The sequence below is a fragment of the Pelobates fuscus genome, chromosome 3 (assembly GCF_036172605.1).
Source record: "Pelobates fuscus isolate aPelFus1 chromosome 3, aPelFus1.pri, whole genome shotgun sequence".
NCBI lineage: Eukaryota > Metazoa > Chordata > Amphibia > Anura > Pelobatidae > Pelobates > Pelobates fuscus.
The window spans coordinates 78,065,048-78,137,136 of record NC_086319.1 but is presented as its reverse complement, the minus strand read 5'-3'; the positions used below and the strand labels follow the sequence as shown (position 1 = coordinate 78,137,136).

Sequence of the window (72,089 nt, the reverse complement as noted above, 5' to 3'; positions counted from 1 at the left end):
TCCGTACTCGTGGTTCATTTTGATAGAGCTGTCTGTTGACAATCCCCCAACAGCTGACAGGTTGTGGGCGCTGGCAATAATATATTAATAAAGCTGTGGCTGTTGCCCTTACCCATACAAAGGTTGTTGTGTATTTTTTGGGCAACGGGTGGTGGGGTTTTTGGTTCGGGTCAGCAGTCAAATAATTCAGCACTAACACTGCAGGGACAGGATCTAAACACCAAAAATCTTTCTTTGAGTTGTTTTTAGGTTTTTATTTGGAGTTTCTCTTAATGTTTTTTTTTTTTTTAAAATAGCATGTTCCCCCCTACCCCCTTCCCCCATATAGTGTTTCTCTTTTTGTTTACATGTCACAAGTCCCTTTTGAGCTGGGTTACAGTAGGCCCTTTTCTGGGTTACGGATGCCCCCACAGAGTGCTGATACCATCTTAATATGTGATTAAGTTCTTCAGTTATAGGATGGCTTTTTTTTTACAACGTATTTATTTATTTTACATCATCTTAATTGACTTCAATGATGCAGTAATCAAGTCAATTTAGGGGGTTTCTTTAATGTATAAAGCCCATGAAAACCACTAAGGTGCCCACTGCATGTATTGCTTTCACGGCAACGCTATGTCGGAAATATCAATACGACTGCTTGGCTCCATTGAAGGTGCTGACCATAATATGCTTTGGACCACCAGGGCTCAGTATTTCCTCTCTCTGAGCCAAGATATACCACATTGGGGAAGAAATGTTTTATTTCAAGTTTTTATTTACAACTTCTGTCCCGAAATGGAACATCTTCTATCCCCATAATACACACAACAGCCCCTGCTTCCCCCCTAAACAAACACCAGTCCCTATCAACCACAAACACTACAGCCACTAACCTCTGCACATGTACACTACAATCCTTATCCCCTCTCTACACACACACTGCAGCCTCTATCCACATACAGGCCTTATTCACATGCACACACAAACTTCACAGCAAACAGACCCATCTACAAATAAACCCTACATTAGCCTCCCCCATACGCCCTAATCACGCAAGCATCATCTCCCACACACCTGCAACCCGACAAGCAGCTTCCCCAGTAACAAGCAACACCACGAGTAGCCTACCATAAGACATGTAACACCACAAGCAGCCACCCACACACATGCAAAAGCACAGAGGGCAAATCTGGCCCTGAGTAAAATAGAAACATATATGTCACATTAGACTTTTTTTTCTTTTCTCTCTTTGTTTGTATATACATGTCTAATTAATTTTCTTTTTTTCTGTTTTTTTTTGTATTTGTTATATATTTTTTTGAATAAAAATAGTATTTTTAATATATCAAAGTATTTTTGGCCCAAGTATAACAATATAACAATTATTTTGTTAGCTCACCACAAGTATTCAGAAAATAAATTCAGGAATATTTTACATGTCTTACCTCAAAAAAAGTTATTTAAAATTTTTGACCAAAGCAGCTGATCTGAAAATAGCTGTTTTTGGCTATTGTTTCCTAAAATCTGAAATTCACTTTGAATGTGCCACAATTCATGCTGCAGTGAATAACCCTGAATGTGGTTAGAAGCAGGTTTGCCCAAGCATGATGTAAGCCATTGATCAAGATTAAAGAGCTCATTTTATTATGAATCTCATCTACATATATAAACATCTCTCCATTATGCAGTAAACAGCGCAGGTGCCCTTATTATGCAGTAACAAAAAATGAATTAGCACCTGCAGTATGCGTGTATAGAAAGATACTATCACAAGTTTATCTGTTGACACGTAAACCATATGGTTTGTTATCATGCAGTTTCTTGCCCCAAAACTAAGCAGCACATGTTAAATTCTTAAAGTTTAACTATAGTTACATAGGAATCAAAACAGAAATTTTAACTAGCAGAAACGAAGTTACCTGTGTGTTGTTTGGACATCTGTACAATTAATCACATTTAAACAAAAGTGTCATATGACGGGTTTTGTACACCCAGATAGCTAACTATGAGTTGTGGGTTTTTAAAAATTATTATTACTGCATGCCTTGTTTTTTTATATTGCTATGGAGACATGTGATCCAGTTATATGTGCCTCGTAATAGTCTAACAGAGTCAGGGCTATCATCATCATCATCATCAAAACCAGACGTCCATTCACTGACACACACTGTCAGACATGCACACATGTAAACACACTGTCAGACATGCACACATGGTCAGACACATACATACATACAAACATACATACATACAAGGTCAAGCACATCTAGGTTCCCAATAATCCCAACCCTTTTCCTCTTATCCTTTCATAATCTGCCACAGGCCTTTGCCACTCTCCCCAGTTCATTAGAACATTTTGACCCATTCTTTTTAATCCTAGGATGGTAATTACTCTGCACCCCTTCCACTTACTAGTAAAGAAGCTACTCATGCAGCCCAGTCTCAACTCTCAGGCTCTGGTTTGTAGCAGTGCTGTATTGGAACCAGAGAAGGGGGATACGAGGAAGCATAATCCCCCCTCCCCCCCCCCCCCCCCCACACACACCCGCCAGATGGAGAGGGTGTTCATATAGTAATGCTGGGAGGATGTGATGTGAGATAACCTCAACACTGCCGTCCAGGTGGGAGCCATCAAAGGTTCCCTTCTGGTAAGGAGCCAGCTCTGATGGACAATGTAGTCCGGTTAGGGGCAGGTCCAGCTCTCGTTTGGGCACCCTTTACTGGGGTATTAGCTGTACCCCCTGATGGCATCCCTGAATAGTGTTATTCACTAAAGTGTAAATTGTTTGGAATTAAAAATGAATTTCCAATTTTAGGCCAAAAGAGCCATACTGAAACACGGTTGACTTGAACAGTTTTTCCAATTTGGCTATTGTGCCCTAGAATTTTAAATACATTTTAGATTCACTTTGAATTTCAAGGAAAAGGATTTTTCCCAGGAATATGGTATATAGTGGGTGGGAGCCAACAGACCTCCACACAGTAATCAGTCTTACAGGCTCTCTGAGGTAATATATGTCCATATCAGTAAAATAATGGTAAATTAGTAATCCAGTCCTAGACTTGCCAACCACCGGTTTTACAAGTCAGCAGGCACTACTATACATACACACTGTACATACATACAAGGGCCAGTTCAGTTACTGATTAGTTGTGATGTGGGGCCTGTTCTGAACTTCCTTTAGGATTTTGGCAGTCTAAGTGAAATTTTACCCATTGACTGCTTCCATTATACAAGAGGCATTGCTATGGGATGCTGTCCTTGAGTGGTGAGCAAACATCCATTAGGCTATAGCATACTTAGTGGTGGCACAGTCTGACCATCTGTTACAATGTATGCTTTGGTATAGAGAGTTATATCTTACTCTCTAATTTCACATCCTCAGAGCATGGAGGTACAGTGTAAAGTCTACTAACTCAAGGTTAACATTGGAGATGCAGTTGATCTAATTCCCATTACACTCAGCCAGGCAAAATGAATATAGTCAAAAGCATAGGGAGTGCAGGCGTATCCAGCAACAAATAACGTTGATCCAAAATTTTACACTGGAGATGCAATGGACCCTAATTCCCATCACCCTCAGTTAACAGCATCTGGACTGCAGGCGTACCCAATAACAAACAGGGACACTATAGGCTTTCTAACTTTGTGCCCCCCTAATCCATTTTTAACTCTAATCTTAAATTCCACAAAATTGCACATATTGTTACAGTGTTTGTATTATGACAGTGCCACCATTTGATCACCCACCATTTTAGATGCTCCATTTTGGCTGCATTGTTTCAAAAAGTTAACGATTAAGGAATATTTTTAAAACATGATCTGTGGCAATAAAGAGAGGGTTGTTACGAAAATGTGAATTTCTGGGAATTCATGGAAGATTCAACGTAAACATAAAAGCTCAGTCCAATATATACAAACTGGGAAAAAATTCAAGCTAGCTATGTTTTGACTTCTGATATTTTGATCTAAATTTTGAACTCACTTTGAATTCCTGACAGTTCCCCCTATGTGTAATTCTTTTTACTGACAATTCAGAGGATACGCCTGTGAATATAGATGCACAATTCATTGACTGCTCCATAATTGTGTTTATTTCCTAAATTCTGAGCAAATCATTCATTCTGTTAGAACCTGGTGCCCTGCGGTTGACCTGAGGCTATTACCCAGAGGGGTGGCTCTTTCAATCCTATGGAAAGCTATAAACCATCACATCGCTCCAGCAGAGCCCTAATGATAGGGTTAGGGATCCATCCGAGCACAGTTTCCCCTTTTCCTTGTATTCTGTCTGCTGAATCTGTTTTCTCGAAAGATGGACTTGACTATCACAAAAGACAGGAATTGCTATTGTGTTTTACCTTCAGGGGTCTCTAAACTCATCGTAGGCTATAGTGCAATAGCAAAACAAGGGATCTAGTCTACATACATTTCTGATTTAATGGAGCATAATATTTAAATAGCATTATGATTAAACAATCTATATCCATAAGTATTCAGTGATAATGTCTCTGGATGGTCACACCAACACGGTTCCTTACATCTCGCAGGTGGTACTGAGTACAGGGCTTTATGAAGGAGCTCTGCATGCCTATATTGTGATGAACAAACGGGACCAGGAAACTGTTTCAGTAGCTGGATTTTTATTCATTCCAAAGGCGAGTTAAAAATTCCTTGATGAATTAGACTGAATCTATAATGTTGCCATGCTCAGAAGAACTGTCTCTGTCATTGATATATTTAGAATTCTTTGCATTACTGATTCAATAATGACATCGGACACAGCTGTGTACCCCACATTGTAGATTTATGAGGATTTATGTACAGGAAAGCTTGGTTTGGATTCCGTAACCCTTAAAGGAAAACACTATAACCACTACAACATAACACCATAAACGATTTGAAAACTTGAAATAGGTGGGCTCCTGGGCACTCCTGAAACTATAACCACTACAGGACACTGTAGCGGTTACAGTGCTCAGAATGTTCCTTTAATCCTTCTTTAACCTCTAAGGACTGAGGCAGTTGTACAAGTTGTGATCAAAACAAAACGTAAACAAAACCTTGAATTTGCGCTATATGTCTGTTCATGCGTAATTCACCTCTTTCATATTACATGCACCCACACCTATCATATATCATTTTATTCAGGAGAAACAGGGCTTTCATGTCACATCACATATTTGTATAGTAACATAATTTAATATGAATAAAAATAAACATTTTGAGACATTGAGATTTTTTATAAAATGTTTTAGTTCTGCATGGCATTTTAACTGTGAATATCATAATACTGTTTGCTGTTACTGCAATAAAGTACACATATTTGTATTCAGCGATGTCTCACAAGTAAAACAATACCCCCAATGTACAGGATTTGTGGTGTTTTGAAAAGTTACAGGGTCAAATATAGCACTTTACATTTTTCAGTTTATACACATTGAAATTTGCCAGACTGGTTATGTTGCCTTTGAGACCAAATGGTAGCCCAGGAATGAAAATTACCCCCATGATGGCATACCATTTGCAAAAGTAGGCAACCCAAGGTATTACAAATGGGGCATGTCCAGTCTTTTTTAGTAGCCACGTAGCCACAAACACTGGCCAAAGTTAGCATTCATATTTGTTTGTGTGTGAAAAATGCAAAAAGCTTTGAACACTAATTTTGGTCAGTGTTTGTGATTAGGTGGCTACTAAAAAAGACTGGGCATACCCCATTTACAATACCTTGGGTTGTCTACTTTTGCACATGGTATGCCATCATGGGTATAATTCTCATTCCTGGATTACCATACACTCTCAAAAGCAACATAACCAATCTAGCAAATTTCAATGTGAAAAAAAGGAAATGCAAGCCTTATATTTGACTCTGTAACTTTTGAAAACACCATAAAACCTGTACATGGGGGGGTACTGTCTTACTCGCAAGACTCCGCCAAACACATATTTGTATTTATTTATTTATTTATTTTTATTTTTTTAAATTCTTTATTTTTGTTGTGCACAATATTAACAAATAACCTTGGTGCGCCACAACAGCGACATCAGGGTGAATTGGTGGACATACGTAATACAAGTTGTGACATTTGCTAAACAGGCACATTTTTAGAATAGTATTTCAATGGTTTAGGTTCTCGTTTAAGTGGGTTAGCGAGGTGCACGTGTCAGGAAAGGGTAAACAGAGGAGTGACATAGATACGAAGTATGACATGTGCAAGCATTGTTTGAACACGGTTTTACAATGTAGTATACGTTAGGTGAATTCTATACTATCTCTTTTCTGGCTAGGCTGGTAATAAGTGGTTGCATATTGTGCTAGACTTAAACCATAACTAAGATTGACTTTTATCCTATACAAGATTACATGTCTATCTGAGTATGGGTACACGAGTGAGTTAAGTGAGTGAAGGCATGCTTATATACCTGAGGCAAAATGTGAGACAATATGCATGGTTTACATTGTGAGTATAGCGTTGGCTGCGAGAAGGGTAGCGTTTAGAAGGTAGTGAGTAAAGGCATATCGCATTATCAGGCACAGATAAGGCATAGAGAGAAAATAAAGGGGAAAATGAAGAGAGAGTTAACCAGTACTGTGTGTCCATTTATCAGTCCCGCTCAGCCCATGCCGGTACGTGGCAGGTTGGTTTCAGGAGTGGAAAGGTAGGTGTAAGAGTCGGAGCGGCCACTGCAGGGTGAGGGTCCCCTCCAGCCCCCGGCCCACTTTGAGGGTGGCATCGTCTGACCACTGGCTCGATGGCTCTGCGAGGTCGAGGCATTCCCATAACGGGTGCAGGTGGAGCCGATTTTCTGTCGCCGCCAGCGGCGGGCGTTCCTCCTGCAGGGTGGTCGATGCTGTGGGGGAACTTTCCTCCCGGCACCCGGCCTGGGTGGGCTGCTTGTTTGTTCAGGCGTCTTGGGGTTAGTTGCTGTGCCCGGAGTTGAGCGCTTCGTCCCCGCGTTCGCCGCTCCAGTCTTGCGGCCTGGTTGCGTTTGTGGTCTCGCCTGTTTCCGCTCACTATGTGTTCGGTTGGTTCTGGGCTGGGGTAGCTTGTTAGCCTTTGATGCTTGTAACTTTTGCCTCAGTTTGTACCAGAATCTGGCGAAAGCTGCGTCTATGCGCTGTTGGATGTCACTGTGATCCTCGATCTCAGCTAGGCGTTTAGATCCGTGTGGTTTTCTCCCCGCCGCCATCTTGGGTGCGCCATGCGTTTGGCTGCCCTGATTTTGCAGCGTGTGGAGTGACACGGTGTGCTCGCGGTAACTATTCCCGTCGCTTGAGTTGGACCGAGATATCCCCCATCGGTCCAGAGGGGGGGGGGGGTAGGAGATGATTCTGTATAGGGGTCCTTTTCCAGGTCAGTCAGCCTGGGGAGCGGCCGTCTCCCCGCTGCCCGATCTCCGGTAGGCCTCTGGGTGCTTGATTTGGTTTCCGGGGGGTTATAAGCTTGAGTTTGGTATCGGTTGATACCCCCGGGTGTCCCCGACATGCTAGGAGCTGTCCTGTGTGCGGTTATGCTGCTTTTTGGGGGGATTATCCCCGAAACATGCAAAATGTAGCAGGAGCCGAGGTACAGCACAACCGCTCCGTCTGGATGCTAGGCTCCGCCCCACATATTTGTATTTATAACATCATTCTATATCTTTAAATATATATGCATATTAATATCAAAATACAGTTAGAATTATTATATAATTTTTGTAAAATTTAATTTAATTTTTTTTTTTTTCAATTTATTTATGAATTATTTTTATTTTATATAGATCTATACATATACACACACACACATATATAAATATATATATATATATATATATATATATATATATATATATATATATATATATATATATATATATATATATATATATGTATGTATATATAGAAAAAATGATAAGAAGAGCACTCCAGAGGACTTGTTTAGTAACTTTTATCAGTGCTTAACACTGATAAAATTTACTAAACAAGTCCTCTGGAGTGCTCTTCTCATCATTTTTTCTATCTATCTACGCTCTGCAGCACTGAGGCTATTATTGGACCATATTTCTAAGGTAGAGTCCAAGATTCTGTATATATATATAATTATCTTCATTCTAAGTATATTTTAATATTAATATATATATATGTATATATATAGCCATAGCAGAAATAACCGCACTCCATGGACTTTATAGAGATTTTCAAATAAAAGGTAACTTTTATTCAATCTATTTAAAAAGTTAACGTTTCAGCTCCCACATGGAGCTTTCATCAGGACAAAACGTTTTGTCCTGATGAAAGCTCCATGAGGGAGCTGAAACATTGACTTTTTAAATGGATTGAATAAAAGTTACATTGTATTTGAAAATCTCTATAAAGTCCTTGGAGTGCGGTCATTTCTGCTATGTCTACATGATCTTTGCCAGACCAGCACCGGGCACCACAGGATTACACCAGGAGTGCAAGCCCTCGCTATTTATATATATGTATTTTATTGGCTTTTATAAACTTTTACTTACTTTTACAAAAAAAATGTGCAGGCTCTAGGGGGACAGGCTATAGTGGGGCAGTCCCCCAGCAAGCCCTGCACAAGCCGGCTATTCCAGCCATGTGATTGCGAGGATCCCACGATCACATGACCCAGGAGGGCCAGATCTTGCATAGGGGGGCTGCCTGAGCTCCCAGGATCTTTAAAGAGAGCGAAGAAGGTAGCGCCTATATGTATAAAATATTACAATTTTAAATTTTAATTATAAATGTCCAGATAAAATAATCCAAATAGAAACAGCAAACTGTTGATAGCAGTTCCTAGATCAAATGTAACTTGGGATCCAGTAGAACATGTAAAAAAGAGAAGGACTCCAATGGTACAGTATGTATATAAAATCCTATTGCGATATTAGTGAGGTAGATATTACTCACATTTACCAGAGCTAAATCCAGCTCTGGTTTGAAAAGCATAGAGTAGTATAATCCCCACTTCTAGGATAAATGAGGCACTCCAAACTTCCAATGGTATGGTAACAGGTGGACCCCAACCGAGAATATAAAAACAGCAAAAAATATATAGTGCTCATTGCAGCTTTGGGACCAGATAGTGAATATGGAATATTAGAAATATAACATTTAGCTGAGCAGGTTCACTGCTCGATGTATAGGGCTATAGTCCCCACCTTGGATTATTTAAGTCCTCTTAGGAACCGTGTGCAGAGGTGTCAGGCAAAGCAAAAATAGTAATAAAAAAAGGAATATGGCAAACATAAAAGGTAGCCAATAAAATGCCTTTATTTAATATAAAACAGAATAAAACCAGAATTTTTAAACGCATTTCGCCACACAGTAGAAATAGGTATATGCTAACAAGCCTAACAAGCCTGACATACACAGGTATATATAGGGAGCTTATTGTAATTAACTATTTAGAATTGGTGCCAAAATGATGTCATCATAGAGGGACAGAATAGATACATACAAAATATTCTTTAAAACATAAATATGAAGAACACAGTAATAGATAGTCTAATAAGAGAGGGTATCCAACATTTGTTATATAAAAATGAGGGTTATAATAGTGTTGAAGACTCGGATAAGATTGGTCATGTGACGCACAACTTTATATCCGCGTGACATGATCCTTGAGTCAGTTTTGGTGTCGGTGGAACACACGTACCATAGGAGAGAGGGTGAGTGCACGTGCGTCCCTCTCCACAGTGCGCATGAGCAGCAGGGCATCTGTGTGGAGAGGGCAAGTACGCATATATTCCTCTCCACAGTACGCATAAGCAATAGTGTGTCTGTGGAGAGGTGGGATCGCCGTGTCATGTATTGGGGCCTGACAGCGCTCTTGATTTATTTTGGACCCCACGATCGCGACCGCCGGCATGGGATCACTGGACAGAGGGGACGTTCTATGCCGCCCTCCGACGTTTAGAGCCACCCCAAAAAGGAGGGCATAGAACGCCCGCCGTCCTTAAGGGGTTAAAGAAATACGATAGAGTCAAGAATACAGATATGTATGTCTAATGCTTTAGTGCCCCCATTACCGTTTAGGTGATTTTACTTAACTTTTATCACTAACAGCGTTCTCCTCAGGCAAACTCCATCTGGGCAACTGCCCAGCGTGCCCATGCGTTAAGACAGCCCTATCTGCCAGGCTCATTTTAAAAGGCTGTTTGGAATCTACATCAGGATCCTTACTCTCCCAATGACTGTACAGTATTACAGTGAGTAAGGCACTAGCTGTTTGCTGCCCCGGGGCACAGCTCTCCTGCTCCCCCAAATGTAGACACCAAGTACCTCACATAGCCCTTTCCCTCCTTCTCTGTGTAAAGTGAAAGGGAGGAAAAATTATAGTGTGTGTGTCTACATGAGTGCTATTGTGTTTTTTTGTTTTTTTTTTGTTCATAGAGTGTAATTGCTTTGCTAATTAGGCTGGTGTGTGTGCACACTAGATAATTCTGTATGCATTTGTGTTGAATCAGAAGTTTGTACGTAGCTAGTTATGCATGTGTTGCTAATCATGTATGTGTAAGCTATTCCCCTCGATGCCCTTCCTGCTGTATTTTTATACCCCCACCTGCTCTAGACTGCAAGCTTGTTTAAGCAGGGTCCTCATCAACCTATTGTGCCTGTAACATTTTGTAACTGTCTCATTTATTGTTACATTTCCCCCTTTTCATAATTTCGTTAATAAGTTGGTGCTATATAAATGCCGATAATAATAATGATCATGAATGTTGACAAGGGGGACCCTGCAATTTGTAAGGATGGTCTTGATAGTTTACTTTAATCCATTAAAGGCATTTCCTTATTGTTGTCATAATGGACACGCAGGTGAAGAAACGCCAGTAATACATGGGTGATTAGGTACTAGGATCACTGGTTTTAGGCTGGATGTTCTTATACTTTCTTTTTCTAAAACTTTCTCTGCTTGTATATTATTTGCCAATGTCTGAACGTGCTAAGCCCTTTAGAGCTTTGCATTTCTGTTGAGCAACATTTTATTAGGTTCAATCAATGTTACCTGTCACTAACAGTTCCCACAATTTACTAATACATGTTTAAACATCAATGTAATGAAAATTTGCTGAGCACACAGGAATTGGAATGACGAATTTAACAAACACGTGTTAGTGGAAACTCGTTTAATTCACTTTCCTCCACATTGCTAAATCACAGTATGCAGTTGATGAATTGATTATTTGTTACTAGTTTACTAGTGTACATTTACACTCACACTTTCTAGAGCTACGAATAGCTCTGCTGTATTAGCAAAGATGGTACAATCCCTGTCTTGGGATGGATTCTGTGATGTGGTGTTGTATCTCCAGATTGAAAGGTAATATGTAGAGGCAGAAAAACAGAAATATCCAATAGCGCAATATGTATATAAAATGACCATCAAGTAAAAAAGTAAGTATCCTACTTACATTTGGCAGAGCATGAAACCTGTTCTGGTGTAGTGGAGCTTTGGTGGAACAATCCCCACCTAGGATGTGTGGAATCAGGAAGCCAGCAGGATATAAATCCCAAATAAATTCAAAGTAAAATACATTTAAAAGAGGTACACTTTATTATAACAAACAAATATATAAAAGTCAGTAAAATAATCAAAGGTAAAAGAACAATATAAAGTAAACTGTATAACCACAGTTAACGCATTTCACCATGGGGTTTCATCAAAATTCAGTAGCTTGCCCTTCAGTAAATCCCCGCTCAGGTCTCAAAAATGTTTTTGCTTACGTGTGCACTTAAAAGTAGAACCTCTACCAAGGCATATCAGACTGATCCAACCCATAAGGGAAGCACAGAACCGAAAAAGCCTGCATGTTTTTCTGCATGAGAGATACAACAAATCTGCAATTGTTTCGTCCTTCTTCTTAGCTTTAAGAATTACTCCAACCACCATGACCATGACCACTTCAGTAATTTGAAGTTATCATGGTGCCTGTGCTTTGAGTCTGTATTTAGAGTGTTTTGTTGTGAAACGCTGCATGTACTGGATTTAACTCCTTGGCTGCTGGAGGTGGAGTTACACCACATGGGGTGTCATTTAATTCCAGGCCTCTGAGCCTAGTGGAGGAATGACGCCACGGTATTCCTGGCTTCATACAGCGGTTAGTGTAGGTTATGATGTTTGGAGTAACCCTTTACCCTTTAGTCTATGAGAGGTCTATAGAGTATTCTTTCTTTTTCAAACGTGTAACTAATAATTAATAAAATAATCTTAAAAATCACCTCTTACTTCCTGCACACAAATACAAAAAAAACATTGCAAAGTTTTACTTTTACAAACTTTTAGTTTGATCTATGTTATCTTAACATGGCAGGGGTTTATTAACTAAACACCAAATTGCAGTCAATAGAAAACACTACAGCAACATTTAGACCAAAATAGATGATGTAGAAAAAAATCTCCAGCACAGGTATAGTCCAAACTTGGGGTATTTAGCCTAAATTGCACGATTCTGTTTTCAGTTTCACAACTTCCTGTTTAGTGTGCTCACAGCTATTATTTCCCCGGTCCCCCTTGCCAGTTTTGTTGTATTCCCACCCCAGTAATGAGCCAGATAGTTTATTTATATTGGTAGAAAGGAAAATTGTAAAACAAATAGTGTTAACAGTATTCCGCTCAGGGCCGTCTATAATATGAATAGGACCCTGGGCAAAGCATTTTCTTGGGCCCCCTAGGCCCTGCCCCTTCCGCCCGCCCCAATTACGCCCAACCCCCAATCACACTGACAGACCTTCTGACACATACACACACAGAAAGATATATTAAAACATTCGCAGATACATACTGACTCACATACACTGACACACAAATATATACATTCAGACATACTGACACACACACATACATACAAACACACACAGACACATACACTGACAGATATACTGAAACACACAAAGACACATACACTGACAGATGTATTGACACACACAGACATTCTGACACACACACAGGGATACTGACACACACAGGCATACCAACATACACACCGACAAGCATGCTGACACACACGCACACTGACATACACACACACACAAACATACTGACACACACACACAGACATACTGACATACACACACAGACACTGACATACACAGACATAATGACACACACACACAGACATACTGACATACACACACAGACACTGACATACACAGACATACTGACACACACACACACACACACAGAGACATACTGACATACACACACAGACACTGACATACACAGACATACTGACATACACACACAGACACTGACATACACAGACATACTGACACACACACAGATATACTGACATACACACACAGACATACTGACACACACACACAGACATACTGACACACACACAGACATACTCACACACACACACACACACACACAGACATACTGACACACAAACATACTGACATACACACACACACATAGACACTGACATACACACACACACAGACATACTGACATACACACACAGACATACTGACATACAAACATACTGACACACACACACACATTTAGCCACCCTCCAGGTTCTTACCTTTTCCTGGAGGGTGGTTTCCCTGGGGTCCAGTGGCAGGCTGAGGCAGATGGGAGTTCTCCTCTGGCCATTCTCCTCCCGCGCGGCTGTGCTCTCCGGTGGGAGGAAGTGACGCGCGGCACTCACTTCCTCCCAGCCGGTACAGGAAGGGGCCCGGTCGCGCTGTTTAAGCGTCACAGCGCCCGACCGGGCCCCTGCTCAAACATGCTTACCGGGTGGCCCTTAGTGCATGGGCCACCCGGAGGGCCTCCTTAGTTGGCGGGCCGGTGCGGCTCTGTGCAGCCGCACCGCTGGGTACATGGGGGCTGCTCAAATCGCGGGGCCCACGGGGCAGCTGCTCTGGGGCCCCCCAGGAGCAACTGGGCCCGGGGCAGCTGCCCCGTTTGCCCCGCGCTAAAGACGGCCCTGATTCCGCTCACCACATCTCACCCTATCATGGCACAGCATTCAGACTCATTTTGGTACAATTGAGGAGATCTATCAATGTCATTGAATAATCTGCACATTTTTGAATTTTCTTTTTCTGGCATAAATGATCAATTCTGAGCGATTTTCCCCCCACTATTTATTACCTCAGCTTCTATTTCATCATTATTTCGTTTTGTGTTCCTGATGTGTAGCACATTTACTTACACATACTTTTTGTTCATGCTTCAGTGAGGCAGTATACAATTAGAATATTCACATCGTATTCTTAGTTAATTGTACAAATTCACAGTATCACAAAATAATAATAATAATAATAAAATACAAAATACAAAAATATATATATATATGTATATATATATATATATATGTGTATTTGATAATATATATATATATTATCAAATATAAACTTTTCAGATCACCTTTCTAACTCTCCCTCAAATGGTTCTATTAAATCTGGGGCAAAGTTATAAAAGTGGTGCAGTCACCATGGAAACAAGTAAAGTGTTTACATGTAAAACTTTATGTTTACAAATGAAAGAAAAGTTCTTGTTTATTAATTGCCCCATTTTGTGAGCTTCAGCCTTCAGAACGATTGTAGTCTATTCTAGCCAAGCCATACAGGGGATTTAGTCATGCCTGTACTGCGTAAGGGACTAGGGCAGATGTGTCTGTGCACCTGGAAAAGGATTCTGGTAGAGATTAATCGCACTAGTCCATTCATATCAAACTCCATAGGCTTCGTTTCATTTGCATTATAGTAGGGTGAAATTGCAAATAACACTGACTTAATACATAGCAAAGAAAAAATACCCGAAAATAAACGAAATGTCGTTACCATGGTGATATTAAAGACATTTTTTTTTTTTAATGACTGCGAATGAATTATTGCACCAATCTATTTAACATGCATGTAATATTCGGATAATTGCATAGAACACATTGATTTGATAGTGGTCCTTATTATTACAAATAAATGTTACTTACTCACATTGTTACATTCAGGTAAGACATTAAGGAATATTATAAATATATTTAATACATTTTGTTACTTGTTTTCTAATTAATATATACAGACACTCTTTGTTTTAGTAAATGTTATAACATTTTTTCCAAGTTTTTAATGAAAACAGTTTATATACAGCACCAGATCAGTCTGAATTGGATATATCTTTAATTCATTAAAACAACTTATTATATACCGATATATATGTCCTAATATTGCCTATTCTCTGTAATAGAAGGGACATGGGGTGTGTACATAAATATGTCCATCCATATCTATCTATCTGTCTGTCTGTCTGTCTGTCTGTCTATCTGTCTGTCTATCTGTCTGTCTATCTGTCTGTCTGTCTGTCTGTCTGTCTGTCTGTCTATCTGTCTGTCTATCTATCTATCTATCTATCTATCTATCTGTCTATCTATCTATGTCTATCTATCTATTTATCTATCTATCTGTGTCTGTCTGTCTATCTGTCTATCTATCTATCGATCTGTCTGTCTATCTATCTATCTATCTATCTATCTATCTATCTATCTGTCTGTCTGTCTGTCTATCTGTCTGTCTGTCTGTCTATCTATCTATCTATCTATCTGTCTGTCTATCTGTCTATCTAGTTAATGCACACATACAATCCTACATTAAATAATTATTTATAAGGATGTAATGTAAGTCATTTATTTTATGTGTATATTTTACATTGTGATGAAAATCAACTGCAAATTATTTGTATTAATTATTTCTAAAAATATATATATTTGCAATGTTTTACTTTGACCTCAATTAACGCATTTATTTTATTTATTTATTTATTCTTTTAAGCAGTCAGGCACCTCAGGAAGTGTTTATTTTAGAAAGTAAGTCGTTTAGAAATTAACTGGTAAAACCTAAAACACCTAAATCCCAGTTTTAGTACCCTTCTGTGTCAGATGTAACCAAATAAACAGACAAACAAACAAACACACAAAAGAATATTGTAACATATCTTGTTCGATCTAAACCTGAAAATCTTGATCATATTGAACAATAACACTATATATATCATTGATGTGTTTTTAATGAAACCCCATAATGTCCATTAATGATCACAAATTCAGTAACGATGTGTACTGATTAGCAGCTAACGAAGGAGTAAACAGAATTATCCAACAATCATATATTTATTATTTTATGGTCATTGGTCCATTGTGTGATCAAATAAAATAAAACTGTTTTAACTATTGCATCCAATGATCATGTATTATTCTTCATTGTATCCTTCTAAAAGATTATTTAGAATATCCCTTATTCTGTATTTTTTTTTTTTTTTGAATCATCGCTAATTTCCCTGATACATTCTCAGTAAAGTTCTTGTAGCAAATATTTGTTTCAGATTTACAATATTTAGGTATTCTACTACGCTACCTACTTTTTGTCCCCTTTGCAAATCATAAGAGAAAAATGTAATTTTATATAGCTGTAAATTACATTTTTGGTAGTCCAGGGAGTCTGGCATGATAGGAACTGGGCATCAGAACATCTGGAGTTCCACATGTGTATACAAAGTTTTTTGTGCCCCAAATTCTCTAAAGCATCTCCCGCACCCCCAGTTGAAGACAGCACAGCCAAACGTAGAACAATATTGAATACAAACTATTATTTAAATACATAATGCAAGTTAAGACCGGAGTAGGATGCTTGTGTTTAATTGCTAGCTAGATTTTATTGTTGTTATGAAAGTTTTGCCATTATTTTGCTTTGTAATTGATTTTGAGTAATCTGCATTGCTGTAAAGTAGACTGATTGCGATAGGTACTCGGAGGAAACATGTTGATCTGTTGCCCTGACTGTGTCCCATTACCCCATTCTCTGTGCCCTTTATTTGGCATGTAAGAAGCTAGCACTTGCTGGGGCAGGTAGGTGGCTGCGGTAGGTTCTGCAAGTAATTCAGATTGGCAGATTTGGTAAAACCTGACCTTCCAGCCTGAGACAGAGCTGAAGGGAGCTGATTCTCACTGCTGTATCCTCCCCCAGCCTGCCCTATTGGTGTGGGAGGAGGGGCCCTAAATTCTGCACACCCAGGTATTGCATCTGAGTCTAATAACACCCAGACACCGTCACCAGTGCACTCCCCCCTTCCTGCAGCCAGTCCCTGCTAGTGTACTCTGCACTGCTCACTGCAGCCTGCATTCTGCTGCTGGGTCATCCTATACAGGGGCTGAGATCTGCTATGATATGAAAACTAGGCAGCACGACTCCCATCACTGCCAGGAACAGGTCTGACACTTGGGACAGGAAGACACGCCAGTGGGTTAACTCATCTACAGCCTGGGATCAGCTCTGTGTACCCTGGGGTATATATGGGGTGTTACATGGAATAATAACCAGCCATGGGCTGCAGACTACCTACCCAGGACAGACTGTGATTTAGGGTCCAAATAATTCCCCACTCCCCCCACCGCCCCCAGAATCGTCACCAAGGGGGAACTAATCAGCAAGAAACGAACAAGAAGAACTCTATGGTCAACACCCTTATGCTCTGTATGACATGAGACAAGGTCACCCCAGGACAGGGCACTAACACTAATTAAGGACTGGCCGGGGACTGGCTGAGAGTTGTTGCACTGGGCGGCCAGTCTGTCTCCCTGTTTGCCCAATCTGATGCTTGCCAACCCTTCCCTATGATCTGCCCCATGGGCAGCAATATGTTTCTGCCCCCACCAGTCCGGAAGGGTTTCTCCATCGAGGCCCTGGTGGGGCCAGACCGCAGCCCAGAGGAGCCACTCAGACCCACCGCTCTCAAATACCCCGATCCGGGACTGACCCCTGCACACCTGCGACCTGGAATCCGGCTCCTGGGGGCTCCGGACCTGGTGTTTCCAGAACCCACCACCCCCCAGTATGGCCATGCCCTGGGCATCCAACAGCACCGGCTGATACACAGAGACCCACTCAGCTTCTGTCCCTGGATCTTGCGTCATCCCATGCCAGGTGGGTGAGGGTACAGGGATGGGGAGATCTAGAGGGGATGGGAATATTATTACCTGTTGGCAGGGCGAGACTGGCGGCATGGGGGCATACCTCATGTCTAAAGTAAACTTCTTATTACTATATTATTACAGATACAATGGTTCAATGACTAACTTCCCGAAGATTCATTTTTAACACACAACTCAGGCAAGCTGAATACATTTTCTAAAAAAATAATAATTAAAAAGTTGAGTTTTGGATATTTCTTGGCTACTAACCCTGGCTACTTTGGGCAACATTCTCACTTGGGTGTCTGCTCTCTGTTCAGGGAATAGATCCCTTTGTGATTTTTTTTGTAGAGGATCTGAAGTTAATTGATAACAGTGGTTTGGGAGCTGCCCTTATGAAACTACATATGGGTATATCATATGTGCAATATAGCACATGCCAACATGCGAATGGGTCTTAAGAGGTTTGCTTGGTTCTGCATGCTAAGTAATGTTCTCAGAGCAGGGAAAGACTAAATGTTACATTTTATAAAACCCCAATGCAAAAACAAAAATAGTATAAATCATTTTAGAATTCACTGATTTATTTCTATATAACCTGCATGTGAAATTAGCATACACAATTGTTGTAGCTTTCATTGTGCCTTTAAAATTATCTATATTATATAGAAATCCAGTTTATACACTTTGAATTATTTATATACATATTTAATATTTATTTTATTTTTCCCTACCATTCTACCAATTTCCATATCCATTCATATTTTTATGTATTATTTGTAGTGCAGGTTACGTTATTTGCTCTTGTTAAAGAAATTAATTTAGAGTGCTCATAATAATGACTTTGTTTAAAATATTCAATTTTCATGTATAATGCAACTTATGATTATTTAAATAATTGGGGAAAATACTCTTTATTTGTTATTTTTGTAATCACCCAAGAAGTATGAAAAACACACATAAAACATGTTTGTTAATATTAATATCAGAGTTTATCTTTCCTTATATTACTATTGTCTTATTTATTTCGTTTCTATTCTGAACAATTAAAGCCTAGTTTGTAAATGTATTGATTAACATTATAATTTCAGTACAAAATATGTAAACTACTATATGATAATGGATGGAACATTTTGTTTATTTATTTTACTATAAATATGTATATGGTGGAATAAAGTCATTAACGCTATGAAATTGAACACTGTATAAAACCAGGTATTTTAAAATATAGGCTTTTTAAAAATATGAGTTTAAAATTATTATTAATCATACTAAGACAAAAAAAAAAAAAAAATTAAATAAAGAAAAGAGTAAAGTGTGGCTACTTCCTAAAATTCTGTAACTCGGTACCACCCCATCCCAGGAGTTAATTTTAGGAAACAAAAGCACAAAAAGACATATACAATGGTTAATTGTATCACAGTCTGTTTAGGTAAAGCTTTATTGAAAATTGCACATTACAAATTTAAACACATGTTCACACACATTTAGTATCTCAATTTATTTTCATTTTTAATTCCTCATTTCCAATTAAAAATAAAGCGTATAGTGAATTTCATCCCCTGATAAAGGATTTGTAAGCATAATTAAGCCTTTATGAGCCAAAACAAATCTAAAATTTGTGATATTATTGTCATTATTATTATTATAGTTATATCTATCTTGATATCTATACAATTTCTTTATAATATTATATTCATAATTATCTCAATATTTATCTAATTTCATTCTCTGATCATTTGTAATGTTTAATTTCAAAAAAATCGAGCTTTTCTTTTTTTAAATCTATTTTGCTTACACATATCTTTTTTTATATCCCCAATATATTAAATAAAACAATGATTCTTAGGGTTAAAATAATTTATTTTATTGTAATTTTTCTCTTTATTCTGTACAAATAATCCTAAAAAAATGTTAAGACTCATTCATAAATAAATATAATGCTGTAATGGAGCTAACAATGATTGAAAGGGGTAAAAAAAGTGCACTAACAGGACTTGAATAATAAATTGTCTACATTTTTGGATTTTCTATCACTGTTTAATCAAACAGCCTTGTTGTCCTGAACTCATCATGGGTAAATATTAAAATTTATATATAATAATGACAATAGTATTAATGGATATTTAATATATAATTATTCACAGGAAGGGTACATTTATTGTTCACTAGTCTCAAATTATATTGTCTGTGCTTTGATGTTTTTATAATTTAAGTGATTTCAGTAGTATTGTCTCCAATCTCCAAACAAATCCCATATATGGGTATATGTATTGAGATATTTAATAACATCAAATAAAAAATCGATCAGAAATTATTAACCTGACTAAAAATACGAGCTATAATACCCAACTGTACCTACGGCGTTCTTGGAGAATATTTATAGATACTTTTTAGGTTAAAACTTGCAATTCGGAATCCCCGGTACATACACTCAGACACAACCCGACTGTTTTCCAGAAACAGCATGACATTCCCAGGAGATGGGTCCCCAAAATCGACAAGATGTGTATTTCACCTCCAGTAGCCTACGGACATCAAGTTCAAACCCACCTACGAGTTAGTTACTTTTGTATTTGACGTTCTAAGCCTCATATGGCTTCTGTATTGCAAATTATTTGCACTTGCAAATATTGATTCTCGCCACGTATTCACTCTTTTCCTACTATTGTACAATACAATGATTTTATGTTCTATTACTGCTCAAAAACCTACAAATAAAGAATTATTAAAAATAAATAAATAGTGCCTATTTAACAATGAAATTAGCTAACATTTCTAATTTTTCACTTACATTTTATCAATAAAAGCCATTTGGTCTTAAAAGTACAATCGTATCCCATAGTGCAACAATATATTTCTACCTCTCGTAAATATTTTATAATATGAATGAATTGAATCCTATATAAGATACATATCCCCTTAAATTGGCAGAATGGGTCCATGAATCATCCGCTCTTTAAAAAAAAATGGCCGCCCCAAGGCGATCTTGCACGTAGATCATTTTTGTAACTTTATTTTAGCAGCCTACTTTGTTATTCTTTGTATGATTGTTTAGATACCTGTAATGCATATTCATCTATCCGCCATTTTAAATTATACCTGTGAGTGTATTATTTTGCATAGCGCGCAATTGCTTTTCTTTCTTCATAAATTATCCTAAACCGTAATCTCCCTGATCTTTGATTATTGCCCTTCACATACAAGCCTGAAAGACGCAATAATAATAATGTTTTCATAAGCGTAGGCTTTAGACCACCTCAATTTCTCAGTCTGAATCAGTGGGCCATAAATAGCATTCTATTGAGGATTGATGCATTGTAATCACAAAATACCATGCACAACAGCAGCACTCAAATATTTTGTTTGGTGGGGAAATGTGCCAAATTTCTCAATCTGCCATATTGTGTGTGATTCCATGTAATTGAGAGCAGATGACATTTGTTTATCACAATGTAGCACATTTAAAACATTATTTTAATGTCCGGTTACTGGCTTTTGTGGGGGGTGGGGGTGGGGGGTTTATGTCAAAAGTATGATTACCTTGCAATATACTATTTAAGATAATAGCAAAATGTGTTTAAGGAGAACAAATAGCAGTATTCTAAAAACTACAAAGAAGGAGTTTGAAAATATCTACATAAAGAATAATCAAAATGTATAATCAGAAAGTTAATTTATACAGTTTCAGTCATTTAATTTTAAGCAATATCAAAGGACTTACTGGTCATACTAGCAATAAATATTAAAATCACCTCAGTTTCAAAAATATTTAGTTAGTGCTAATAATTTCATTATTCCATGCCTTGAAATAAGCCAATGGTCTATAACGGGGTAGGCAACCTTCGGCATTCCAGATGTTTTGGACCACATATCCCATAATGCTCTTACAGCCCTGGTAAAGGATATATCATGCTCACAGAATCAATATTTTTTTTTGAGGGGTTTATTCCTTTAACTCCAAAATGTACATATGAAATGTGAACGGAACAACATACTCAAAAATAGCTGATTTGGTTAAATTCTCCAACTCTGCTCTAGTCAAAGCTTGTAAATATTGGCTTCAGTTTTGTCATTCGGACTTCTATTCGCTACATTCTAATTTTAGTGAAGAGCCCTGTAAGTTGCAAGGGCAATGAATTATATCAGTAAGCAGTGAGTTTCGGTGTGTGTGGACTAAATTATAAAATGTAGGTTAAAATAACTGACTTGGAAACAAATATCTAGTTGATGAATTGAAGTTTAGCCTCCATTTTGAATGTCGGCTAAGAACTCACCTTAATTACTCAATGATCTGTTGACTTAAAATAAGATTGTCCTAGTCCTGTATTATTCCCCTTGCGTTTAAGGAGGCAAGAATTTTTTAAAACTGTAATCCTTTTAAGGCGGCATAATCGTATTTCTGTTTTACGCTACACAATATATACATGTATGTACCTTTAGGTGAAAGATCATTTTTTATGTTAAGATAAATCCCAGGACCTAGTTGCTAATTAAAGGGTCTCTGTCATTACCAAGTAGTGAATTCAAACTCTAAATGCATTATATACTTAGAGAACATCTGAGTTTCATCTTCCATTTTGTGTAATCTTTACTGGAATGGTTTCTTGGTGAAGAACACCAATCTATTGTGTTTATCGGTGTTAAATAGTCTTGGCTAATGACATTATTTACTACTGTCTTTTATGTTTACATAAAGAATAGATAAAATTGTTCCCAAATAAAGACTTCTTGTTAATGATGACAAGTTAATCAAATTATATTATTTATGTACACAGTTACATGAATGTACACAGTGTATTTCATTATACCAGAAATTGTCAGGAACTGACTACGTAATTACACATTCTAGGTCATATATGAAAAAAATCAGCAAATTTTTCCCGATTGTCCATTTTGGAACATCTCAGCTAATTCCCATTATATTGAATAACCCTGAACAATATCCGTTATCGCTGTGTGAGTGAGTAGTTGTTTATATGGATGCATATAATGATATATTGTAGCAAAACTCGATTAAACCTTATTTCAAAGGGCTAAATACATTTTAACATGCAATAGCGTAACAGGGTTATTCAGTAAAGTGTGAGTTCAAAGTGAATTCTAAGTTATTTTAACTTTATTGTAATAACCCTATAAGAGTTTTACTTTCTAGTAAGTACAATTCCATAATCACTGCTATTGTTATTATATGCCTAACCGTGCAGTAAGAAATTATATATGCAGTGTTTAATTAACATATTCACTCTCATCCCTCCCCATTCACGACCCAACAAATATATATATTATAAGTGGTAAATATAGCTCAAGTGGCAAGGGATTACCTAGTTTGACTTAATTAACTAGTTTACATAAACATAAGTGTTTAATCTGCTGCTTAATGCCTTAGAAATATTTTTCTATAAATTTGTTTTCAGCTACTTTTTTTGCCTAAAATTAAAAATATACTTTCCATTCACTTTGAATTCCCTACAATATAAACTTTAGTGAATTACTCTCTATATGTAAAATGAGAATACAATATTTCATAACAACATATGTATCAAAATGAACTTTAATTTTTAGGCCAATATAGCCAAAGTGAAAATATTTTCAAATATTTTTTTTATTTTTTCATTTTTTTTTAAAATCTTTATTTTTATTGTGCAGGTGGGTACATGGTGTCAACGGACGCCACAACAGCGAATAACAAGATCAATACATGTTTGACAGTGGCATGAGATTATGCACATTTTTCTATATTTTTTATCCAGCTTAACTAAACAGTTATAGTATCTAAGTGAAAGTAGAGGAGACAAACAATATAAGCAATCGACAATTAGAGCTTAACAAAGCTAAATTAGCCATATTAATGCAGCTAGGTCTTTATGTCAGGTTACACACCGGCTATGTCATTACAATGGTCGCTCATATAGCTGCTATATGCTTACATGCTCGTTTTGCCGTATATCGTGGCATAGTTTGTCGGTAGGGTTGTGTGAGGCATAAGACTATTAACTACTAACTAGCCGGGCTAAAAAATGCAATAAAAGTACAGTTGTTCGCGTTTCAATAAGGGCACCTATTGCAGGGGGTGTGGTCAAAGGTTATCGCTGTGGCCTGTGAGGTGCTTAGAGAAGTGGCCAGTCCTTGTTGTTGGTTAGAATATTTTGCTTACTTGGGTTTATAGCACCGGCCTGCGTGGTCTAAGACCCTGTTATGCCCTACTCATTTTCCTGGATCTAAGCTCTTAGGCCTATAGGTCACTGTGGTCCTGAGCCGCAGCGAGACATCAACAATAAAACAATAATAGTAAAACAATGCATAAAACAATATGCTAAGTCAGTGATAACCCAGTATTAGTGCAGTATCACATTGAATAGACGGGTCAATGGCATAAACGGTACTGCTTAGTAAGCCCTTAAATGATAAGATAAAGTTGGCACCACGTTTGTTAACATTTGTGTGGTTATAGCAAAAACAGGCTTGGCTAAATGGTGAGGTTAGTAAAGAAAAATAGGTCGGGCAACGGTTAACAATACTAGATTAGTTGTGTTACATAGTGTGTCCTGGATGTGTCAGTCGTTAGAATAGTATGTTTTATGCTAATAGTGTAGTTTACAGTGCAGCAGCACCTGGCTTATGGGTGATACATGAGCGGGTTGTGCTGCTCCTGTTTAAGCTATTACATAGTTAAGAACAGTAATTTAAAAAAATAAAAAAAAATAAAAAAATAATTAAGTGAATAGTAAGGTTACGCTTGTGGCTCTCTAGCCAACAACATGCTTAATGTGAAAACGACACGTTAATTGTTTTAACTTGCTAAGACCGTTAAACATTTGTATAGTTATGTGCGAATGGTCGACGGTGGGGGGATGGTGTCCCCTGATATGAGTCCAATATTACCGAGCCCAAGTTCACGTAGTAGCTGCTGCATATGGGTCTGCGGGGAGTTGTCGGGGGACAAACTCCGGTGCGGCGGCTGCATACCTTCCTAGTGGGCGCGTGGGTCCAGATGGGTCTGTCGCTGTGGCGAGTGCAGTTGTGGGGAGGTTTAATAGTCCTAGTGCCTCCGCAGCCTCCTGCATGTTATGGACTATGTGAGTGCTGCCTCCTCGTTCTATGTGGAGGGTGCGCCCTGGTCCCCAGCGGTACTGGAGTTGGTGTAGTCGCAGGAGGGATGTGAATTGGCCCAGGGATCTCCTTCACGCCAGCGTCCCTCCTGAGAGATCAGAGAAGAAGGACAGTGTCATCCCCTCGAAGGTAAATGTTGACTGGCCTCTGACGGCTTCCAGGATTGCCTGCTTGTCTCTGGTGGACTGGAACCGGATTATTAGGTCCCCTGTGGTGGCTGGTGGAGCCCTTGCTGATCTCGGTATGAGAAATAGACCATCGAGGGTGATTGCTTTGGCTGCTTTCGGGGTCATCAGTGTGGTGAGAAGTCTTCTAACCAGATGTGGTAGTTCCGCTTCTGGGACGGAGTCCATGACTCCCCTGAGTTTTAAGTTGTTACGGCGATGCTTATCCTCTTGGGAGGCAAGTTGCTGCTCGTGGAGCAGGGTTTGCTGCTTTAGGCTGTGGATTGCCGTTTGCAGTTCTGCAATCTGGGTTGTGTGGTTATTGGCGGTGCCCTCCACTGCTCCCAGCCTGGCTGTGATGAGTTTGAGATCCTCTCTTAGCAGGGCCACATCTGCAGCTATCTTTCTATGGTGGTCTACCATGAGTTCCCCTATAGCCTGATAGTCACTGGGGTTGGGGTTTTCGCTGGTGGTTGTGCCTGTACCAGCGCTTGTACCTGCATGGTCTGTGGGGGGTCCCCATCCTCCCCCTCAGAGGTCCCATCTGAAAAGTCGGAGCACCCCCCATGTAGGGCCGCCATATGCGCTCCGGTTGCAACATGTGCTTGCCGCCATAGTGCCCCGATGTCCATGCTCTGCCGGGGTTTGTCAGCCTTCGCTTCTTTAGTTTTCCGACCCATTGAGGTTGTGTGGGTCTCGGGGTGTACCTGGAGCGGGTTTGGGTCGAGTCTGCTCGCTCGTGTAAGGGGTTTGTTGGCTCATGTGCCAGGAGCCCCGCGACCATGCGACCGTCCGCTTTGACCGCTAAGCTCCGCCCCCTTCAAATATTTTTAAATTTGAAACATTGAATTCTTGACTATTCACACTTTATTGAATACATCTGTCAGGTGCTAAAAAAGAACGACAGGTATTCATTTTGTTTTGTCATTCAATTTTTGTTTGCCTAATGATTGCAGCATAGTTTAGAAACCTAGTAAATGAAAATAGTAATTATAAATTAGAGAAAAATTCAAGGATGGTTTTCAAACTAACTGATCAGACAAATGATAAATGATGCATTATTAAAGTAATTATTTGATTTGACTGTATGCTGCTTATTATTCTGTAATCATAAGCAACTTTCTAACAAATCTTATAATAATTAATTAGTTTGTCCACTAAGCACTTGAGATAATTTAGCAATTTACTTATATTCTCGGTTTGACTGTTTGGCATAAATTTTGTAAATTTGTCCATAAATCCTCACATTTTCCCCACATAAAATGTGACAGGTCAACACACGGATGCACACATTAGGAAACATTACCCTGCTACCACGATATATACTGGTTTTATTTAAGCCTAAGGTGACTCAGACTTGGGTCATTGGCAACAGGCATGCCCTGTACCATAATAACTGTATATCTCACCCGATTCAGACACGGCTGCCTATAACGGAATAAGACACCAAACGATTGATCCACGGCAACACCAAAAACCTCGACATATACCTTTCCCATTGTAGAGTACTAAGGGTGGGCCAAATTCAGGATCCTCGATTGCCACCACACACCTGATGTTTAGCACATCTGTCGAGACCATAATATTAAGCTGTTAATAAAAAAAAAAAAAAAAAAATGATACCTTATGTACGATGACCAATACCACTCTACCGTTTCATATACCAAGTTTATTATGTTAGTATTATACTTGCATTATCTTATGTGATCTACTGTTACTGTATTATTTTTACATTATTGTATCACGGCTTGTGCTCAAGCTCAGTTATACTCTTTTGTCATTTTGCCTTGTCAATCAAAAATAAAGAATTTAATTTTTTTTTTAAATGTGACAGGTCAGTGACAATACGGTGATGTATTTGATCACATATTAGCAGCTATGTGATATAAAAAATGCAGTCAAATTTAGGAGTCCAATAATTTGCTATATTGAAGATTCCTTTTCCACTTGTGTATTTTACCCTAAGTTTGCCAGTTGATTTCCAACTCACAACAGTCATTCATTAGCAATAAAAAAAAACCAATGTGTGCTGGCACTCAATTACGTGTTAGGTGCCGGTATTCGAGGTATAACCCCACAAATAACCTCCAATAAATATCATACAAAAATATGAATACCGCACTCAATAAATGATATTAAGTAATAATTAAACCTATGTTCAAATTCATAGTATTTATTGAAAAGCTTGTAAATTCATAAAGTTAATGGTATTTCAACCAAGTAGCACATAATTCATCTTATATACACCAACTATGTACAAATGTCTATCTAGACACAGTATCCTCCTATGTGTAATGAATAGTACAATAAGCTTAAAAAATGAAAATAATGTTACGGAATGAAAAAAAGAGAAAAAATGAAAAAATATATTTGAAAAAATATATAGAGAATCTATATTGAAAAAATGAGAAAAAGAAAAAAGAAAAAAGAAAAAATGAAAAAACATGAAAAAATTCAAAAAATGAGAGAAATGGAAAAAATGAAAACTATACAGAATGTTAAAGTCCTGATAAATACAAGTCCAGTATATAGTGCACTATATGTTTGCCCACTATCTGTGGGTTGGTCTCACCAGTGTCGTCCACTTCTTTATGTAGTATACAGTAGGAAGATGCTGAAGTCTGTGAGAGATGGTCTGAATGGAAGGGATGGAACGAATTCCTAATAGTAGGAAGAGTGATCGCCACCTAGTATCCGCTGGTGGCTGGTCAAAACCTGTTTCGGAGAATGAAGTTAATCAGCTGTATCGGGCTCTGTTAGAAGCGAAATAGAAGTCACTCGTAGGGCTTTCCTTGTGAATGGGCATGGGCTGCATGGGCTGCGCGCCGAGCACGGACACTGGGGCCATCGAAGGGACGTATATGTCCCGAGCGCGCAGCCCATGCAGCCCATGCCCATTCACAAGGAAAGCCCTACGAGTGACTTCTATTTCGCTTCTAACAGAGCCCGATACAGCTGATTAACTTCATTCTCCGAAACAGGTTTTGACCAGCCACCAGCGGATACTAGGTGGCGATCACTCTTCCTACTATTAGGAATTCGTTCCATCCCTTCCATTCAGACCATCTCTCACAGACTTCAGCATCTTCCTACTGTATACTACATAAAGAAGTGGACGACACTGGTGAGACCAACCCACAGATAGTGGGCAAACATATAGTGCACTATATACTGGACTTGTATTTATCAGGACTTTAACATTCTGTATAGTTTTCATTTTTTCCATTTCTCTCATTTTTTGAATTTTTTCATGTTTTTTCATTTTTTCTTTTTTCTTTTTTCTTTTTTCCTTTTTTTCTTTTTCTCATTTTTTCAATATAGATTCTCTATATATTTTTTCAAATATATTTTTTCATTTTTTCTCTTTTTTTCATTCCGTAACATTATTTTCATTTTTTAAGCTTATTGTACTATTCATTACACATAGGAGGATACTGTGTCTAGATAGACATTTGTACATAGTTGGTGTATATAAGATGAATTATGTGCTACTTGGTTGAAATACCATTAACTTTATGAATTTACAAGCTTTTCAATAAATACTATGAATTTGAACATAGGTTTAATTATTACTTAATATCATTTATTGAGTGCGGTATTCATTAGCAATAGTTGTTCTTGGACAACACTACACAGGATTATTTACTAAAGTGATAATTGTTGGGAATTTAAAGTGAGCTCAAAGAGAATTTCACATTTAAGGAAAAAGTAACTGAACTGGAAGATTTGCTGAAATAATCCAGAAAAAAAGTGTGCTTAAAATTATATTTAAGAATAATCAATAATGCTTCTTGAAATTAAATCTGTGAATATAACATAAAAAAATATCTAGTGCAGACTATCCCATCCAACCATATGTGCACACACATATATGTGTGTGTGTGCATATATATATAAATATAATATATAATATATAATATATATTAATATTTGTAGAAAGATGGTCTTTTATAAAATCAAAGAAACTTTTATTGTAAATCCATTAAAAAAGATTTACGTTTCAGTCCCTCTAGAGGACTTTCATCAGGATCAAAGATGAGAGTCCTCTAGAGGGACTGAAACGTCAATATTTTTAAAAATGATTTACAATAAAAGTTTATTTAAATTTATAAAAGACCAAGAGTGCAGTCATGTATCTTCTAGTATTGGATATTAAGAGACCTGGCGATATTGCACCTGGCTATAAATGACTATAAAACCTTGGTTGTAAGGATCCACCGCAACGTTTATATACATGTACCATATATATGTTTGGATCCGATAGTCGGCAATAGATATTTTTTATGTTATATTCACAGATTTTATTTCAAGAAGCATTATTGATTATTACCCCTTAACGACTGCTGACGGTTCAGGAACGCCATCGAAAAAATCCCCCTGAGGACCGGTGACCGTCCTGAACCGTCATAACGGTATTATGTACTTACCTGATCGCCGCCGTTCCCCCGGCGCGATCTGTGTTGCTGCCGGTGTGGAGACACTGCTTGACAGCCCAGGCAGTCTCCCCTCGGCGAATTAGGACCCCGCGGCATGTAATCGCTCTAACAGAGCGGTCACATGGCCGCAATAGGTGTCCAAGTATCTGCCTGCTGACAGGCAGTCTCCCTGCATGTGTAAAAAAATAAATAAAAAATGTTAATAAATAAAAATATAATTAGATATGTGTGTGTGTATATATGTCTATATATCTTATATAATGTCATACTAAGTGTATTTTTATATATGTATTTTTATATTAATATATAAATATATTAATATAAAAATACACTTATAATTAAATTACACACATGTATATATATAATAACTATATATATTGTATATATATGTGTTATTATAAAATACAAATAATAAGTAAATTAAAATAAATTAAAAAAACAAAAATAATTTACATTTGTTATTTTATATATATATATATATATAAAAAACAAAATTCTAACTGTATTTTGATATTAATATATATATATATATATATTTATATCAAAATACACTAGAATGAAATTATATATACATCTATGTATATATAAATAAATCAAAATAATACGAAATATATATATTTAGATCTATATACAAAATTACATAAATAATTTCATAAATATACTCGTAGACTTCAAATATATAAATATATATTTAAATTCTATGTGCATATTTATGTAATATTTTTCCATAATTAAGTAATTTTATTGATTGCAATTTGAGGGACATGCCTGACAACCCAGGCCGAAAGTCCAGAGAATTTAATTAACTAGTACTTTATTTAACCCGGTAACTTTCTATGACACCCTAAAACCTGTACATGGGGGGTACTGTTTTATTCAGAGGTCTTCGCAGAACACAGCGATGATATTGTCAGTGAAAGTGACGTCTTTTGCATTTTTCACACACAAACGGCATTTTCACTGATGATAAAATTGTTGTGATACATTTTACTGTTTTGAAACACTAATATTTGCATTCAGCAAAGTCTCCCAAGTATAACAGTACTCCCCATGTACAGGTTTTATAGTGTTTTTTGAAAGTTACAGGGTCAAATATAAGGGTAAAATTGTTTTACATTGAAAATTGCCAGGTTGGTTATGTTGCCTTTGAGAGCATATGGTAGCCCAGGAATGAGAATTACCCCCATGATGGCATAGCATTTGCAAAAAAAGACAACCCAAGGTATTGCAAATAGGTTATGTTCATTCTTTTTTAGTAGCCACTTAGTCAAAAACACTGGCCAAAGTTAGCATTCATAATTGTTTTTTGCATTTTTTAATACCCAAACAAATATAAATGCTAACTTTGGCCAGTGTTTGTGACTAAGTGGCTACTAAAAAAGACTGGACATACCCCATATTGAATACCCAGGGTTGTCTACTTTGTAAAAATATGTACATGTGAGGTGTGATTCAGAGATTTATGACAGATAACATGTTACAATGTCACTATTGATACATTTTAAAAATATATAATTTGAAACAGCAATTTCCTATTTGTTCTTATAGCCCTATAACTTGCAAAAATAGCAAAAAAGCACGTAAACACTTTTTAAACTCAGGACAACATTTTGAATCTATTTAGCAGTTTTTTTTCATTAGCGTTTCTAGATATGTAAAAGATTTTTCAAGTAAAAGTCAAAAAACATGTTTTGTTTTAAATTTTTCACCATATTTTATTATTTAAAAAAAAGTAAATTATATGACATGATACAAATAATGGTATGTAAAGAAAGCCCTTCTTGTCCTGAAAAGCCCCCCCAATATATAATTTGTATGGGAACAGTAAATGAGAGAGCGGAAAATTACAGCTAAACACAAACACAACAAAAGTGTTAAAACAGCTCTGGTCCTTAACGTACAACATGGCCAAAACAGTCTGGTCCTAAAGGGGTTAAGTATAATTTTAAGAGCAACACCTTTTCCTGGATTTTTTTTTTCCATTGTGAGTTACTATGGGAGTGATTACAGCTGGATTTTGTACACTAATATTTTTGGGTCATATATAAACAGTTTTGTTAGTATCTTAAGTTCTATCCACATCTTTGTTGTTTAATTTTGGAAGATTAGCTGACTAATTAGCGGAAAATTTGCGAATTTTTACAGTTCACCTACTTTTTCCTTACTTTTAAAATTCACTTTGAGCAAAAAAATCTGTTTACTTGGAGTTACGCTTGTAAATTTAAAAAAAAAAAAAAACGCAAATAAATTAAAGAATATTACAACCCGATGTATGCCGGTCAGGGCTGCCACCAAAATTTTTGGGGCCCCTGACACAGCCTACGGTCTGGGCCCCCTGGGGCCCGCCCCCAAGTCAGTCCACATAACCCGCCCCCAAATGCACCCATAGGGCCCATCTTAAGTCCACCCACAAGGATGAAGTGTCTGTGTACTGAATTTGTTTGTGTGTGTGTGTATAGTGGCTATAAAATGTGTGTACTGGATACAAAGTGCGTGAGTAAAGTGGATACGCTGTTTATAGTGGATTCAGATTGTATGTTTGTGTAGTGGACAGAGTGTGTGTGTATAGTGAATGCAGTGTGTGTTTGTGTAGTAGATGCTGTGTGTGTGTAGTGGATTATGTGTGTAGTGAATGCAGTGTGTATTTGTGTAGTGGATGCTGTGTGTGTATGTGTGTGTGTAGTGGATGATGTGTGTAGTGGATGCAGTATGTGTGTTTATGTAGTGGATGATGTGTGTGGTTGTGTAGTGGATGATGTGTATGGTTGTGTAGTGGATGCAGTGTGTGTGGTTGTGTAGTGGATGATGTGTGTGTATTTGTGCAGTGGATGACGTGTATGGTTCTGTAGTGGATGATGTGTATGGTTGTGTAGTGGATGCAGTTTGTGTGTTTGTGTAGTGGATGATGTGTGTGGTTGTGTAGTGGATGATGTGTATGGTTGTGTAGTGGATGATGTGTATGGTTGTGTAGTGGATGATGTGTGTGGTTGTGTGGTGGATGATGTGTATGGTTGTGTAGTGGATGATGTGTATGGTTTTGTAGTGGATGCAGTTTGTGTGTTTATGTAGTGAATGATGTGTATGGTTGTGTAGTGGATGATGTGTGTGGTTGTGTAGTGGATGATGTGTGTGGTTGTGTAGTGGATGATGTGTATGGTTGTGTAGTGGATGCAGTTTGTCTGTGTGTGTGTGTGTGTGTGTGTGTGTGTGTGTGTGTGTGTGTGTGTTGGATGTGTGACAAATGCTGCTGGGATTTTTTTTTTTTTTTTTTTTAAAGAATTTGTATAATTAAAAAAGATATATTCCCCCCTCCCTGCCTCTTACCTGTAGCCAGGAAGGGGGGACACTGGATTCCCTGGTGGTCCGGTGGCTCCGCTTGTTGGGGCAGCAAGGAGGAGCCCAGCAGACTCCCTCCATGTTCTCCCTCCTGCCAGCCACTGCTCTATGCGAGCCCAGCATGCATTGCGTGCCGCGGAGCGTTGTCATGACAACCCGCGGCAACGCTTTACTGCTGTGGCTCGCGAGAGTGCTGGAGGGGAAGGTAAGTATATCCTGGGCCCTGCTTGGAAGCCAGCAGGGCCCGGAGAGGCATATATACATAGCGGTACTCGCTATGTATATATGCAGATTGAAGGGCTGGGGGCCCGGGCATGCAGAGGATTACCTGTGCAGTCCGGGGCCCGGGCATGCAGAGGATTACCTGTGCAGTCCGGGCCCCCCAGGACCGCCGGGCCCGTGACAACCATCATGGTTGTCACCCCCTGATGGCGGCCCTGATGCCGGTCAATGGAAAAAAAATCAACTGCCGTAACATGGTCTTCTAATGAATAAAAATCACAATGAAAATATTGTGATCATTTATTTTATAATACAATGTATTGATAATACAGTATAACTTTTAATATCTGTATCCATGATTCCACACGTATCACTAAATTGCAATAAATGAGAATCCAAATGGCAAAATATAATTCATCAACACAGCTGCAGGCACAGCTTGGCTTTTTTTCGTTTAAATTTTACCATTCGTATTTTCATTCACTGTCATTTTCAGTTTAGTGAATAACCCTGCAAATGTTTGTAGCCCCTTCTGGCAAAACAAATGTAAATAGCTATCCAGATGAGTCAGGCAGTAAATATTATGTTGTGTTTTTTTACTCTTTGTTTAATGAGTATCCATGACGTCCTCTGCCTCAGGATTTTTTTTGCTGCTAGTTCGTAGGATTCTTTGTGTTTTGACTTGGACATAAGTTGCTTTATTTAAAGTAATATTATGGAAATGGAGACCAGCATTATGTTCAGTATAGTGCACAGATGCAATGACAGAAAAAAAACCAAAAAAACAAAAACAAAGAACTTAAATTTGTAAATGATTTCTCCAGCATGAATGAGGACACTAATAGGACTTCAGAAAAGTTCTTTATTTTAGGCATCAATGATAGAAAGGCCCAGCACTCCTCTTCTTTTTTGGTGATCTGATGAGCTGGAGCTTTTTACTATTTAATGTTGGTGCTGGTGAAACTGGTGAAACTACGGTTAACCTTGCTTTCGGAAAACCAGGGCTGATTGGCAAGGGCTGTGTTTTGCTTGTGCTGGCTCTGCCCCTGATCTGCCTACTTGACAGTCTCAGCCAATCCAATGCTTTTAAATGTGAAAGCATTTTAATTGGCTGAGATCACCACTTCTGATGATGTCAGCCAATCAGGTAGATCAGGAGCAGAGCCACCAGCAGCAGACTGAAATAAAGGTAAGACTATACTATATTTAGGGGTGTAAACGGGAGAGGGGGGGAGGGGGAGAGGTGAGGGGAAGGGGAGTGGGTTGTGGGCCAGATGGTGATTTTAACACTGTGGGGTATGGAATACGTTTGTGTTCCTGACCCTATAGTGTTCCTTCAAGTGAAAGTTCTGCTTTAAGTCTCTTAGTACACTTGTCATTGGGTAAATTCTAGAGCCAGAGTTTGACTCCAAGGCAATAAAGACTGGGAGACAGGGGGGTTATGCCCTAAACTTTGATTTAAAAAAACAAACCTTTTTTATTTTTTTGTAAATGAATATCTAAATTGCAAAATTTAGACTAAAACAGTCAAGCTGTAACTAAAATGGTGTTGGAGAATTTTCCAAAAATGTAATTTTATAAAAATCATAATTTATTAATTGCAGTGAAAGTGGCACTGTCATGTTATACTTTTTAATCTATTTCTAACTAAAAGGGGACGGCGCCCGCAGGTAGGTAAATGGAACTTACCTTTCACTGCCCCCGGGCAACAGGACCCCCAAGAGTGATATCACCATCGGGATCCAGCACACTCACTCATTCATAATTTCAAAGCTCACATAATTTAATAGTTTTTAAAATTGTTTTGAATAGTTTTTTCTTGTTTTTATGCCATTTTGGGCAGTGGAGTGTTCCTTTAAATAGGGCCCTGAAATGAGGTACCAGTGGCAGGGAGGGGTGCAAAACCGGGAGTTAACCTAGACTTCCAAATATATATAACTAAACCCCATTAAAATACATAACAGGAAAATCTATTTTTTTTCTGTCACATTTGCATTCATATTTCATTGTCTTGTGCAATTCTATTTAAAATATTGACATTACAACCTTAGTCAGTCTCATCCACGTACATCTATCTAAAGAGAGAAACAGCTATGTTTACATAGCAGGGTTAATCCAACCTCTAGTGGCTGTCTTCCCTACAGCCGTTAGAGGCGCTTCTGCGACACTGGATGCGAAAATCGCATCCAGCGTGCAGAATGTCCATAGTAAAGCATTGAGAAATGCTTTTCTATGGACTGTTTGAATGCGTGCGCGGCTGTTGCCGCGCATGCGCATTCTGCTCCACTCGGGAGCTGACGTCGGCGGTGGAGAAGAGGTCACCAGCGCCGAGGGAGCCCGGCATTGGCTTAAGGTAAGTAACTGAAGGGGTTTTTACCTATTCAGCACCAAGGGAGGGGGACCCTGAGGGTGGAGGTCCAAAGGATGATATAGTGTCAGGAAAATGAGTTTGTTTTCCTGACACTATAGTGATCCTTTAAGTAAGGCTGCTTTTTTTCAGTGTTGCTATAACATACATGTTTGGCAGTAAAATATTTCTAAAGAATTCTTCCAAGTACTGTAGTGGTTATAGTGAAAAGACTTTGAGCAGCGCTTCATTTTGAAATGTAGATATCAGAGATATAGATAGAGTTATTCATTAATGTGAAAATTCAGCATTAATTCAAAGTGGATTTCAAATTAAAGGTTAAATTAGCCAAACAAATTTTTAAAGTCTAAAAGTCTACTTTGGCCTTAGATTTGAAATTCTCATTTTAGTGAATAACCCTATTTTTTTGCTAGGATGTAACTCCGCCTCCGGCTTCTGTCAATCAGCCAGCCCTCAATGAGAGTTCCCGGATGGCTATATCAATATTATCCAAGGATTGCCTGCATCATAAGCCCATTGCAAGCACAACTTGGTTTGAGCTCTCTCTCCTTTTGTGAGAGAGAATAAAGTTATGAATAAATAGAAACAAATAAAGTCAGGAACAGCTCTGCCAAGCTCTTGCTGTTGATAATGACAATAATTTCACTTGCAGGGTTAAAACTAGAAGGGCACGGCACCCAAACCATTTCATTAAGGTAAAGTTGTCTGGGTTTCTACAGAGTCAATTTCAATGTATTATCTTTTTAATGCATTAAAAAAGAGCCACAATAAAGAGGATGGGCTGCAGGTGGTGAGAGAGCCTCAATTTCCAAAACCTCTTGAAAATGTTTTGGTCCAAACTGCACGTGTGGTTAACGCAGACGGTTTGCACCATAACCACAACAATGAGTTATGGTGGCTTGTGTGCCCCTTTAAGAAGTTCAAGCTAACATTTTGGAAATCCCGTAATATTTTAGTGTAATTAACAGCTTAGTGAATGAACCCCATTACCGTCTCTCTTATTTTAATTATTGTTTTGATTCCTGTAGCTGGGAGGTAAACTTTGAAGGCTTTTAAAATATTTCTACCCAATTCTGAATTGCTAGCTATTTGACCTTTTGAAAATTACAGTTGTAATACCAAAAGACAGAATGATTTCTAATTTTGCCAGAGGGACCAATAACAAGCTGCCACCAAATAGCAAAAGCCTGTCTCCATAAATCCATCACAAAAACTAAAAACACAAAAAAGTAAATAAATAATGAAAAAAATATAGTGACATTAATAAACCATAAAATGTTGGTGCGGTTTTAAAAATGAGCACTAGAGCTGCCTAGATTGAAATCATCCTACCTTAAATAGCTAGACACTTGAAGGGACCTTCCGGGCACCATAACAAATTCATTGAAATCTTTCTCAAGCCATTTTATGAATGGTGAGCTACTGATTGGCTTAGAGCATCAGCTGACCACTCTAAGCCAATCAGAGATGCTCCTGCCCTCAGCAGTCCAAGGCTTCCATTTTGAAGATTTTCAGAAAGCAGATTTTTTTTTAGGGGCAGAGCAAAATTGCGCTGTTGAGTAGCTTTTGGGATTAAACTATTCATTAACAATTAAACCCCTAAAGGTAAACCAGCACCAGAAACCTCCTGGTACCATAACCGCTTGATTTTTATGAAGTTGTTATAGTGACCGGAGCGTTCCTTTAAAAATGTTTGAAAAATGTACTATGTATGAATACACCGCCCAACATTTAAAATGGACAAAGAGGCACACTTTAATTTTAAGAAGATGAGTGCAGGTGTGGCCAGGAGTGGGGCTGTCCTGAGAAATTTTGGGTTATTTATTAATAATGATTTATGCAAATAAATTGAAATTTAACACAACAATAATCTTATTTAAATATTTACATAGACTGATGTCTAAACGAATATATTGTAGTTTAACGATACAATACCGTAAATATTATCACCATGAAACTTGGTTATACACTCATTAGGAAAGAAAAAAGGGACAGAATAATTTCGGACCAAAATAGAGACTGTCCCTCCTGAACAGGGACCCTTTGAAGTTATGTATAAAGCAGACAGGGGCGGACTGAGAACCCTCAGGGCCCCCGGGCAAAATAAATCAAGGGCCCCCTTACAGGCCCCACCCATACTCCGCAGCAAGCGCCACCCATGTCCCGCCTCCATGCACCGCCTCCAGCCACACCCTACACAATCTTTAGACACAAGGAACAAAAGTGCAATAATCCCTTCAAGGCCCCAGTAGAGACTACATTTGAGGGCTAATGGGCCATGGAGGGGGGTCTTTCTAGCAGAGGCTATCTCAGTGTCCTTTAGAGAGTGTGTTAGAAAGAATACCCTCCAGGCCCTATTAGAGACTACAATGGAGTCTAATAGGCTTGGAAGGGGGTCTTTCTAACAGAGGCCATCTCAGTGTCCCTGCTGGAAACAGTCGCCTCCAGGCTCCAGTAGAGACTACAATTGAGGGCTAATGGGCCATGGAGGGGGGGAGCATTCTAGCAGAGGCTATCTCAGTGTCCTTTAGAGAGTGTGTTAGAAAGAATTTCCTCCAGGTCCCATTAGAGACTACAATGGAGTCTAATGGGGCCTGGAGGGAGGTCTCTCCAACACTCTGGTTCCTATTCACAATATAGCAACACAACATAGCTCGCTGATACCTAGGCCAAGTTGGCTCCTCTTACCTTAATTACTGTTGCTGGCTGGCAGTCTGTGGGCTTGCTGGAAGGCTGTGGGCTTACTGGCTGCGGCTGGCAGGCTGTGGGCTTGCTGGCAGGCTGTGGGCTTGCTGGCTACTGCCGGCAGGCTGTGGGCTTGCTGGCTGCGGCTGGCAGGCTGTGGCTTGCTGGCTGGCAGGCTGTGGCTTGCTAGCTTTAAGCCTAACTGGTGGCCTGTGGGCTGGCTGGCTGGCCAGCCTGTGGGCTGGCTGGCTGGCTGGCCGGCCTGTGGGCTGGCTGGCTTGCTGGCTACTGGGGCACTCGTGGATTATTTAAAGAAATAATCCATGCACAATAACCACTACTGCTCTGTGTAGTCGTTATGGTGCCAGGAGGGCCGGGCCCCCCTCCTAGAGTAAGTAGTCAAACCGTTTAAGAACAGTTTAACAACTTACCTGGGGTCTGCTGGGATATGAGGCTGTAGTAGGGTATAGGAGCAGTGGTGCAATGTGTAAGGGGTGCAGTGTGTGTGTGTGAAAGGTTCAGTGTGTGTGAATGTGTAGGGTGTGGGGGGCAATGTGTGTACGAGGGGGCTGTGTATGTATGTGGCAATGTTAGTATGGGGGGCTGTGTGTGTATGGGTGGGCAGTGTATGTGTGTGTGTGTGAGGCACTGTGTGTAAATGTGTATGGTCTGTGTGGGGGCAGTGTGTGTGTATGGGGGGCAGTGTGTGAATGTGTATGGTGTGTGGGGGCAGTGTGTTTATTGGGCTAGAGTTCACTCTCACCACTGCGACCACCAGGAATACCTGGTGGTCACAGTGTTGAGAGTGAACTCTAGCCCGTAGCTCCAGGGCTAGAGTTTACTCTCGCAAGAGCCGTAACGTTGCCGTGGTAACCGCGGCAACGATCTGTGCTTGCGCAAGAAGGACCCAGAGGAGCTGCAGGCTGAGCTCCCGGGTCCTCTCTTCCTCCCTCCCCTGCCGGCTGCCCGCACGGTGCCTGCGGACAGGGAAGGGGGCAATTGCCCTCCTCTTACTCCCCCCTCCCCCTCTTCTTACCCCCCCTCCCCCTCTTCTTACCCCCTTCTTACTCCCCCCTCCCTTCTTACTCCCCCCTCCCTTCTTACCCCCCTCTCTCTCTTCTTACTTCCCTCCCCCTCTTTTTACCCCCCTCCCCCTCTTTTTACCCTCCCTCCCTCTCTTCTTACCCCCCTCCCTCTCTTCTTAACCCCCCTCCCTCCTCTTACCCCCCTCCCTCCTCTTACCCCCCTCCCTCTCTTCTTACCCCCCTCCCTCTCTTCTTACCCCCCTCCCTCTCCTCTTACCCCTCCTCTCTTCTTACCCCCTCCCTCTCTCTTCTTACCCCCCTCCCTCTCTCTTCTTACCCCCTCCCTCTCTCTTTTTACCCCCTCTCTCTTTTAACCCCCCCTCTCTTTTAAACCCCCCTCTCTTTTAACCCTCCCTCTCTCTTTTAACCCCCCTCTCTTTTAACCCCCCCTCCCTCTCTCTTTTACCCCCTCTCTCTTTTAACCCCCCTCCTTCTCTCTTTTAACCCCCCCTCCCTCTCTCTTTTAACCCCCCCTCTCTCTCTCTTTTAAACCCCCTCCCTCTCTCTTTTAACCCCACCCTCCCTCTCTCTTTTAACCCCCACCCTCCCTCTCTCTTTTAACCCCCCCCTCCCTCTCTCTTTTAACCCCCCCTCTCTCTTTTAACCACCCCCTCCCTCTCTCTTTTAACCCCCGCCCCCTCCCTCTTTTAACCCCCGCCCCCCTCCCTCTTTTAACCCCCGCCCCCCTCCCTCTTTTAAACCCCCCCCGCCCCCCTCCCTCACTCTTTTAACCCCCCCCCTCCCTCTCTCTTTTAACCCCCGCCCCTCCATCTCTCTTAACCCCCACCCTCCCTCTCTCTTTTTACCCCCTTCCCTGTAGCGTGGCTGAGCGGCTTTCCGGTCCGCGGTGCTCGGCCGGAGTGATAGGAAAGTGCACACTGTGCACCTTCCTGTCAGTCCGGCCGGGTACAGGAAACAGAAACTTCTGGTTAAAGCAGAGCAAAAAAACTGCTGTTTCGCAAAAGTGTTTTATGCTTTTATTGTCTTCTATCATACAATATATTCTTAGAATATATTGTATGATAGAAGACAATAAAAGCATAAAACACTTTTGCGAAACAGCAGTTTTTTTGCTCTGCTTTAACCAGAAGTTTCTGTTTCCTTCTGAAGTTTCTGTTTCCTGTACCCGGCCGGACTGACAGGAAGGTGCACAGTGTGCACTTTCCTATCACTCCGGCCGAGCACCGCGGACCGGAAAGCCGCTCAGCCACGCTACAGGGGAGGGGAGGTGAGAAGCTGCAGCCGCCTGAGCGCTCTTAGGAGAGCGCTCAGGCGGTTGCAGCATTTAAAGGGGCGGCCGGGCCACCTGATGGCGGGCCCCCCTCCCGGCCGGGCCCTCGGACCATGTCCGAAGTGCCCGACCGGTCAGTCCGCCCCTGAAAGCAGACTTATAAGGCCTGTGGGAACTGGCAGCACTCTTTGTTGCTAAAGATAGTTACTTTATCAGCTATATTTTTATTACACTAGTATTTTGCATCATCAGATGATTATTAATACATTTTAAAAACAGAAGAAATAATTAATGAAATTAATTTGAACCAGGATCCTATTTAAAGAAATACTATCGCGTTAGGAATTCAAAACTGTATTCCTAATGCTAAAGTGTCCCTCTTTCTCTGCTGCCCCTCACCCCTCCCCCCCCCCTCCCCTGCTGTTGACAAACACCTTTTTTATACTTACCTGTTTCATCTCCTCCTCCAGCAACGTCACACCATTGGGGGATCCTAATGCAACTGCTTCCCCATAGGATCCTAATGCACCTGCTTCCCCATAGGATCCTAATGCACCTGCTTCCCCATAGTATCCTAATGCACCTGCTTCCCCATAAGATCCTAATGCACCTGCTTCCCCATAGGATCCTAATGCACCTGCTTCCCCATAAGATTATAATTTATTATTAATACTATCCTTATTATTAGCATTTATATACTGCCCATATATCTGCAGCCCTTTACAATTACATTATATATTTATTTAGAAATTGAACGCCAAAAATAATGTTGAATGATGCAAGAAGAAGGGACTGCTCCTTTTAGGTAAGCTTTCCTAAAGAGGTGGGTTTTAAGTGACTTCTTAAAGGACTGGAGTCTACTGCACACTCCAACAGGAGGTGGTAGGGCATTCAATAAGAGTGAGAGAAATCCTGTAGAAAACAACAGTGAGGAAATAAACAGAGAACAAGCGAAAGTCACTGGCAGAATGACAAACTTGAGAAGGGATGTATTCATTCGTTAAACAGGAAATGTAATGATAAAAGGAAGTGTTGAAGGATTTGTGAGTTAAAGTTAGTAGTAGGAATTTAATTATGTAGGGTACAAAATAATAAAATAATTGTAGAGAGTTCCTGTACCAGGTAAAAGTAGAGTTTGGGGGAGAATGGAAAGGGGAGATATCATGTAATCCTTTCAATGAAGTGACACAATCTCTGGCTGTGAGGATAGTGTGCGGGGAAGTTGCATTCGGGAAGAGTAGGGCGTTAAAGATGTTGAAAAGATGTTGAAAAGGAGTCTGGGTTTACTACTAATTCTGTAGGTTCTTTAAAAGGAAGGTAAATGATCTTATTTGGCAAAGTAGAATGCGTAACTATATGACTGTAGCATGTACGTTACAACACTGTCACATGAACATTCGCATTCACACACTGATTTAGGAATATATATATTTAGGATTTTGGAGTCTGTTTATTCGTTTGGGAGAAAGGTAACTTCAAGTAAGATTATGCATGTTCTAAACCTGGATGTGGCAACTTGGCAAAATCAATGTTTAATTTATCAATTTGCAAATCCTCGCTGCTGGATTCCGCTTGAATAATTTTCTATTAAATCCCATTAATGCTGGGATTTTAATAAAAATTATACAGGAACATGGGGAAATCGCCACAGTAAGGTTTTTCTCTACTGTTTAGAACTAAGCAACTGAATAGGGTTGCTACTATTTATCCGAGGTTAGCTTGAATTATTGTATGAAAATGGCCATTTCGAACACCTGAGAAGTTCTATCATGAATTTTTAAAAAAAAAATAAAAGCAGTAAATAAGCTTATTTAGTTATCTAGAATATATGGCCATATGCTAAATATTGGACTTGGTTTTTTTTTCCAGGTGAAGAAAATAATCCAGAAAATTATTTGCTTCAGGGACCCTTTTCACGCAAACCCAAAAGGATAAGAACCGCTTTCTCTCCCTCCCAACTTCTGCGTCTCGAAGGAGCGTTTGAGAAGAACCACTATGTGGTGGGAACAGAAAGGAAGCAACTTGCAAACAGTCTATGTCTGACAGAAACTCAGGTAAAACATGTTCAACACAAGAAAAATTCTCTTTTTAGGCGATCAGTGACCTTATCTCTATAAAGACCAACAGTGTTGTTTTTGTGAATCTGTGAGCATTATGAATTATGGGCAGTTTTTCAGTTTCCATGGCAATTATTCCTCTGTAGAATTGAAAATGGTGCTTAACGTCTAATGTATTTATAAAAAAAATGCTTAGATTTTTCAAAATTCTATGTCAATTTAAGGTCAGTACAGATAACTGCAAAACAGTTTTTACATTTACATGTTACATTTTTTTTCATAAAATAATTGTCTTCTTGATATTGCTATTAAAGGAACACTCCAAACACTTTAGTGGTTATGGTGTCAGCAGTGTCTGGGCACCCACCTCAGTTTAAGCAGTCAAAACATTTAATAACAGTTTGACTTCTTATGTGGGGTCTGCTGTATGCCATTTTCAATCTCCTCTCATCCGGAAGTGAGCATTCGAATCTCCAGCTAGAACCTTCCGTTAGCTGTCCTGCTGTCTCCCGCCAGGTAAGAAGTCAAATTGTTACTAAATGCTTTGACTACATACATTGGGACACAATAGCCATTACAGTGGGTTTACAGTGTTACAGTGTTACAGTGTTTAAGGTCCTTGGAATGTTCCCTTTAAACTGGCTACCCTGCCACATAAGAAGAAGCAATTTAAATCTGTAACATGTTTTTTTATTATACACCGAGAAAATATATAAGTATGTCAGCTGTGGAAAAGTTGGGGCTTTTGAGGACAAGTATTACATCATGGCCACTTGGAAAAGGGACCAACAATTCCTCTCAAGTAGAAATTTGTTGCGCATAATTAAAAACTGTAATATGTGACTTGATAGGAATTGTAAGTGAATCTGTAGGTAATTTAAGAGTTAAGGCCAAAGGAACCAACTTGAAAGCATTCTCCAATTCAGCTATAATTTAAAGGGTTAACTCAGCCACCATGACCACTTCTGCTTTTTGAAGTGGCCATGGTGGTAGGAGTCAAGATGTGCAGTGTTTCAGTTTGAAACTCTGCACATCCGGAGATACTTTTAATTGTGTGCCAAAGGGAAGTTGCACCACTTGCACACGTGACTCAGGCAGCACTGAACTCTGTATAGGGCGGCCTAATGTCAATTCCATGCATAAATTACATCTATCGTCAACACGCACTGCACACTGGTGACAGACGTAACTGCTTCTCCCTTGCAGGCCGAGCGCCACCAAAATCCCATTTGCATTTAAAAAAAAAATCTTTGCCCTGCAAGCCTCCCTCCCTTTCCCCCCTCCTTTGCAGGCACAGAGCATGCGCTCTGAACCGCTCAAATCCTCGAATCAAAGACTTCTGTATGAGAACTGTGCCAAGCAGCGCCTGGGAGCTTTGCCCAGCGCTGAGTTAAGATAAGTAAAAAACAATCTTTGAGTGTTTTTGTAGGGGGGCTGATAGACTAACGCCAATAGTGCATTATTCTATCTTTAATGAAAATGGGTTGGAGAAACCATTGAAAATTGATTTTGGCCTAAAATGGGAATTTAATGTACATTCATACTTCAGTGAACAGCCCTAAATGTGTAAAAAATGCAGCCTTTTAATGGTTCTGTCTTAATTAGACTTCAGTGTCATTACAGTGCTATTCAAAATGTGTTTTTATGGAGTGTATAAGGAGAGCTTAGCTGCTATGCACAGTAACTGGCTGAGATTGATGGAAGATAATGTCAGCAGTATGAAAAGTATATTTTATATATATATAATCAAAGAAACCAATGGAATTTATGTCACTAGCTCTCAGAACTTTATTCTAAATAAATCATTCCCTATATGTTCAAGAGAAAAAAATATAAATGTGTAGCCGAAATTTAAGATACTTCGGATTCCACTCTATTTCCTCTTGCAGATGTTTTTAACTTAATGAATCACTGTTTTCTCCAATTTTAGAAGCCTTTTAGTCTAGTAACCAATAATACAATCAGGGCAGAAATTAGCTTTAAAACCTGTTTTCACAGCTTCGACTTGCTGGATAAGAAGTTGTGATTAATTCCTAGTACTTTACATTTGACTGCAAAACATAGAAGATATATATAGCTGAAAAATCTTGCGCTTTTTGGAAAAGTGCGTCAAATAAGTGTAGACATTTATTCAATGTTGATATATCTGGGTACACGATTTTACACAGTGATGTATAGGTCTTAATATTTATGGAAAGAAAATGTGTTTAATGCATTAGTGGAAGAGAGGAATCATTTCTAAATGTTGGTAAGGTAAAGTAATTAGATTAAATAGATGGATGGAGATGTTCCTCAAGCCAATGGTGTTGAATCAGATGTTTAAAAAAGGCAAATTAACAAACAGGTCGTGATTTATTCAATAACACAGCCTACTTGATCATCCATTTATTTTTTACTTATATCATCACAATATTTAATTGTTTTTGAAAGTCTTTATTAATGAAACATTCAATTACAACGTGGAAACATTACATTAAGTATAAGAAGAGTTTAGGAGTAAGAGCCTGTAATAAGCGTACTCCGATAGAGTAATTACACAAAAAGAGAATTGCGTTTTTATTTACATAGCTAGAGATGTAACTGTTGTACATGATAGATATGGTGAAGAACGTTGCCTTGATCCATACAGTATGACTTATACCATAGTCGTCATAATACTTTGATCAGGAAAATTCCCGTCCTATTGTCAGACTATCTGATATTCTTTTCACAGGGCTGCTTTCATAGAAAATTGCCATTTTTCAGGAAGAATTCTCGTCCTATGCTCATCACTGCTACCAGCCATTGATCAGGAATAGAAACATAGAAATATAGAATGTGACGGCAGATAAGAACCATTCGGCCCATCTAGTCTGCCCAATTTTCTAAATCCTTTCATTAGTCCCTAGCCTTATCTTATAGTTAGGATAGCCTTATGCCTATCCCACGCATGCTTAAACTCCTTTACTGTCTTAACTTCTACCACTTCAGTTGGAATTCTATTCCATGCATCCACTACCCTCTCAGTAAAGTAATACTTCCTGATATTATTTTTAAACCTTTGTCCCTCTAATTTAAAACTATGTCATCTTGTTGTGGTAGTTTTTCTTCTTTTAAATATAGTCTCCTCCTTTACTGTGTTGATTCCCTTTATGTATTTAAATGTTTATATCATATCCCCCCGTCTCACTTTCCTCCAAGCTATACATGTTAAGATCCTTTAACCTTTCCAGTGTTTTGTGCAATGGCATGAGCACTTCCCTCTTTCTACTGCTAATACCTCTCCCTATACTACCAAGCAAGCATTCTGAGGAAGCAATATTGCCAACCAAGCAATACTGCCAGCCTATGGACTGGACAATTGTTGTATTGCAGTGAAATCTTAACTATTGTTAAGAAAATTTCCACGGAGGATAACCTATACCAGGGATAGGCAACCTTCGTCTCTCCAGATGTTTTGGACTACACCTCCCATGATGCTTTGCCAGCATTATGTGTGTAAGAGCATTATGGGGGATGTAGTCCACAACATCTGGAGAGCCGAAGGTTGCCTATCCCTGACCTATACCTATTATTCCTCTCTCGTCAGTTATTAAGCAAATCTGCCATAATGGTAATTGGGATAGGGCCCCTCATATGCAATATGTTGTATTGTTTGTTTTTGTTTTTTTTGTTATTGCTATGAGTAATGTACCTTTTTTATTAGCCATTTATTCAGGGATTTATGGATAACTGTTCAAACTATTTACTATTCTGATTAAAGACTAGTATATAATGGGTGAGGAGGGATATATAAAGTGATAATTATTCCACGGGAGGGGTTACACGGGGAGAAGATCCTTTAATTATTATTTTCCAGTTAAGGTATGACTATTTACAAATTGGAGCTTGTATAGGGTCATATTGTCTTTTATCCGTTCATGTCTGGATCGTTATACGGGGTATGAGCAATAAAATAATATATTGCTGTTGGATGTTACTTTGACATATTTAGTGAAATATTTGTGTGTTGCTATGATGTCAATAAAGATTTTCAAAAGAACAACCAAATCTGCCATTACCATCTGGTATCCTTCAAGTTTTATACTAACCGGAGACATGATGGTCAAGGGTTCTCTATCTCCTACTTACCTACTGTTCATACAATGAAGTATGCTTATTTTCCTGGCTATTTGATAAAATAAATAATCAGGCTTTCTATTGTTTCATGCAGCTTCGTTACTTGTAGATTGATTTTTTTTTTTAAATTCTAAATATTTGTAATGTTCATACTAAAGTAGAAGTTTGACAAGAGAGGAAATTTGCTTTTAAATTAAAGATTTTAATTCTTTTTTAAAAAATGTTTTATTTCATTTTCAACAGGTAAAAGTTTGGTTTCAGAACCGAAGAACGAAACACAAGCGTCAAAAGCTAGAAGAGGAGTGTCCCGAGTCTCAGCAAAAAAGGAAAAGCAGCCAGCATATTAACAGATGGAGAATGGCGACATGTCAGGACAGCTCTAAAGACATTGACGTCACATCCGATGACTAGCAATACCTATTCAAAAACCAGGGCCTTACGCATGCAGGCTGATATTCATATCATCTGAAAAGGTGCATCATGTCTGGACAGCTCTCTATCAAAATAAAGGAACATTTGTTTATAAGACCACTCCAATGGCTTTATTACATTATGACCTCGCGCTTAAGATTCCCTTGTGGATTAGCTATGTTCTACATAAAAATGAACATTCCATGGAACTTCAGACTGTTTAACCCTTGCAAATTGTTTCTACGAGTCTCATTTCCAAGAGACCAGGTTGCAATGTTGCAAAACGATAACTGATAGCAATAATTGTGTTCATTGGGACTGTATCTGCAGCTTGTAGCTCTGTAGCTATCTTGAACTATGACCTTTAAGATCCTCTTTTAACCTTTCACACTATGAACTGTGTCAGTGATACAGTTAATTTACTACCTTGATGCAGAGTTTCAGGCCAGTGCAGCCAAGCAAGTACCTCAGGAATACACATTCCTTACAGTATGCAGACAGCATGTAAATATATATTTAACATTAAAAATGTGGCGTTTCATGGGGACAAGTGCTTATTAAACATGTGAACTGTTGTTATTACTATTATTTTGTTATTGTCATTACTAGTGCTATGGTTATAATACACCAACATTGTAGTAAGCCTTGTTTGAGAGAGGAGTATTTATTTTTATTATTAAAGGTATAATGATATGACCATATGCTACTTCAAGCACCATGACCACTCCAGTAAATTAAAGTGGTCATGGTGTTTGCAGTCTGTATATTACATAGTTACATAGCTGAAAAGAGACATGCGTCCATAAAGTTCAGCCTTCCTCACATATGTTTTTTGCTGTTGATCCAAAAGAAGGCAATAAAACCCAGTCTGAAGCACTTCCAATTTTGCTAGGAAAAAAAATCCTTATTGACCCCAGAATGGCAGTCAGATTAATCCTTGGAACAAGCAGCTATTAGCCTACATTGAAAAATGATATCCTTGAATATTCTGTTTTTGCAAGTATGCATCTAGTTGCTGTTTGAACATCTGTATAGACTCTGATAAAACCACTTCTTCAGGCAGAGAATTCCACATCCTTATTGTTCTTACAGTAAAAAAACCTTTTCTTTGCCTTAGACGAAATCTTCTTTCTTCCAGTCTAAACGCATGACCTTGTGTCCTATGTAAAGTCCGGTTTGTGAATAGATTTCCACATAATGGTTTGTATTGGCCCCGAATATATTTGTATAATGTTATCATATCCCCTCTTAGGCAATGTTTTTCTAAACTAAAGAGGTTTAAATTTGTTAACCTTTCTTCATAGCTGATATATTCCATTCCTTTTATTAATTTTGTAGCCCGCCTTTGCATTTTTTCTAGTGCCATAATATCCTTCTTTAGAACAGGTGTGCAAAATTGCACAGCATATTCAATTTGTGGTCTTACCAGTGATTTATAAAGAGGCAAAATGATATTCTCATACTGAGAATGAATGCTCTTTTTCATGCATGACAATACCTTACTGGCCTTAGCCACTGCTGATTGACATTGCATATTGTTGCATAGTTTGTTGTCTATAACAATTCCCAAGTCCTTTTCATGTGTTGTTATCCCTAATTTGCATTCATTAAGGGTATATGTTGCTTGTGCATTCTTTACGCCGAAGTGCATAACTTTGCATTTTTCAACATTAAATTTCATCTGCCATTTGAGTGCCCAGTAGTAGTCAAACCATTTGAGTATTGTTATGAGAAAGGTCCTCAGAATGATTTTAATTACCTTGGAACTGTTGTTAGCCACTCCCCAGCTCTGCTGGAAGCTCTCTGCCTGAGCTAAGCTCTGCAATGCAGTGCTTAGCTCATTAGCTGAGAGCAAACACTTGATGCTCTAGGCCAATGAGGTAGGTCTGCACTGCAGGGCTTAGCTCAGGACAGCCAATCAACCTCTCACTACTGCTCTCACTATAAGCTGTAGGGAGGGAGAGAGCGCCCCCTAAGGGATCCCTGGTAAGGTAAAACTGTTCTAAAATGCGTAGACTACTTACAATGGGGTGTGGAGGAAGGGGGGTGCTCCTATAGGAACAGAATCTAATGTAAAATTTCTAAATTCTGCTTATTTCCAATCCATCCTTTCCAGTTCCACATTTCTTCACTATAACACTAATTTGTATGACAGCATCCTTATTAAAATCTAAATCCCATGAATAATATCTCAGTCATGTATTCCATAGAAAATTCACATAGTTCAGTATGTGAGGTTTATACTGTACTCGGATGCCTTCATCATGTTTTAATTATTACATCACTATAACTGGTGTTTGACAACTATATTTTATTTTGTTTATAGCCCTCATGCCTTACATTGGCTGCATTGATATTTTTAGAGCTATATGTAACCATATAGCGAAAAGGTTGAATATATTTTTACTCAGCAGAAGTGTCACAGGACATTTCCTTATATAAATAAACTTACAAAAATACTCTTAAATAATATTATTTCCATCTATTAAGACCTTGATTTATTTTTTTTGGATAAGCTTTTCCAATGATTTAATATTTTGAAAAATATTTTTAAAAATTTAAAATATATTTTGATATATATATATTTTTTATATACAATATATTTTTGGATATTTTAATATTTTGAAAAATATTTAAATACTTAGAATATATTTTAAAATATAGGTTTTTATATACAATATATTTTTTTATATTTTAATATTTTGAAATGTTTTTATTTTAAAAGCTTATCAAATAATATGAAATCATTTAGAAAACATCCCAAAATATTAAATCAGGGCCTTAGTAAGCTATAGTGTAGTTAGCTGTAATTACCGCTTATATTGTGCTATATTTGAATCACAAAAATTAAATACTTCCTTGCTGCTGACAGTGTATGATGCCATAAACCAATTAGAATGCGTTTTTAGATATTTGACCTCATTAACATTTTACTACATTGCAGGGAATGGGAGACTATTTTAATGCATTGTTGTCAGGGACCTACCTGATTGACGCACCACTCTTGTCTTCCTCTGCGAGGCGAATGTATTGACTGGGTGGAACCCTAGTGCCTCCAGAGACTTGCCGCTTGCAGGGAACATCCTTTTATTAAATTAAAGTGCCCCTTGTCATTACTTTATTTTATATTCCCCTACATAGAAAATAATCTTGATAAATAAATATACATATATGTTACTTGCAGTGATAATAATAGATATATCAGACAGCGTGTAATTGCGTTCAGTCATGTGGTATTCAGGAACTGCCATTTTACAGATTCGCAATATGATCATTCGAGGACCACCACGGAGGGCTTGACTGGAGGTGGTGGATATTGGACAACAACTTAACAACAACTTAAAAACCTCATCAACTCTTTGTTCTTACAAGCATCTTGATCTTCAGACCTTGAAATGGTTTAAAATGGAAAAATATATTTCACAGTATCATAATGTGTCAACTGACCCTGGGCAATAGAATATCTTACACATCTTTTTCCTTTAAACAGCTCTCAAAACCTTCAAGTAGAATACTTCCCTTGTTCGTGACTGGCCTTGTGGTGTCTGCTAATCTTACTTGGGCCGTCCGTACTGGCAATCAATTTTCATCCATCCACAGTTCTCTGACAAGAGCAAAATGTAATCATGCGTCCCCTCAGGAGAAACAAAATTATACAGACATCCTTTATTTTTTTTCTTTACTTCAAAGACTATACCGTTTCCTTCAGAAAGACATTTTTTTAGTTTTTTCAGAAATTGGCATCAGATGAGCGTTATCCCAAAGGTAGCTGAGATTGTTACCCTTCTTTGTGGTAACACTTTGGTTCCAATTTGAACAATTTTATTAGGAGTGTGGTGCATAGTAAATGGTCTCACGGACCAAAATTAAAGGCACTAATGGACTTCACTTCTATTACATGATTTGAGCATTTCAATGAAAATTTGAACACTAAGTGGATATGGATTTCTACAGCTTTATAATCCACCTTTTACATGGACACATATAGTATATAGATTCTTTTAAATATGTTATATAGGTATACCATAACAAAATACTAAAAAAACAAAGTCTCATTGAAGGCTTTTCAGCATTTGCAGTAAGCTCTTACCAAACCAGGAAGTGAATGTGTTCTGTGGCACTGTTGAGCTGATCCCATAAGCACTACGTAAACTTGTCTGTAAGAGCAACCCACTTGCATAAATTGTTAGTGGGCACACTGTCTTGAAGGAGCTCAGTCATGGAAGGAGTCACCAGTTCCTCACTTGCACAAGTAATCAACATATGAAACCGTCATTCTTTATTCAGGCATTTTGCCAGTAAGTGCAAAAAAAAAAAATAATAATAATAATTTAAAAAACTTGATCTAGAATGCCCAGGCACTTCACACATGCCAAAAACTCTTTAGGTTGAGATTGAGGGCCAGAATGGATGTGTTTGTGGAGAATAAATAGTATATATATATATATAATAAAAATCTTAACATTAATTGAAAAAAATATATATTTAAGAAACTGTAACTGTACCTACACATTGCTTTAACATTATTTACCATCCACAATTAGCTTGCCATGACCTAAAACATATTCATTGTACCCAGTGCCAAATCTATATCTCAGATATCTGAAGGCACAAATATTAATAAAATATCCACCATACTGAAGACTAATTTACACAGTATGAATGTATTCCATGAATCTTGTTGGTATCAATATACAGCAAAATCCTTTTGAGTTCTGCCAGGCTCTAATAATTGTCGCCCCTCCCCCCCCCCCCTTCTCTTAATGCATCTCTTACACGCATCTCTTGCACACACTCAATGCACCCCTTACAGGAACACACACACTGCATTACATTACATACACAGAAACACACCTTGCATCCCTTACAGATACAAACACAGATTCACATAATGCATCACATACACACATTCCTGCATTCCTTACACAACACACACTGCATGCATCCCCTATACACACCTACAACATCCCTTACACAAACTGGTATCCCGATACATTACATTCCATAAAAACACACACACACACACACACACATACACACACATTACATCCTCTATGATAACACATAACACATCCCCTACACACATACAATCCACTCCCTGTGAGTGAAATCATGGGTGGGCCTTGTATGCTTCAGGCTTATGTGCAAGCCATGTAGGCATACTCACGGTCAGGCCCTGGGGGCCCAGACCGTGATCTGTGTAACAACAACAAATGGAGCAGCTTCCTGTTCATATTTTTTTGTGAGCACTGCCTACAGAGAGCCTGTTTTAACACCAGACCAATGGAGCCAGACTGCAGCCTGAACCCATCATAATTTTTGTTTGCCTATTGCGTCAAAAATCCTTGCACCGGCCCTGTTTGTGGTGTCCTCGAATAGATTGAGTGTACCTGTACGGATCCTAAAATGACATGATTGGCACCCCACAATTTCTAGCACCAGTTAAAACTATGTCAGTGGACCTTCAAATCTGTAGTCTTTACTAGTCTTTACAATCCACAGATGGTTGTGGGGCTGTAGAAATAGATTATCCCCAGAATCTTTCAGGTTCCTAACAAATGCCAAAATAAAAAATGTTCAGCTATTGTGGTGCCTCAACTATCCTGACAAATGCCTTCTCAAAACACAATCCTTTATATAGAAAAGAGATTTGTAATAAAAAAATGTTTTACATTAGTGGCAATTTCCAAGTGTAGTGGTTGACATAAGGTGGCACATGTTTGTTGTTTTAATAACTAATATATCATTAGTTTACCTTTTATGTAACAGCTTTCTCTCAATAAAGAGCATAACCGATACTGCAAATTAACATCAGGAGGGACAGCAGTGTTGATTAAAGACAGCTTGAGGTGTCTAGGTTGGTAGTTCGGGACTCAAGAGGGTCATTTTTTTTTTTTATCATACTCTTCTAATAGTGAATATCAGACAGTTTGAACCAACCTACAACTATTTTAGACCAACATTCCTTTGAACGTTGTTTAGAAACTTGCAGACAGAACCCTTGTTTTTAAAAAAAAAAATATATATATTATAATTTGACATTATGTGCATGGGCTGTCGCCTAGTCTTTGATGTTTGGGAATTCCGTTCAATACCTCAAGGGGTATTAACAGAAATATCATAATCTGACTATGAATTAATCTTGCTTGACAGATTTGGGGGAGACTCTTTTACAATTTAAATTGGTAAAAAAATTCTGGAATTGCTACAATACACATAGTATTACCACACTCAATATGTAAACAAAACTCAACATACCGATTCTTATTTAGTTAATGCCCTTCTGTAGTTTTTTTTATACAATTCTTATATCAAATTTGCAATGCAATGCACATTTCTACTTTAAAGACTTAACATCTAAGTAACGTGTGTGACTGTAGAACACTCCTTCACTCGATTCCCCATTATATTTATCATTTTATAACCATGTCATTTACCTACCCACAACAAATTCTTCCAAGTAATATAGAGAAGAAGAATTTGAAATGATAAGAAGTATATTACAAAAAAATTATACTAATAATTTTTCTATACAGAATCAGTCAAACATTTCAGTAAAGCAGCTCAAAACCACGTTAGCCATTATTATCTATGCTTTTATTTTAATAAACTTGTCCATAAACACTCTGTAAATCATAATAAGAGACATACAATAGTGGCTTCTAATACATGTAATTTATAGTAAAATGAATGTGGTCTAGCCACTAAGATCCAACTTTTGATGGAACATGGGTTGGAAAAAGTTGTGATAGGTTTATTTAATCTGGCCCCTAATTACCTACTCATTTTTTACCCATATAAATAATAAATAAATAGACCTTATTTAGCTGACGTTATCTTGCAACTCTATGTTAGCCTTCTTGATGCTAATCTTCTGCTAATTACCAAACCGTTACATCCAACTCTCCAATTTAGTCTTTAGAGTAAAAATGTTCCAATGCTTTCTAATTTATATTTTTTATAGCCCATGTACTGAAGAGTAAGGATTAAAGGGACACTATTGTCACCAAAACAACTTTAGCTTACAGAAACAGTGTTGATGTATAGATCATGATTCTACATTCTCATGGCTCAATTATCTGCCATTTAGCAGTTAAACCATTTTGTTTATACAGCCCTAGTCACACACCCCTGCATGTGACCTACACAGCCTTCCTAAACACTTCCTGTAAATATACATCTAATGTTTACTCTTTCTTTATTGCAAATTCTGTTTAATTTAGAATGTCCTGTTCTGTTAATAGCTTGCTTGACGCTGCAGGAGCATTCGGTGTGTAATTAAAGTTCAATTTATATAGCAGGAGATAAAAATACTTTCACAGTAGCTTATATCTGATTGAAAAGGAAACAATTTTTTCCATGCAGTCTGTATGGTATAGTGCTTCTTTTATATAACCTTTTCCTTTGATTGGGATTTGTTTGATGACATAGTTCACAAATATTACCTGGATTCCCCTTGATGAGACTAAATGGAGCAATGTGATTGGCTGGGAAAGTCCAGCCAATCACACTGACTACGGCTTAATGATAAAGGGTAAAATATCCCCTACATTCAACAGGAAGTAGTATTTTGCACTGTGTCCAACTAGTGTGGATTTGTTTTTCCTTGGAACCCCTATTTTCATGGGCAAACAATGAAGAGCCTTGCCACTGTCTATTAATTATTTTGACTGGAAAGTATTAAAAAGCATATTTTTACGTGAATTTTTAATCACAATGGAATTTTAAGAAAGACTTAAAATACCTGCTTATGTGTATCTGCAGTTAAGCTAAATATCGTTTCTCCCTTTGGGCGTTGTTGTATAAATACATTTTGCCTCTATTACAGAATCAGAAATTATTAATAAAGTTTAGCAGCACTTTAAGATCAGACACTTATGCAAAGAAAAGTGAAAAATGATTGCATGATCTCAAAAACAAGCTTGGTTTAATAAAAAAATATCTTAAACTGATTGAAGCTTGAGAAAAAAAATATATATTTTACGTTATTGTTGCGAATGACTCACTTTTAATATAATCTGTGCTGACAATATTTATTATCTTTTCAAAGGGAAGGTTTTTCACAGAATTTGTCATAAATCAAAACTTCCACCTACTCTCTTTTTCCCCCTCTAATTAGTTGATTAAACTATGTCAAACATATGATAATTCTACCCAAAGCATTCTCATATTTTATACTGACTTTTTTTATGAAATATTGAAACAATCATTTACAAAAAAGTCATAAAATAATATTTTTTTTGTTTACATTTTTTTTTTCAATTTAATTTTGTAATGATCCATCAAAATTCTTGACAGCTCAAAGAATCGGATGCAGGTGATGGCAAATTGATGCTCCATTCTCTTTTGTATCACATTTTTTCTGCAGAGGTGGTGACAGCCATGACAGAAACATCTGTTTCTTTAATTTAAAATCTTCGTTAACTAATTCCTGCTCTTTGCGTGCCTGTGAGACACCATATAATTGTAATGCCATTGTCTAAAACACCTGTATAAAAACTTACTTTTTCTTTTTCTTGTATAACCCCTTAATAATCAGGTACATTTCAGGTGTATCATGATATAGAGAAGAACCTAATATCGGCAAAGCATCATGGAACTTGTAGTTCTGTGAATCTACATTTGGCCATCCCTGATAGAGATGTTTTTATAACCCCTGATAGGCTTGGTGTAAATTGCTTTGATTCATTTGATGGAGTCTATTTATTAGAGCCAGGTGGCCTATTTTTTAGCATTGGTGCAAAATTAACCTGAAATTGATATTTACTAACTGGCGTGACGCAGAAGTCACAATGCTATTTGTATTCACTAAATGACATTGTGCTTTCAAGGGACACAAAACTACTTTTTCTGTTGTAAGGTCTCGTTAGGTGAGCTTAGTCAGTCAGTCCGACTCTTTCCGTCCTGTAACCAAGAGCAGCATGATGCTCTCTGAAGCACTTAAAGTGAAAATAAATCAAATACACATGTTGATCATATTATAATAAAGTGCGAATCAGCTCACTGAGAACTGATTATCACTTTATAAGAAACTTAAGTAATATACATTAAAAAGAAAAATGGGATCCCCAGACTTTAATAATGCAGGGTAGGGACTTGACAAGTGGCCCAAATCCCTTCCTTCAGACCATTGGCTCTCACATTTGCCCCCAGTGAAGGAGCCCAGGAGATGTCAATTCAAGGCATCCCAATAGGGAGGTGTCATTCCACCATCCCAATTTTGTTTCCTGGTATCCCACATCTGTGTTACAGCTAGACAAGCTGTCAGTTAGCCTAGCATGATTGACAGGCCAATGCTCCTTTCCTTCGTAGCCTGCCCTACCATAACAATCTCATACTTTCTAATGTCCTGGGCCCTTTGTGTTTATGACTCCCTTCAAGGGCGCAAATGTTCATTCTCCTAAAGAGGTAATCCTGTTAGATTGTAACCCCTTTTAATCATTAGGAACTAAAAGAGAGAGCCATAGATGCCCAATCTCCTGGGCACTGTGCATTAATAGGCCCCTTGCAATATACACACAATGACACACACATAGACTGACACACAAACAGTATACGGACACTGACACACACTTAGACACATAGTAACACTATTATACACAAACACAATTATACACAAACTTAGACAGAGTAAACACACAGTGACGCACACACACTCAAACAGTGAGCACACACTGCTATACACACATGTATTCAGATAGTATTCACATGCTATATATACACATTTCTACACACACATTCACACACGCTCACACACACATTTCGTAAGTAGCTTATTAGTGATTTAGGGAATTTTCCTCTTCCAATTTTCTTTTCTCTTACGTAAGATATCAAGTGACATTATTATCCGTTAAAATAACACATATATAAAATTAATTATGCAAACTAGCATGGCCGGTAGGTTTTCCATAGTAGGTAGCAATCCTAATAACCCCACTATAAATTACTTTAACCCGCGAACAGCATTGCATTAAAAGAAAATATTTGTAACGCTGCTTACCCTTTTCTGTGGTGTTCGCTGATCCTTCTATACATTGAATAGAATTTATTTATATTTTAGCATCCTATCAATATGGTATTACCATTGAGGAAGGCGCTTGTAATGTATACATTTTGGTAGGATTAAAGTAGATTAATGTATAGAAAAGGTGCTAGAATAAAAAAAAAACGTGGTTCTCACACATGGACAAGAAGGCGACAGGTTTTGCATTGTAACAATCTTGAAATTCAATGCTTGCATATCTATTGTGAGGAAGGTGGTGATGGGTCATTCGCTCAAGAGATTTGTGAAAATGCAACAATATAAAAATAATGGGATGAATTTCTGTAAAATCTCACAATAAGTGTGTCTTTTGAGGAATTGTTGTACAAAGAATAAAAAATAAATAGACATAGAAAAACATCTGTAGAAACAACAATTCAGTGTTACATTTTAACAAATGGGCCTTTTGTTGGGTAAAATATATATATTTTTTTAAATGACTCACAAAGGCTCATAAGATGTCTGGTTGCTGCTTGGGCAACAGGTATGTTGACTATCTGCAATTTTTATTGCCCATCTTTCTCTGTCTGGACGTGTCTGAAACCATCGTAAGCTCAACAGGTGTTGGACACTAAAACAGGCCCATCAGGTCGGTGAAGAAATCATGTTGGAATCTGACAGGGTGTGATTAGCATGTCACCACAGCTTTGTATCAAGAATCAGCCGACACCGAGACAGGACACAACCTAGACCAGTCTGTGCAAAACACTTTATTTAAAATGGAGCATGAGGAGAAGACCAGACCAAACTTCCTGCAAATCATTATTAATCATTTTTGGGTTCTCAACAAATCTTATATTGTTAGCTAAAAGGTCGGTGATAATTGTATGATCATGGAAATACATCAAACGTTCTCACAAACAGAAACAAACATTAGCAAACTGGTGAAAAAAAAATGTCTGCCTGAGGTGTAGAGATGTCACAAAAGGTAATTTACTTCCTAAATAGTCACGAAACCTGTAACTTGTCCTTCACAGAACATTCCATGTCCACATATTGTTGAAATCTAGATAAAGTCGATATTGTCTTTAAAGTCATTATTGTATATTTTGTCTGCATACAACATTAGCATTTTGAAAAGAAAGCACATGCTGTAATAGGGAATCAAAAGTTAAATATCTTGTGGCCTTAGATTCATATCTAGGAAATTACTAAACTTGTGCATGGCAGAAAAATTCAGTTTATCCAAATCAATCTCTCCATAAAATGTGTTAGTTTGGTTAGGCTGATAGTCGTCCAGGTGGCAGTTCAGCTCGTCCAGACAAAATCGATGCAAAAAAATGTGTGAAAATAATTTAAAATCATATTTATACCTTTTAGGTTTTTCCAATCAGTTTCTTTGACAATTGAAATATTCTGTACATATTTTGCAGTACACTGCACATTTTTGCACCATTTGATCAACAAATCAAGTGAGAAGGATTATAAAATATAAGGAAAAAGAAGAGGAGCAGTCAAAAAAAACTTTGTTTATCTATTATGTATTTATTAAATATATAATATATAAATATTTATATATTTTTTTCTGCTCTTTTCCATCTTTTGATTGCATCTCATTTGATCTGTGAATAAAATCAACATTTAGTGGCTGCCCATTAACCATTAATCATCGTTTTTCTCATCAATTATCTCTTGACTGCTGACCCATATCCCATCCCACCGTTGCCCCCAAATAATACACTGGACACCTTTTAAGTGGATAAGGGCAATGGCCACAGCTTTATTAAACAGTAAAAATCTTAATTCTTAATTCCTGCCAGCTTCAACTGTCGTCTCCCCAAGGTGACCTTGCATCATACTCCTTTCCTTTTCGATTCTGCTGTCCAGGGAAAACCGCCAGCTGTGACAATGAGAAAACACACGAGAAACCACCAACACACCACAACACAAACCAGGGAGGGAGGGTGGGAAATTCAACCAGGGTGAATGACAATCTCCTTCTGACTGGTAAGTCTCCTCCCCATCTCCCCCATTATAAGTCCTTCCATATTTGCAACATTGTTGCTCCCATTATTCCATCCCACTATCCTGGGCAGCAGTCATGCTCCCCCTTCCCTATTTGTCCAGGGGGACACTTTTTTTTGGCAACACGGACAGAACTCCAAATCACAGTCAAATTAAGATTCTCGTCCATTGTGCAAGTTGTTTGTTTGTTACATGTCCACAGGGCGCTTCTGGAATTTGGATGACCCTTTGATTGGCTTAAATTCGGACAAATTGTAATTTGTCTGGATACAAATGCAGAAGTCTAGAAATTACTACATCAATGATACTTTCTTATTGTTTTAATACTTACAGGATTATTCACTAAACACCAGATTTTGTCCAAGTGGATAATATCTGGTTAATATGGCCGAATTCCGACTGCATTGACAATCCTCAGATCTACTAAAGCCGAATGAGGTCAGGATTCTGTTGGTCTGATTCTTCCAGCAGGCAAACAGTTCAACTTCTATTAAATCCTTGCTTGGAGATGAATTCTGGAGGAAAACTGGATTTGTCGCATTTAGCTCAGGTTTGAGAACCAAATTCAGACCTGCTTGGTTGATGAATGCAGCCAGATGGTTTTGCCCCATTCGTTTCGGTGGCATTAGGACTTTATTAATCTTTTTAGTCTTTAGTTTCAGTTTCAGTTGTTATGGCTACAACTCTCTTTTTCTTTTAAGGTATCTTTTTACTGGAACTAGAAGTGGTACTCCTATAGGTACGCTATTTGAGGTATGTGTGTTAGATCCAAACTCTAAGGGTTTATGCCATTGGGTACAGGCCCCCAGTAACCATTGGTAGAGGAGAGTCTTATCAGAAAAAAAAACACGCATTTTCCATAGTCTAGTGGGTATTTCTGTCTGTGTCATTGTTGCACAACACCCCTGAATTGCCTGGTTTTCCTTTCAGATTATGAACTTCTCCATATCCTTCTGCCCCTGATTTTATATTTGCACATTTACAATTGTCTTCATAAACAAAATCTAATCCACTTAACAAAGCAAGACTTGGACTATTGTGGAAGCCCGGAATGAATGACAAAAGGGTCACATAGTTATGGTTGTCCTCTAGACCAAAAACTGAAACAATACATTTCAGTATTTTCCTTTGCAGAATGGCACCATTTAGCTGCTTGGACCATTAAAATTGTCTCACATAGTGTATGGAGAGAGGTGAAATATACATAGTGATCTAGTTATGTATTTAATACGTTTGAATGTTGCTTAGGCTGCAATAAAATGAGTGCTATTATTACTTATTTATTACAGTAATTTATCAGCCCTAAACGTCACATAGATTTTGTCTTAACTTGAGCAGGCTATAATTTACTAAATGACTTCATGCAGGTCCAAGGAAATGTAATTCCTATTGTATCACATACATTTTACCTTGAGGTGATGACACCTCCTGTAATACTTCATGCAGGTTACTTTATCTAGTGGTCAATGCAGGTGCCTTATTTTAGTTTTATAATTATTAACAAAGCAGCAACATAATTTGTGAGCTATGGATTGGGTAATTGAAAAATACAAGGAAGTAACAACAAATTTAGGAAGAAAGGGACAAGATGAATGTTCAAACAAATTTACCGTCTAGAGCAGGGCTGCCCAATAGGTAGATCCCCAGATGTTGTAGAACTACAACTCCCATGATGGTTGGTCATTTTAAATGAATTCTTAAGGCATGCAAAGCATTGTGGGAATTATAGTTCTACAACATCTAAAGATCTACCTATTGGGCGGCCCTGGGCTACAGCATTGATGGCAGGGCCGGTGCAAGGATTTTTGCCGCCCTAGGCAAAAAAAATTTTGCCGCCCCCCCATATGTCCAGCCCACCATGTGACATCACAATGCCCCGCCCATATGCCATATGGGCCAACGCCAGTCTTCACAAAGTGTCTTATCTGAAAAGACAGTGTGTTTACATTAAAAAGCCTACAGGCACAGGCTATAGACACCAGAACCACTACATTATGCTGTAGTGCTTCTGGTGACTATAGTATCCATTTAATGTGAGGTAAATTAGAGATTAGTGCCACTAATAATATATTGGATTGCCTACTTACCACCAGATGAGGACAAGAGGCTGATGATGGGCTCAGTCTGGCTCCACAGGTCTGGTGTAGAAGAGGCTCTCTGGAGACTGTTTTTAACAGTGCTCACAACAATTAACGAACAGGAAGCAGCTCCATTTTTTAGGGCCCCTTACACAGCTCAAGGTCTGGGCCCCCAGGGGGCATACGCCTACAATGCCCACCCATAAATCCACCTACATGGCCCATCCATGAGTTGGGGATGTTTTATGTATGCAATTTGTGTAAGGGATGTAGTGTGTTTATAGGGGATGTAGTGTGTGTTTGCGTGTAAGGAATGCATTGTATGTTTCTGTGTGTGTGTGTGTAAGGGGTGCAAGGTTTGTTTCTGTGTATGTAATTGAATGCAGTGTGTGTCTGTAAGGGGTGCATTAATTATGTAAGAGAACGTAAGGGATGAATTGTGTGTTTCGGGTGTGTCTGTGTGTGAGTAGGAATGCATTGTATGTTTCTGTGTGTGTGGGGGGGATGCATTGTGTATGTGTGTAGTGTAAAAGAGAGGGTTTGTGGGGTAGGATAGGGACTGAGATGGGAACAGCTTTCTTTTTTTTTTTTTTTAATTCATAGTGCTCTCCCCTCAATTATTGATTTCCCCTTCCCTTCTGTCCCTCCGTGTTCTCCCCTTCTGTCACTTAGTGCTCTCCCTTGGCCCCCTGTCCCTCTGCAGTCTCCCTGGGTGGTCTTCTCACTCCCCCCTCCCCCCTTAGTGGTCCTCCCTCTCCCAAACTCCTTAGTGGTCCTCCCTCTCCCAAACCCCTTAGTAGACATTCCCCTACTCCCCCCACCCCCTTAGTGGTAATCACCCTCCTCCCCTCTCCTTAGTAGTCCTCCCTCCTTACCCCCCTTTGGTGGTCCTTCCCCCCCTTAGTGGTCCTTATCCCCCCTCCCCTAGTGGTCCTTATCCCCCCAACCTCCCATAGTGGTTCTTATCCCCCCTCCCTCCCTCCCCTAGTGGTCCTTATCCCCCTCCCCTAGTGGTCCTTATCCCCCCTCCCCTAGTGGTCCTTATCCCCCCCTCCCCTAGTGGTCCTTATCCCCCCCTCCCCTAGTGGTCCTTATCCCCCCCAACCTCCCATAGTGGTCCTTACCCCCCCTCCCATAGTGGTCCTTACCCCCCCTCCCTCCCATAGTGGTCCTTATCCCCCCCCCTCCCTCCCATAGTGGTCCTTATCCCCCTCCCTCCCATAGTGCTCCTTATCCCCCCCTCCCTCCCATAGTGGTCCTTATCCCCCCCTCCCTCCCATAGTGGTCCTTATCCCCCCCCTCCCATAGTGGTCCTTATCCCCCCCCCTCCCTTAGTGGTCCTTATACCTCCCCCTTAGTGGTCCTTATACCCCTCCCCCCTTAGTGGTCCTTATACCCCCCCTCCCTTAGTGGTCCTTATACCCCCCCCCTCCCTTAGTGGTCCTTATACCCCCCCTCCCTTAGTGGTCCTTATACCCCCCCCTCCCTTAGTGATCCTTATACCCCCCTCCCTTAGTGGTCCTTATACCCCCCTCCCTTAGTGGTCCTTATACCCCCCTCCCTTAGTGGTCCTTATACTCCCCCTTAGTGGTCCTTATACCCCCCCTTAGTGGTCCTTATACCCCCCCTCCCTTAGTGGTCCTTATACCCCCTCCCTCCCTTAGTGGTCCTTATACCACCCCCCCCCTTTAGTGGTCCTTATACCCCCCCTCTCCCTTAGTGGTCCTTATACCCCCCCCCCTCCTCTCCCTTAGTGGTCCTTAAACCCCCCTCTCCCTTAGTGGTCCTTAACCCCCCCCCTCCCTTAGTGGTCCTTATACCCCCCCTCCTCTCCCTTAGTGGTCCTTAACCCCCCCCCTCTCCCTTAGTGGTCCTTAACCCCCCCCCTCCCTTAGTGGTCCTTAACCCCCCCCCCTTCCCCCCCTTAGTGGTCCTTACCTCCTGCCCATGTAGCGTGGCCGGGCGGCGCGGAACGCGAGACAGGAACCTTTGTTTCCTGTACCCAGCAAACCGGCGGAATGACAGGAAATGCTCACTGAGTGAGCACTTCCTGTCATTCCGCCGGCGGCCGGGTACAGGAAACAAAGGTTCCTGTCTCGCGTTCCGCGCCGCCCGGCCACGCTACATGGAGAGACCGGCAGGAGGGAGCGCTCTGCGCTTCCCTCCTGCCGGTCATAAACCCGGCCGCCCTCCATGCAGCAGTGCTTCGCCGCCTGGGGCTTGCTAAAGCGCTCAGGCGGCGCAGCATGAGGAGCCACAGCGGGGACAGGGATCCGGCGCCCCCTGGTAAGTTGCGCCCTAGGCGGCTGCCTAGGTCGCCTTACAGGTGGCGCCGGCCCTGATTGATGGCTAACCATACCAAATGCTTCTGAACTACATTTACCTTTGTACATACAAATAGCGAGGCTTGCACTCCTGGTGTAATCCTTTGGTGCCCGGTGCTGGTCGGCAAGGATCATGTAGACACAGAAGAAATTACCGCACTCAAAGGACTTTGTAGAGATTTTCAAATACAATTTTACTTTTATTCAATCCATTTTAAAAGTCAACGTTTCAGCTCCCACATGGAGCTTTCATCAGGACAAAGCATGTACATACCTTTGTACATATATGTGTTTATGAGTGTGTATCTGTGTGTATATGCATATAAACGTACAGATTAATTTTGTTTATGTGATCATTTTGGGAAAAACTATTTGAACGAACCAAAGTTGCAGGAAAATCTGCAATATACAGATAAAGTGAGAAGAAGTAACCAACAGAGGGAAAAAGGGAGGAGCGGTAAAAAAACAGATCAATATTTATATATTATATATTTATTAAATATACAATATATAAATTTTTAAATAGTTTTTTTAATGCTGCTCCATTTTTCTCCTCTATTTATTACTACACATTTGATCTGTCCATAAAATCAACATATAGTGTCTGTCCCCTAAACATCAATCAAAATTTTTTCCCTTCAATAATTCATCTTTTTTTTTTGCCTTGCGCAGAACTCCAAATCAAAAGACAAACAAAATGGTTCATCCATTGTCCATTTCTTTTGTTTTGTGATTCATCCATATAGCATTTTGGAGGTTGGGATTTTGAACTAATTGGCGGCTATTCAGACTGTAACGGAACCGCTGGCACCCCGACCGGGTACCTTCCACTGACGGATGCTCCTAGTGCTTTCCGAGGACTCCAAGCACTCTGCCTGACACCATAACCACTGCAGACCCCACGAACCACCGCAGCTTGGTTGGGGTCTCGCCGTCTCCACCCAAGACCAGGGTCCGGCTTCCAGTAGGTGGACCTCTCCGAATTCCAGAGAGCAGGAACAAGCTCTTAGCAGAGCTTAGTGATTATACCCTGGGGAGTATAGTGATTATAGCAATCTCCGCAGTCCCCCAAACATGAGCCGAAACTTCATGAAGGTCCAAGATGATCTGAACTTTTAATGACCACACACTGGCTTTTATGCAAGTCCCCATGCAAGGGGACATCCCACAGGGTGGGATACAGTATAACCAATCATATACAGGAAAACCATAAAACACACCCAGCACAAACATACAATCCCTCCCCTCTGCCTGTGATATAATTACTGAACACAATGGGTTAATGTAATTTATCACAGGCAGGAAAAATACACTTTTTATACATACACTGTAACTTTAAAAATATGCATCATATTCACATAAAACATACATATTCAGAATCAACATACTTTAAATATAAACATAACCAAAAATCAGACAAATCCCCCCAGTACATAAAAAGTTAGGTGGAAGTCCTTTACGAATGACCGCAAGCAGATTTTCCTGCCCAAAACAGTTCCATAGATTTGGGCTGTGCGGTCGGTCTATTTTATGCAGAAAAATGACTAAGTCCCATTCGAACGTGCGTTCGAATTGCCGAACGGGACTTAGTCTCTGCAGCTGAAAATTCAGTGTAGGAGAAGGTAAGGGTCAGCGGTGTTCATTGAAATGTGTAGCCGATTTCAGTTCCATGGATTTGGCTACACATACCGCTGACCTCGTTCGAATGAACAAAGATGGCCGCCCCACGTGTTGGTTTGTCGAATGGCGGCCACTTCGATTACTTCGGCACTTCGGCTGCATCCGAAGTGCCAATTTAAAGCTGCAGAACTGCTCCAATACAATTTAAAGGGGCAGCAAGTCTTTAAAAATCCAATCTGCTAAAATAGTCTTTAACAGGTAATATCTTCCAGGGGCCATAGTCTTAAATGGGCATTGTTCCCAAAAGTCACAGTATGTTCCCAGATGGTTCTTAAAGGGCCAGCAGCAGCATAATAAAAATCCATTAGCCCAAATAATGTTTGTAAAGGGCCATACAACCCAGGGCCATAGTCATGAGGCAGGAGGCTGGCAATCAGGCTCCTCCAACAGCCAGGGGAAAAGGGCAGCTTGTCACCTAGAAATCCGGTGACAAAAGGCATTTCGTCACACGGACGAACCCCATTAGTTTGTGACAGAAAGCCCATCTCTATTTATAAGTGCCAAAATGTGTGTCTAAGGGTTTTCATCCTTATGTTTATGTCTATTGAGACAATCTGTGGGAGCGCTTGCTACATGGTATTGTGTTTAGTGTATCCAAAGATAAAAAAATAAGGTAAACCAGGAATCTTACATGGGTGGCAAGAAATGAGTTCACAAACCAGGCAGGAGAACACAAAGTGGATACATCAAGATAAATAAAACTAGACAGTGAACCTCAGATATGTAGCGTTACTTATCCTGTCCTCAAGCTCTCCGGGGTCCTCTGTTCAGGGAAGGGCTCTCTGATAGCGAACATGCATTCGTGAGCGGCGTGCCGCTTAATCTGGCAAACGCTGCTCGCAGTCCAAGGGTCTTTTAAAGAGGAAATGGACGCATCTGGGCTGTAATTGGTCCACGTCAGTCCGGCGTCCCCATTCCCATATATTTTGTGATAGCAGGCATGACGTGGACCAATCACAACGTACCACTTAGTATTTAAATCCCCTTGACCCTATCTACTGTGCCCTATTGTGGTTTCTGTTCCCAATACCCTTTAGTGCGTTCCTTGATTCATTGTGTTATATTCTGGTATTGACCTTGACTTTGTTCCTGACTCTGAGTTTGTCTTTAACCCTTGCCTTGTTTTGGCTACTTCTTGTTTTAACGTTCTCTCTATTCCCTTGACATCGGCTCTTTTAGTGACTATGCTTTTGTCTCTGTCTAGCATCCTTTCTAAAGTCTAGCAATACGTCTATTTTATTTGTTACGTCCATTACTATAAACTATGTGAGTTGGGGTTTTACCTCGTGACAAGGGACAACAAGAGGAAATGACGAGGAGTAGCAACAAACCGAAAATCCTAAGGTTATGTAACACCACTCTCCTGCTTACCCTTCTTCTTTATTCATTGGTTGTCCTGATTTTGTTTTAAAGGACAGTTGGCAACCCTTCCTAAGGAGGAGCACCTGAAAGGTGTGAGTCATTGCTGCACTGGTTAAAAAATATAATCAAGAAGGATATATATGATTAATTCCTGTGGGAGGGACACAATAATTAAGGAAGGGGAAATAATTGTAATGGTACATTTTGTGGGTAACTAAAAAGAAGACACAAGACCATGTCCCCCAATCGATTTTTAGCACATGTAAAACAATTCAATGTGTCTAATTCCATCTGAGGATTGTTTACTCAACTACAAATTGTTCTGTGTATTGTTTTGGTTTACTTGTTTAAACTGTATTGAAACAAATGCTATTTTTTTTATTCTCTTTGAACCTCAACATAAAGTGTTTTGTAGTTTTTTTTTTCTTTGACCGTAATGACTAAACTAATTAATTACTCTCCAAACAGATTGCTCTCATTTAAATGAACTGGAGTGCTTATTAGCCCACCTGAGCTTCATTTCCTTATTCAAAGCACGGTTCCTGTCGAATTATACATCTGCAGGCATCTGTCGTGTTAGCAAATATTGTAAAAGGTATCACCTTGTTAATTAAAGATTGACTGTGAAACAAGCTAATTTGCATAATCTTCTCTTTATATAACTTTGAGAAGAAACAGAGGGTAACTCACTCTATCCTTTGTTACATTAAACCCTACCGAGCACTTTTTATTGAAAAAATAAAAGCAAGGGACACATAGCTAGCTTATAAACATAATCACAACACAGGTAGTTTCTGCATAGATTGCTTTGCGGACAAACTTAAAAATTAAAATGATGTAAATGTACACACTTTTTATTGTTCACTTGTTCGTTCACCCGTTATAAAAAAATATTTGGGAAATGAACAGCTTTAGAAAGTATACAGTGTCTTAACAATGCAATTATTCTCACATACAATAGATGTAACAAAAATAGATAAATATAAATTGGTAAAACCCTTGCTTATAGGTATTTGTAAGGAAACTGAAGGCATAAGCAGCAGTGCAACTTAGCACAAATGGCAAAAGGATGTAAAAGGCTTGTCTACTTTTGAAGAATATGACTACGTACAATAAATACAGTTAAATTATAATTCTAAAATAAAAATATTTTAAATTGCTATATTGCTAATCTATTGACTGCTAATGTAATGCTAAAGGATAGGGTCCATCCACTCTTCACCCTATGCCTGACAGTAGGAACAATATGTCCCTTTGAAACTTCATGTACTGTTTTGGAGAAACTTTACATGCATTATATCAGTGACTAATGGCTTCTGGCATAGAAATCTATTCCTCTGCAGGATGGTAATCATAACTAGAGTATAAATGATGGTGGGTGAGGCTTCAAGGACTACAGTTCATACTGCAAAATACAATTTAAAAAAAAAAATGTATATTCGATTTAAGTATTGAAGGGGTCAAAAGGCATTTATTTGATATAAACTCAGAAATTCACCACAATTCCAACTGTTAATTTCATTGCAAAACATGCCCTCAGCAACCTATTACATTGAACGTTTGAATTTGCTAGCAAATGCATAGACTGGGAGAAAAACGTATTTAAAGGGACACTGTAGGCACCCAGACCACTTCTGCCCATTGGAGTGGTCTGGGTGCCAACTCCCACTACTCTTAACCCTGCAAGTGTAATTATTGCAGTTTTTTATAAACTGTAATAATTACCTTGCAGGGTTAACTCCACCTCTAGCGGCTGTCTACTAGACAGCCACTAGAGGGCACTTCCGTGTCCATAGCACAGGAAACCTGTGCTAGAGTGTCGCTGGACATCCTCACGCTGTGTGAGGACCTCCAGCGTTGCTCAATTCCCCATAGGAAAGCATTGAAAAGCATTTTCAATGCTTTCCTATGGGGAGCTCTAATGCATATGCGCGGCATTGCTGCGCATGCGCATTAGGTCTCCTCAGCCGGCGGGCGGGATCAGTCTCGCCCACCGGCTGACGTGATCACTGGGACTAGCGGCAGCGAGCAGAAACCACCACCGAGGGACATCGGCACTGGCACTGGAGTTTCCCTTTAACAATAGATCCCCCCCCCAGTGGTTAGTCAATGCCTTTTTGTGCAAAGGCATTGAATAACAAGAGTCATTCTGCCCTCCCAAGAGTATAACAAAAATATTACCATTAACACATGTTTTTAAACCAATTTTATAAAGATTGCAGCCCATGGAGCAGCACAGCTTAGTGGAATAGAGCCTTGACAGAGCTAGGAGGTGGTGTGTTTCGATTGGCTAGTTATCTGGGAAGGCGCAGTCATATATAGATAGGGCAGCCATCTTAAAATGTTCCCATTCTAATGCTTTCTTGGAGACGATGTTGTCCCTCCCACCCTCCCTGGTTTTCTGATAGGTTTGGAGTTATCTTCCGTCTGGTCACAGTGGCGGGATGCTGGATAGGTAAATTGGGGGGGGGGGGGGGTGGAATGGGTTGTTATTAGGGATTTAATTAATCATGTGGTTTAAAATTTGCTGTGGTTTAAAAGTTAGTATGGTAATTTTCAAGCTGGCCTTTGGTTCAGAACCTGGAAGCAGAGGCGGCTCTCTAATTAGGCGGTTTAGGCGGCCGCCTAAGGCCTCGCGCTGGCGGGGGCCTCGCGGCCGCCTAAACCGCCTGTTGGCAGAGTGTGTCAGGTCCTCGGTCACTGACCGAGGACCTGACACCAGGAGGGGGCCCGGCGGCTTGCCCGTTATGCCGCCGGGTGCGAGGCCCCTCCTGGCTGCCCGGCCACCATCGCAGACACAGGTCTGCAGCTCCGCAGTGTGCAGAGCTGCAGACCATGTGACTCGCGAGAATTGGCCAATCAGAGCGTTGCCGCGGGTTACCACGGCAACGCTCTGAAATCTCGCGAGACTACACGGTCTGCAGCTCTGAGGAGCTGCAGACCGTGAGCAGTGGCCACCGGACCACCAGGGAGCCCACTGGACCACCAGGGAAAGGTAGGCTCTCCCTCCCCATCACCCCCCACCACCATCACCCCCACCACTCTCAGCCTCACCCCCACCACCATCACCCCTCCCCACCCTCAGCCTCACCCCCACCACCCTCAGCTTCACCCCCCACCACCATCACCCCCACCACCCTCAGCCTCACCCCCACCACCATCACCCCTCCCCACCCTCAGCTTCACCCCCACCACCATCACCCCCCACCACCCTCAGCCTCACCCCCACCACCATCACCCCTCCCCACCCTCAGCCTCACCCCCACCACCCCTCCCCACCCTCACCATCACCCCCACCACTCTCAGCCTCATCCCCCACCACCACCATCACCCCCCACCACCCTCAGCTTCACCCCCCACCACCATCACCCCCACCACCCTCAGCCTCACCCCCCACCACCACCATCACCCCCACCACCCTCAGCCTCACTCCCCACCACCATCACCCTCAGCTTCACCCCCCACCACCATCACCCCCACCACCCTCAGCCTCACCCCCACCACCATCACCCCTCCTCAGCCTCACCCCACCACCATCACCCCTCCCCACCCTCACCATCACCACCCACCACCCTCAGCCTCACCCCCCACCACCATCACCCACCATCACCCCCTCAGCCTCACCACCATTAGCCCCCACCCTCCCCACCATCACCCCTCCCCACCATCACCGCCCTCCACCCTTACCCCCCCCACCCTCAGCTTCACCCCCCCACCACCATCACCCCCCACCACCCTCAGCCTCACCCCCCACCACCATCACCCACCATCACCACCCTCAGCCCCACCCTCACCATCACCCCTCCCCACCATCACCCCCCTCAGCCTCACCCCCACCACCCTTGGCTACACCCACCACCACAGTCACCATCACCCCCCACCACCCTCAGCTTCACCCCTACCACCATCACCCCTCCCCACCCTCAGCCTCACCCACACCACCCTCACCATTACCCCTTCACCCTCAGCCTCACCCCCACCACCCTCAGCCTCACCATCCCCCATAACCCCCCACCACCCTCAGCCTCACCTCCCACCACCCTCAGCATCACCCCTCACCACCCTCAGCTTCACCACCCACCACCACCCTCAACATCACCCCCTCAGCATCACCCCCCTCAGCCTCACCCCCACCACCCTCAGCATCACCACCCTCAGCATCGCCCCCCACCACCCTCAGCATCACCACCCTCAGCATAACCCTCCGTCACCACCCTCAGCCTCCCCCCACTCACCATCACCCCCTCTCACTCTCACATTACCCACTCTCACATTAGCCCCCCACTCTCACATTAGCCCCCCAGTCTCACATTAGCCCCCACTCTCACATTACCCCCCTCTCACTCTCACATTACCCCCTCTCACTCTCACATTACCCCCTCTCACTCTCACATTACCATCACCCCCCGCTCCCTCTCACATTACCATCACCCCCCACTCCCTCTCACATTACCATCACCCCCCGCTCCCTCTCACATTACCATCACCCCCGCTCCCTCTCACATTACCATCACCCCCCGCTCCCTCTCACATTACCATCACCCCCCGCTCCCTCTCACATTACCATCACCCCCGCTCCCTCTCACATTACCATCACCCCCCGCTCCCTCTCACATTACCATTACCCCCCGCTCCCTCTCACATTACCATCACCCCCCGCTCCCTCTCACATTACCATTACCCCCCGCTCCCTCTCACATTACCATCACCCCCCGCTCTCTCTCACATTACCATCACCCCCCGCTCCCTCTCACATTACCATTAACCCCCTGCTCCCTTTCACCATCACCCCCCGCTCCCTCTCACCATCACACCCCCCGCTCCCTCTCACCATCACCCCCCCGCTCCCTCTCACCATCACCCCCCCCGCTCCCTCTCACCATCACACCCCCCGCTCCCTCTCACCTCTCACCATCACACCCCCCACTCCCTCTCACCATCACACTCCCCGCTCCCTCTCACCATCACACCCCCCGCTCCCTCTCACCATCAGCTACCCCATACACATAGGGTCTCAGACAAAAACGCAAGCATGCTCACAGAGACATACATTCGCACACACAAGGATACTCTCTGTCAGACACACTCTCAGGCACATACACAGGTTGACAGTGCATCAATGTGTATATGTGACACTTTTTTGTTAGTGGGGCCTCATGTTTGCGTTTCGCCTAAGGCCTCATAAAGTCTAGAGCCGCCTCTGCCTGGAAGTGTAGGGGTATCTTGGTATACCCCTACATTGATCATTCGGATAAGATGGCATGGTAGGTTTCGAGCTGGCCTGTGGCTTAGAACCTGGGGGTGTAGTGGTAACTTGGTATACCGCTACATTGACATATTCGGGCAGGTTGGTATGGTAGGTTTCAAGCTGGCCTGTGGCTCCTAACCTCGTGGTGTAGTGGTATCTTGGTATACCCCTACATTGGCATATTTGGGCAAGTTGGAATGGTAGGTTTTGAGCTGGCCTGTGGCTCAGAACTTGGGGTGTAGTGCTATCTTGGTATACCCCTACCTTGGCATATTCGGGCAAGTTGGTATGGCAGGT

At 40.0% G+C, this 72,089-nt stretch overlaps 1 protein-coding gene across 1 annotated transcript; it reads left to right on the top strand.

Annotated features, from left to right (window-relative positions):
- The first annotated feature begins 17,046 nt into the window (after positions 1–17,046).
- Positions 17,047–47,620, top strand: LOC134602410 (homeobox protein EMX1-like). Its single transcript, XM_063447267.1, has 3 exons — positions 17,047–17,900; positions 42,397–42,581; positions 46,926–47,620. The coding sequence occupies exons 1-3, from the start codon at positions 17,591–17,593 to the stop codon at positions 47,091–47,093; spliced, it is 663 nt and encodes a 220-aa protein (XP_063303337.1). The 5' UTR covers positions 17,047–17,590; the 3' UTR covers positions 47,094–47,620.
- Positions 47,621–72,089: the final 24,469 nt, after the last annotated feature.

Coding starts and splice junctions, on each gene's coding strand:
- LOC134602410 (XM_063447267.1), top strand. CDS start 17,591: ATGATCTGCCCCATGGGCAGCAATATGTTTCTGCCCCCACCAGTCCGG. Junction 17,901..42,396: donor CTTGCGTCATCCCATGCCAG/GTGGGTGAGGGT, acceptor TTTTTTTTCCAG/GTGAAGAAAATAATCCAGAA. Junction 42,582..46,925: donor TATGTCTGACAGAAACTCAG/GTAAAACATGTT, acceptor CATTTTCAACAG/GTAAAAGTTTGGTTTCAGAA.